The sequence below is a fragment of the Neolamprologus multifasciatus genome, chromosome 18, assembly GCF_963576455.1.
Source record: "Neolamprologus multifasciatus chromosome 18, fNeoMul1.2, whole genome shotgun sequence".
Lineage (NCBI taxonomy): Eukaryota > Metazoa > Chordata > Actinopteri > Cichliformes > Cichlidae > Neolamprologus > Neolamprologus multifasciatus.
The window spans coordinates 4704174-4766518 of record NC_140456.1 but is presented as its reverse complement, the minus strand read 5'-3'; the positions used below and the strand labels follow the sequence as shown (position 1 = coordinate 4766518).

At 41.3% G+C, this 62345-nt stretch overlaps 3 protein-coding genes and 3 long non-coding RNA genes across 15 annotated transcripts; 1 reads left to right on the top strand and 5 right to left on the bottom strand.

The window, feature by feature from the left end:
* Positions 1-11557: 11557 nt before the first annotated feature.
* On the top strand, positions 11558-15922 carry LOC146497136 (uncharacterized). Of its 2 annotated transcripts, none has more exons than XR_014870730.1 (5): positions 11558-11688; positions 12982-13086; positions 13826-13983; positions 14411-14468; positions 15420-15922. It is a non-coding gene; the product is annotated as an uncharacterized LOC146497136 (long non-coding RNA). The 2 variants fall into 2 exon arrangements; XR_014870729.1 differs by having other exon boundaries at positions 12982-13093.
* Positions 15923-17958: 2036 nt separating this feature from the next.
* LOC146497134 (uncharacterized) lies at positions 17959-25652 on the bottom strand. Of its 8 annotated transcripts, none has more exons than XR_014870661.1 (6): positions 24280-25650; positions 19864-20636; positions 19235-19391; positions 18874-18982; positions 18647-18768; positions 17959-18504 (listed from the first exon to the last, which is right to left on the bottom strand). It is a non-coding gene; the product is annotated as an uncharacterized LOC146497134 (long non-coding RNA). The 8 variants fall into 8 exon arrangements; XR_014870663.1 differs by having other exon boundaries at positions 18944-18982; XR_014870662.1 differs by having other exon boundaries at positions 18647-18982; positions 19864-20377; positions 20455-20636.
* On the bottom strand, positions 21404-22323 carry LOC146497135 (uncharacterized). Its single transcript, XR_014870787.1, has 3 exons — positions 22091-22323; positions 21628-21676; positions 21404-21459 (listed from the first exon to the last, which is right to left on the bottom strand). It is a non-coding gene; the product is annotated as an uncharacterized LOC146497135 (long non-coding RNA).
* Positions 25653-25735: 83 nt separating the features above from the next.
* Positions 25736-28939, bottom strand: LOC146497133 (E3 ubiquitin/ISG15 ligase TRIM25-like). 2 transcript variants are annotated; one of them, XM_085140757.1, is made up of 2 exons: positions 27254-28923; positions 26379-26552 (listed from the first exon to the last, which is right to left on the bottom strand). In XM_085140757.1, the coding sequence occupies exons 1-2, from the start codon at positions 28043-28045 to the stop codon at positions 26496-26498; spliced, it is 849 nt and encodes a 282-aa protein (XP_084996883.1). In that variant the 5' UTR covers positions 28046-28923; the 3' UTR covers positions 26379-26495. The 2 variants fall into 2 exon arrangements, with proteins under 2 accessions (XP_084996882.1, XP_084996883.1); XM_085140756.1 differs by having other exon boundaries at positions 25736-28939.
* Positions 28940-39400: 10461 nt separating this feature from the next.
* On the bottom strand, positions 39401-42168 carry LOC146497132 (tripartite motif-containing protein 16-like). Its single transcript, XM_085140736.1, has one exon. The coding sequence runs from the start codon at positions 41254-41256 to the stop codon at positions 39586-39588; it is 1671 nt and encodes a 556-aa protein (XP_084996862.1). The 5' UTR covers positions 41257-42168; the 3' UTR covers positions 39401-39585.
* Positions 42169-50809: 8641 nt separating this feature from the next.
* Positions 50810-52570, bottom strand: LOC146497131 (tripartite motif-containing protein 16-like). Its single transcript, XM_085140885.1, has one exon. It carries the CDS (start codon positions 52452-52454, stop codon positions 51279-51281), a length of 1176 nt encoding a protein of 391 aa, XP_084997011.1. The 5' UTR covers positions 52455-52570; the 3' UTR covers positions 50810-51278.
* Positions 52571-62345: the final 9775 nt, after the last annotated feature.

Genomic DNA, 62345 nt, shown 5'->3' with positions numbered 1-62345 from the left:
TTTTATTTGTGCTTTGGTTTGGGGAAGTTGTTTCTTTACTGATCTTTTCCTGTCTTCTGTTATTAGACTTGAGATATGACTGCACTATGCTGTTGCTGGTGACTCCAGTTAATTCTACAAGACATGCTGTGTAAGTAAACAAACAACAACAGTTTGGTCTGCATTTCTTGAAAGATCACATCCCCCAAACTTAGTTTAGAGGGTCTACACTGTATATAGTGAAGTCTGCAAGTTTTCTAACAGCAAAATTTGTTTTGTTCCCAAATCATTTTGCACATCATTAGAATGAAAGTTATTGGCCATGTTTGCATAGCCCTTTTTAAAATGATGCTTTCATGGCATTATTGTGTGTCGGGTGGGGGTCAGGGCTATCCAGACTGACAATTGGGACATTGAATGTCACCTCTCTGGTGGGGAGGGAGCCTGAGATTGTGTAAATTGGAGTCTGTTTCATACCAAATGCAGAAAAAAATGTTTTAAGAAAGCAATTAAGTTCATGTTCCAAAAAATATGATTGTTTGCTCGCAGGACACCAGGAGAGATGAGTCCTCCGTCACAGATGGTGTGGTCAGTGAAGATGGTCGCCTGCAGGTTCAAGCTCATTGCATCTCCAACCCACATCCACTGCCACTGTACTTAAGGGAAGTTAAAGACCTTCTTCTGCACTTACATTTGGATCACCTCGATCCATGACAGTCATTCGGGCAGTAATGCCTGGACTGGAAACAAGCCATCCTTAAAACATTACAACATTCCAGCTCCTGTGTTGGAATGAAAAACAAATGTGTTGTTTAAATCAGACACTGCACTTGTGACAGAACAATAAATATTTTATTTTGATTATATAAGTAATGTAAGTACAAAACAAACTTGTGGTAGGCCTAAACTTATTTTCAGAATAATTACATCTGAGACTTTGTTTCATTGTAAGATTATAACAGTGATGGCAATATAATTGTTTGTTGTTCAGCAGAACAGTGTCCAGTATGTTGGCTGTTATACTTTGTTGTGTTTGAAAATAAAAGTTGGGCTGATTTTAACATCATTACAAAAAGTGTTGTTAATTATTTTTAATCATATTCAGGTTACCACAAATAGTTTTTTCATTTAGTTGAACTTGAAATGTTTGTCAGTAGGTAAACAATTAAAATTGTACAGTCAGAAATATCAAGTTATTCTTAATACTGCAGACTTGCAATGTGTAAGTTGTCCTAACAGTCATCTTAAGTAAGCTTTACTTAGTTTTTTTGAGGCAACGAGTTTCCTCAATTTTTTTCGAGTTCTGGGAACTAACAAGGCTGTACAGTGTACTCAAAATGAGCCAGGTACAGCGTGTGGTGGTGGTGCACATGCATAGACCATGGTGTGGTGGCAGGTTGAAAGGTTGTGGTGGTGGATGCATGACTTGTCTTAGCAGTAAAAATCCATCTGCAACTGAACTTGTCTCTCAAGAGTGACTTATAATTTACTGTGATGTTCAGAAGCTGGCCTCTCAGATGACTCCATCATATCCAGAATTCTTTTCTTCATCTGTATGTCCACCTCTGCAACATTCCGCAAATGTGTTTCAGTTGAAAGTCTTCTTTTAAGTCTGTCCTGTCTGTAGCCCTTGAGTTTTGCCTTGACAAAAGGTAGAATAATGAAAAAGAAATGAACCACAATAAATGTTAAAAATAAATGAGTGGTGGAATGCCAAGATGAATATTTCCTTAAGTGCTCCACTTCAATATTTTAGGTTAAGTGTTGTCTTTTCCTATACTTTTAAGTGTACAACATTGTTGAGGTAGGGATTGAAGAGCAACACAGTTACACTGCAGATTGAGATGAATATAAATGTGTGATTATGATGAGTTGGTATAGGTTAAGCTACACAGTAGTTAAAGAAATGAAGGCGAGCTGTATGATTACTAGGTGAAAGCTAAAGGAAACGCGCGTACAGTGTGAGATCATTATTCTCCTTATATTTTTAGGTTAAAGAACATGACCATTGTTGTAGTATGTTAGACAAATGTTCCAGTATATCTCTGGGGATTAAAAGAATGTGACCATCCTTTGGGTTCTGTTAGACAAGTGGGTGCCACCATTTATCTGCTGTGAATGTTTTACACTGTTTTCTTGTCATGTCAGACTGCTTAAATCATTTTCTGAGAATGTTGTGTGCAAAAGACCTTGTGCCAATAATAGCAGAAACAGACCACATTCTGTGCCCCCACCCTTGTAGGAGGTAGAAAGACAGGGAGCCGAGGTCATAACTTAGGCGCCACGACAGATAAGAGAGTGTGAATGTTTAGGTTTACGACCAGGTGGGGGCCAGTGAAAAGTATAAGAAGCTGTGTAACACGTCACCATTTGGAGACTTGCTGTGACCCTCTCTGCATCTCTCCCCATCCGGATGGTTTTTATGCTCATTGTGTGAAAATTGTATGGAAATAAAGGATTGTTGATTGAGCATTTATACACCGAGTATTGTCCTTCCTTCAGCCCAAAGATTCAAAGAACTGGGAAAATTCAACAACTTGGTACCGGTGACCCGGATCTTTGGTGTGCTGAGGAGGGGCAGATTTGGCCTGTGGTGAGATCGTGGGGCGAGGCGAACAGAGGACGGTCCAAACATAAAAAGGTAAGCACAGCCTGTTGTATTATAAATACCAAATGTGCATATTGGGCTTTCCAAATTAATCTGTTCGCTGAGTTACACGTATTTTCACATTAAATTGTCAGTGTCTGGTTTTCGGCGCAAGATACTAACAACATAAGTTGAGGCTGAATTCAAGTGTTATAGGAATTTTCTAGCAAGATACTAATAATATTCTACGTTGAGACTAGAAATCAAGTGTGTTATAGGAACTGGCTCTAGCAAGATACTAATCATATTCTACGTTGAAACTAGGGTGCAGCCCACTTTTACCCTACATAATTAATTTTGTCTATGACTGGCTTCTGTTGCAAGAAATGTGGAAAAACTTTCAAAAAGCGGCCAAAGTGTAGAATATGAAATAGAGGTGAAATAGAGTCTGGCTTATGGTGCGCTTGCATTTTCAAAGGTGAGCTCAGAGGTTTCTGTGTGTGTTTCTGCTGATGAGACGCGCTTGCTGTGTTTCTATGTGAAATATGAACATGGTGACATTGACGGTTGATGTGTAAATGGGAGGACATTAGAGCAAAGACACATTTTAGGATCAAAGGTTGATGCCTAGTGGACCTGTGGAAATTGGTTTTGTTCATGGTGTTGGCAACCCCCCTGCCTGTGGACGCGCAGTCAGGTCCAGCGGCGTCTGGTTTGCTGAGGTGGTGACTTGGGGACTGAGGACTCCCGCATAGCCACAGAATAATATTGAAAACGTTTGTGTAATCACGGGTTTACATTTTATTCTGGATTAGAACATAGAACAAGACACATTTTGCGAACAAAGGTTGAGTTCTAAGTATAGTAAGAGAATAAGGTTAAATAAGGTTAAATAAGGTTAAAAAGGTTGAAAAAGGTTGTATTCCTCGTTTCAGTGGTTGAAATTGTTGTTTGCCTGTCCCCTGACGAGTGTTAAATTAAATAAAGAGGGTATTTGGAGCCACATAGAGATAGACGGGCTGAATTGGGTATATTACTCTGTGGTGTAAAAAAAAAAAAAAGGAGAGAGAGAAAGATAGGACGGTGTAGTTTGTGTGAAAGCGCCGTTAGAGTCGGCGTCTCGTCTGAAGTACGGGAGTCAATTAAAGTAACGGGATAATTTGTGTATAAAAGTGTGGTTGTGTTGTGCAGAAATTGCGGCAGGAGGTCGTGTCGTGAATTGTTGCAAATTGTGAAGTCATTTTGGAGGGTTTAAAGGTGTGTAGTGGTGTGAAAATGTTGGGGTCTAAGTCTAACATAGAAAAAGGGGGTGTGCAGGGTGAGTGGAAAACTTTTGAGAAGCAGAGAGAGGAGTTGTTGAGGGCGCTGCAGGTCATGCGACCTGGGAGTGCGCCAGAGAAAAAATTAGAGGTTGCAGCTGTGGCAAAGGAGAGTAAGGAGTTGTGTGATAAAGAAGGAGTGATTGTAAATATAAGACGTCTTTGTAATATAATAGAGAGTTGAGTGTGAAACGAGGCTGTGTGTGACGACAGCGCGCTGCGAGCTAGTTTAGACGGTGTGTGAACATGCAAATGAGGTGGCTGCTGTGAAGCCCACAGAGGACTTCCTGTTTAGCGTGTTATTGAGTTTTATAAGTATGATTTGCAAACAATGATACATGCCTGTAATTAAAACGCTGATTTTGTTGATTATAATATTATAGATACAGTTTTTGAATGACTACGGTGAATGTTTGATGTTTGGCTGGGTTTTGATATAGGAGAGATGGCTTGGCGGCTGCTGGGGGTGAGTGTCGGTGGCCGGAAATCTGCATGCCCATAAAAGGCAACTGCCTGACTGTGTGAACGATGCACCGAGAGAGAGAGAGTAAAATCTAGGCAGATGAACCAAATGGATGTTTTAAGAAAAATAGTAAATGAATGTTTTAGTCTCTTAATACAGGTGGATTTCTCTCAACCTGGAAACCTGAGTACAGCAGCAAAAGGATAGACTAACAAAATTGGGACGACAGACAGGCCAAGCTCTGGCTCAAAATTTTACAGCTTGACCTCTCACTTCGTCCTCACCCTGAAAAGAAGCTTAAAGGACATCTTCTCCTCCAGTTATCGGTTACCATCACTGGAAATTTTCAGGCAAGTTTTTCACTGAATTGTTTTTGGCACCATGTGTCCCTGAATCTCACAAGCAAGCTCTAATTCCTGGCTGAAGACATGGAATGCTGTTATTTAAGGTGGGAAATCAAAATTTGGGAAACAAAATTAAAAACACACACAATTAGAGAAATGCCTTGTTGGAGAAAAAGTTAAAATAACCCACCCACAAACGCACACACACGCAATGAAGAAACGGCTTACATTCATGAACACGTGAAGATTTTCCAGCAAGGTTAAAGCAGCAAAACTTAACATACACATGTTGTTAAATGATAAAGTTTATCCACTAATAACAAATAAACTCTCTGGGTTGCAGGACAACAACTTGACTTCAAAAAGACAGACACTGGTATGATAAACCAGTGATGAAATAATAAATTTAGTGGTTAAAAGAGTCAAATTGTGACATGTTTTCTTCTGATTGATTAATACAAGAGATTACTGAATGAAAGAAAATTCCTTTTTTGAATTATTAAACATGATCTTAAGAATTTTAACGTGTACCTGTGTTGTCCTGTCAACTTGGTGGGTTAGGAGTTGATTATATAGTGAGAAAAAACAAAAAAAGGGGGGGAGAAGGCTGACACAGGGCCTGGCCCCTCTCTGAATAACACAGCCAAAACAACATCATTTTCCTGTTCGTCTGTTTTTGTTTTGTTTTTTCTCTTTATGCTTAATTACAGGCTGCTTTATCGGCCCGGAAAGCCGAGGCTGACCTGGACTCCTGCTCTCCCCTCCACCATCTTTGCTCTCCCTTCTACCATCTTTGATGTGACCCTGACCAAATGCTACAGCAGCTGGACTCACAACAACAGCCTGAGAATGTCAACAGTGCCGCAGGAAAAAGATCTCATGCAGCGGAGACGCAGAACGTTAAATCCAAGGCCCGTTTCACTACACGGGGGAGATTTCCAGACAGCTTCAGCTGACAGAGCTGTGACGAGACGCCTATTAAGCCCGGATGAAAAGTGAGGCCGAGCAAAAGAATGCTGACCTTAACAACTCTGCATTAAAACTGTGCAGGACAGTGATGGACCAACACGGATGATCGGGCAGCAAAAAGGGCGTGCCAGAGACACGAGGAGTAACTGAGGTCAGGAGGCACCTCAGATTGGACAAAAGCAGCAGAAGAACATAAGCTGAAGGCACAGGTGTCGGGGCTCAGCCAGGAGCTGACCTCTGAGAAGAGCCGAACAGCAGAGCTGCAGAAGGCCGTGGAGCAAAGCAAGGAAAACATCAATAAACTTCAATCTGACGTGTACGGAAAAGACTCTGAGGTTTCTGCCCTCAGTGAGAGCTCGAGACATCAGAGCAGAAACTGAGCATGGCTCAGGAGGAGCTGGACAAGGAGAAGATGCAGGACACTGGAGAAAAGGACTGCCTCAATTGGGGCCAGAACCAGTATGGACAGAACTTTGGGCAGCAGCAGCAAGGGATGCAAACGGACTGGAAAGGGGGAGGCAGGACCCCAGAGCACGCTTCAGGCCCTGGTTTACCCAGAACACCAGAACAGGAAAGTGATGAACACAAACATACACACAAACACACACATCTACATACACTGACTCAGAATTAAGAGAAACACACATACGAACACATATGCACTCGTTGATTGACTGAGAAATGACACACACACACGCACACAAATCGAAATGCTGATTCAATTCACTGAGAAGTGATCCACACACACACACACACATACACATGTTTGTGCAATGAAGAGTGATACACACACGCTGATGCAATGAAGAATGCTTTACTAACAACTGCTATGCTGATACACAAAATGCTGCACACAAACGTCCAAATACAGAATTTGTTACAACAACAAGAAGCCATTGATTGTTAATTGGTTAAATGCATTTCATGTCACCCAGAGGGCATTTGTGTAGATTTAGGGGACAGGGTCTAAAGCAGTTTGGTTATGAAAACAATGTCTGTGAGTGATGTCTGTTTATGGCTCAAGGCCTCGACTGAATTGTTTACTGTGCTTCACACAGCCTGATAAGGAGCAGTGGTACAGAGTGAAAATGATGAATTAACGGTGTGAGCCTTATTTCGGAGCGCCACATTTTTGTGATTGAGATTTAATTGAAGGAGGAACACACTGAAAATAAAAAATAAATTTAAAAAAAAAAGAAAGAAAAAGAAAAAAGAAAAGGGGGCCAGCCCTTGGATTTACGTAAGTATCCCACGTGTATTTAACATAGTTGTCTCAGGCTTTAAAGATCTGTACAAAATTCAACAGGAAATCATAGCTTCCCTGTATTTCCTACATTGTTGGCATGCTGGTGAGTGCTGTTGCTCCACAGTAAGAAGGTCCTGGGTGCAAGTCCACAGTCTGGTTAGTTTGCAGTGGTTTCTCTCTGGGTATTCTGGTTTCCTGCCACAGTGAAAAGTCATGCAGCTGTTAGAGCTAGGTTAATTGATGATTCTAAATTATCTGTGAATGTAAGTGTAAATGGTTGTTTGTTTCTAGGTGATAGACTGGTGACCTGTTCGGGGTGCACCCTGCCTCGTAACATATCACTTTCTGGTGAAGTTTTGGTTGATTGTGGGTTTTGCTGAACACTAGGTTGATTTTATCAGTGAGGTTTGGATTGTTTTCTTTCTCTAAGAGAGAGAAAGGTGGTTTTATGCTTGGACAGGTTTCTAATGGGCCCCAGTATTTGTTATTATATGAGTATTTTATTGGTTACGTTTGTTTTTGCTTTTGTGTGCACTGAAATAAGAACATCTGAGAGGAGTGATCCACCGGTGGTGATATTTTGGTATTTTGTGAGTTCCTGATTTAACAAATCAGCTCTTTAATCCAGGCCTGAGAGAGTGAACTTTAAAGTGCTATAAAACATTCTTACTGAAAACAGTCGCAAAGTATTTTTCTCCACATTAAAATGGGCTCAGGAGAAAGCCACTTATTGGGGACAATTAGAAAATGAGAGTCCCTGCCTAAAAAAGGATTCAGCGAGGTAATCCAACCTAAAGTTCTTCTTTTTCTTTTTGAAATGACGTCATTTTGCTGAGGGTGGAAATCAAATGCGGCGATGGTTTCCACTATCAGCAAAGAAAGAAAGAATGGATGAATGAATGAATGAATGGAAATAAAAACAAACTGACTGACTGGTAAAAGCTGACAAGACTTGACCACGACTCAAAGTTTACCTCCACCTAGACAGGCCAAAAGGGTGGATGAATTTATATGTTTCTTTTTACAGGAGCAGAAAGATGACAGCAACATCCGAGGTTGTGTGATGATTTAACCTTTTAAATGCCACTTTCTGTGTTTGTGAATCTACCAGGGGTGTGTTATTCATGGGCTTGTGTTGCTCACAGAGATTACTGTGAGAAAGTGTGTATACATCTGCGCAGCGCTAACATTTACATTCTCTTTTCTACAGCATTACAGTTCTTCATGTGGTTTGATGATGTGATTTATGACAGAACAATTGGTTGATGTTGGTTTCTCTACTACAGGATTGATGATGCTGTTACACTGTGTTGTTGGGAAAATGTTGAAGGTTACTTTGACGATGTGAATAACGTGAGAAATTTCCTGTGTTGAAACCAGTGTCATTCCTTTCACAGCAGGCTTCATTTTATGGCCTTTTACGGCACCTCTGGAACCTGTCGACCTGCGCCTGACCACCAGGATTGTCTATGTGTGCTCCTAATGTCTGTTTTTTCTAAGAGTGGATGTGGAGGATTCAGCAGAAAACAGACAAGTGACATGAGGAAACAAATAAGATGTAGTGTTTATGGAATAGTTGAATATGAGCTCATAGTGATAAAATGGGTGGAGTGACATTGTTTAAGGGAAGTCACAGATTAAATTGTGGAATAAATTGGGATGATTCATGATTTGGGACAAATTATGGTAATAATAGTGATTTAATGATTGGAGAAAACCTGCACATGATACTTGTCTTTTATGCTGAATACTTTATCACTCTTATGATCTACAGTTGGTTGCAAATGTGAAGTTTGATTTAACAGATTTGTCTTCCAGGATACAGGCTCCAGGTGGAGCTGGGAGGTGAATAAGCTGAACATGTAACTGCTGATTAATGTTTTTACACAGGGTTACAGGTTGGAGTATGGCTGCTCCAAGTGGGAAACCCTGGAGATTGTTTTAAAGAGAATGTGCAACATTCTTGTACATGTCTCATTGGGGAGTTGACACATGGTGGAAGCCATGTGGGGAGAGGAGTGTTATTTTTTTAATCTGTAGATGTCGTGAGGTGCCATGACGAGAAGGAGTGGCTGAGAGGATCGTCCACAAGATGGGAGCTGAGGCCAGGAGAGAGGCTTCAGGAGGATCAGAGATCATCTTCACCACAGCAGACATCCCACAGAGAGCTGTGCTACTGAGCTTCCAGGAGATTGAGAGGAGACTTCCCACAGCATGATTTTAAATATAATGAGAGATTCATCGTTGACATTGAGGAAGACAACTAAGGTGTACGACGTGCTCTGCCTTAAATCTTCAGCAGCGTTGGACGTGACAACTCGAGGGATGGAGAGAGCGTGCCAAGCTCTAAAAGTGACAGCGCAGAGGAAATCCAGCGATGGAATTGTGTTTCTGTGTGAAGCACAAATACTAGGAGACTGGGAAATAGTTGACACCACTTTTCCACCCTAGAATGTATGTTGTAAGTGATCTCTCTAAAGAGAGATCAAAGGGGGAATTGTGAGATCATTATTCTCCTTATATTTTTAGGTTAAAGAACATGACCATTGTTGTAGTATGTTAGACAAATGTTCCAGTATATCTCTGGGGATTAAAAGAATGTGACCATCCTTTGGGTTCTGTTAGACAAGTGGGCGCCACCATTTATCTGCTGTGAATGTTTTACACTGTTTTCTTGTCATGTCAGACTGCTTAAATCATTTTCTGAGAATGTTGTGTGCAAAAGACCTTGTGCCGATAATAGCAGAAACAGACCACATTCTGTGCCCCCACCCTTGTAGGAGGTAGAAAGACAGGGAGCCCGAGGTCATAACTTAGGCGCCACGACAGATAAGAGAGTGTGAATGTTTAGGTTTACGACCAGGTGGGGGCCAGTGAAAAGTATAAGAAGCTGTGTAACACGTCACCATTTTGAGACTTGCTGTGACCCTCTTCAGGCATCTCTCCCCATCCGGATGGTTTTTATGCTCATTGTGTGAAAATTGTATGGAAATAAAGGATTGTTGATTGAGCATTTATACACCGAGTATTGTCCTTCCTTCAGCCCAAAGATTCAAAGAACTGGGAGAATTCAACAATATATAGAATTTACTATATAGCTGGATGAACATGAAAAATATGTCTATAATAACAAATGACCATGAGAGCCAGTAGAATTAATTCAACTGGACACTCAAAAGACGTTTGTTGTTGTTCAGCAGAACAGTGTCCAGTATGTTGGCTGTTATACTTTGTTGTGTTTGAAAATAAAAGTTGGGCTGATTTTAACATCATTACAAAAAGTGTTGTTAATTATTTTTAATCATATTCAGGTTACCACAAATAGTTTTTTCATTTAGTTGAACTTGAAATGTTTGTCAGTAGGTAAACAATTAAAATTGTACAGTCAGAAATATCAAGTTATTCTTAATACTGCAGACTTGCAATGTGTAAGTTGTCCTAACAGTCATCTTAAGTAAGCTTTACTTAGTTTTTTTTGAGGCAACGAGTTTCCTCAATTTTTTTTGAGTTCTGGGAACTAACAAGGCTGTACAGTGTACTCAAAATGAGCCAGGTACAGCGTGTGGTGGTGGTGCACATGCATAGACCATGGTGTGGTGGCAGGTTGAAAGGTTGTGGTGGTGGATGCATGACTTGTCTTAGCAGTAAAAATCCATCTGCAACTGAACTTGTCTCTCAAGAGTGACTTATAATTTACTGTGATGTTCAGAAGCTGGCCTCTCAGATGACTCCATCATATCCAGAATTCTTTTCTTCATCTGTATGTCCACCTCTGCAACATTACGCAAATGTGTTTCAGTTGAAAGTCTTCTTTTAAGTCTGTCCTGTATGTAGCCCTTGAGTTTTGCCTTGACAAAAGGTAGAATAATGAAAAACAAATGAACCACAATAAATGTTAAAAATAAATGAGTGGTGGAATGCCAAGATGAATATTTCCTTAAGTGCTCCACTTCAATATTTTAGGTTAAGTGTTGTCTTTTCCTATACTTTTAAGTGTACAACATTGTTGAGGTAGGGATTGAAGAGCAACACAGTTACACTGCAGATTGAGATGAATATAAATGTGTGATTATGATGAGTTGGTATAGGTTAAGCTACACAGTAGTTAAAGAAATGAAGGCGAGCTGTATGATTACTAGGTGAAAGCTAAAGGAAACGCGCGTATGCGCCTCCCCGTCCCCCAAGCGAGGGGCCGCGGCAGTGAGTTCGTGAGGGATTCGAACTGGCGGCCCTCTGTACCAGAGACTTCCGCCACATGTCATACGCCAAGCGGCCGGCCGAGAGATTGATTGAAAAAATGGCCATTTATCCTTTCTTCTTCAGCCAGTGTTTTTTCTCATCGTTTTTACAAAGTACACATTAAGCTTCTTCTGCAATATTCTTACACACTAATTACACATGGAAACCTACACTGTACAATGGAATATTGTGTTTCATTTAAAATATTAAATAGGCTCAACTCAATTTTTAACTATTTCTTTTTAGAACTACATTTAAATAACTTACCAGTACTTTTTATGCAAAAATGCTGACAAACTCAATTTATTTCACTTGTCTTAACTTAGAAAAACTAACTAAGCTGGAAGTTTTGCTTCACAGGGCGGAAGGATGAAAGATGTATTTTGAAAATTCCATGTCACTACCGTCCTCCTCCCTCTCGGATCAGTCCGCATGTTCACGGTGCCAGCATTTGTTATGGAATATGTTGAGCAAACCTGGAGAAGCATCAGCTCAACATATTATTGTCATTGCTGTGGATCTTTAGCTGATACACTGACTTGGTGAGTAAATGTTTACTCTTATTCAAACTGATTTTGTGGCTTCTCTTAGTTTAGCACCAGGATTATAATCTTGCTAGCTAGTTAGTGTTAGCCTAGCGTTGCTGCTCATGTTACTTAAAAATTAACACCACAGCCTTAAAAACCTATGTCTGTGAAATTTTCTGTTGATTGTTTGAAATAAAAAAGTGAGATAAGAGCCCAGACAACATTCTTCGGGAGGTGTAAACGGACAACATTTATAGAATGACTATTAAAAGTCAGCGAGTGTCAATAATGTTAATGTGGTTATGTTAGTAATACACCGAGTGCTAATATAACAGCTTTAAGATGCATTTGTAGATATTATTACGTGTTTTACCGTCTTTATGGTGCTAGCTTAAAGTTACGGTGTAAACGTTAGCTTATATTGGAGTAAAGCTGTTACTGTTTAAACGATGTTAGCACAGAAATATTAGCTTCTGTCATGACGGATTAAGTTACTAGTTAGTAAAGTTTCCAGTAAAGTGTTTAATCGCAGCCACAGATTGACAGCAAATATCTCGATTAGCTTCAGTGCATCTGTAATAAATATGTGCAAGTTTCAGTGCTTCGTTTAAACTGTATGATACTTATACTGACCCAGGGTCAGTGTAAAATACAATCCTAGCTGGGTGAACAAAGCCTGGCTCCTTTAATCCTGCATGACAAACCTCAGGATGCAGGTTATTATTACTCTTTCCTGCTGGCACACCTGTCACACCTGAGAGTCAGCTAGAAACTTAGAGTGACGTGGACATCATGCAAAGACTGCCAGACTCTGTAATACTGTAAATGATCAGTGACTCAGGTTAACACTAAACTTTAAACAGTCCCTCTGTGTCTCTGTGTGCTGAACATTTAGGATTGAGTCAGGCTGCATTGACTTTATTTATTGGGACTTTAATGTGTTAAAAGCAGGTTGAAGACGGCTCAGAAACATTTGAAGATTAAAATTTAGCATTATGGCTGCTGGTGGTTTGTAAAGCCTCTACTCAGCTGTATTTTTGTTACTAATTTATGTTTGTTGTTGTTTAACACAGATTTCAGAAGAGCAAATATGCTTAATAGTTTAACTAGATTTCATTTGTCAGTGTGGGACTGCTGAGTCACCTGAAGAACTCATTTCCTTCATTCTCCACATGATGTTCATTTACAGAAATGTTTCACAGGAACTGATTCCTCCCAAAAGGGTGAACTAGTGTGTTTCCATAGATTATCTCTGTATGAATGTACTTCTTAAATGAAGGCAAGTGTTTGTCCTTTTTTGTTCTTCAGTTACAGTACGTGATATCAAGGGCAGGCGGTCAACACTGGGGGAAGACAAGAAGCAGACGTACTTCCAAGAGGGAGCTGCAGTGTGGACACAGCCAGGTCACTGAGGTCAGAGGTCAGAATCTGAAACAGCTCGTGTTTATATTTTAGTTTGATTTATAAAAAATCAAAATGTATTTATGAAGAAACCTTTAAATAATAGTCATAATTATGATTATTATAAGAAATATCCAACATTTAAGTGGATTTTCTGTTACACATATTGTGTAAGCCCTGCAATAAACTGGCAGCCTGTCCTGTCTTTGTCCTGTATCAGCTGGGATAGGCTTCATCCTCCCGCAACCCTGAATTGGATACATTGTATTCCAATTATGTAATCTGATCATTTACAAACTCAAGGTATCTAATCAAAATGTAAGTAATAATTATAAAATGGGGAAGCAGAAATAAGTGTGACATAAATGTAAATGTGTTAGCTGACATAGAGGACAGCTACATGCAGTCTGAAAAACCTTTGTTGTCAAGTTTGCAGGTCTATCAGCACGAGACATTCTTACATAGAAGAGACTGTTAAAGTCTCTAACTCAGTGAAGCATTATTGGTCCAGTCTGTTTGGATAAATATAGTAAGTTGATGTTTGTCCATTTATTGACACATTTTCTTAAGTGCTTATCCAGTTCAGGATCACAGTGGAGCTGCAGCTGCATATGTTCACTAAATAAACCTTACAAACGTTAACAATAAACCTGCATCCCTGTATGTTGTTGTCCACAGGATGAGAAAATCAAACTGGAACACTGTGGAACATGTTAATAAATGTTTGTGTTTATCCCTGTGTCTTTCACAGGAGGCGCTGGACGGTTTCCCTAATAGTTCCTGGTGAATCAAAGCAGAACCATAAAGGTTGCTGGATTGCATGATGGCCTTACCCCTGAGCAGTCATCCTGTTAAAGGAGGAACCAGTTAGAAGCTGTTTTCCAAGTAGCTGAGCAGATTTCATCTCAAGTAAGCGATTAACTGTTTGTTCATCTGTTCTGCCACTTAAAGAGCATTTAAGGACGTCTTTTGAGTGTCCAGTTGAATTAATTCTACTGGCTCTCATGGTCATTTGTTATTATAGACATATTTTTCATGTTCATCCAGCTATATAGTAAATTCTATCTATTTAGTAATATCCGTCAGCTATAAAATGTAATATAAATATAAAAAATATCTAAATATCTCCTGCCCTTTATATTTTAATGATGTAAGTCTGTTATCGTGTTACATTAGCATTCCTCACATATCAATGAGATGCTGTACAGTACAATCCTACTGACACAGCAGAGGGATAACGATGGCTATTCAACATCGTTACACGACACATTCGAGCGGCATGACACAGACAAAGTGACTAAATCATCTTTTTTGTGGTTTATTGTCTTCAAACCAGCAGACAAAGCTGATGGCAGAAGATGTCGGAGAAGAACTTCAGGCCGTGTACTCTATAGGTATTTTTTTCTTGTTATCAAAAGACATTTGGAGTGACGGCTTCTACAACTGGTTGTGCTAAAGTAAAGCTTACAGTCTAAGAAATCACAGTGTTGATATTCAGCACAAAGAGAAAAGCTCACTTGTTTGAATTTATTTACAATCATAGTTTTATAAATCCTGACTGTAAACATCTTCTACAGCTTTGATATTGTTTGACACTAGATATCAGGTTTAATTTAAAGGTTTCTGTGTCCCAATGAGCCATTTACACTGACCAGTGTTTGCATTTAACTGTAACACATTCATTATTTAGTTCCAACATTTCTAAGAGAAATAACTGAATGTAAAAAAATGGCAGCACTCAGGCCACGTTTATAGAGATATATGCATGCATTATGAAATTTATGTATCCCAGATAATTGTTATTCATCTAGTCATGGCAGACCCACCCCTTCCTCCCAAGTTAACTGCAACCCAAAAGAACTAGTGGGGCTATTTACACACTCACAACCAGTGTGGGGTAAAAAGAGCCACCAAAAAGCTGTCAGCCACAGATGTGCTAGAAGAGTTAGAAACTCTAATTATGGAGAAACTTTCTAAGTCTAACAGGGGACAGGTACTCCTGCCCAAATAACATGATATAACCCCACATACAGCCCAGCCATAAAATGAACCAAGTCATTTAGTTAAAGACAGCATGGGACCAAATGCATGTAACCAGCCTGCACCAACCTGGCATTTCTTCCTCCTGAATTAAAGGAATGAATGGATGAAAGTTAAATGACTACAAACCTAAAGCCACTAGTTCCCACACTGGAGTTCCCTGACACTGTGTGTTAACCGTATTTAGCTTGTATCAACAGTTGTAACAGGCTAAGCCACCTGAGACACTGCATTGAATGATTGTTCCTGTCTTAAAGATTTCAGCTGACTGGTTTCAGCTCAGATGTTCTGCTTTTTCCTTTCAGTAGATCAAAGCAGCTCGTGCTCCTTCTGCTTCTATTTTAATGAGAAGAAGAAGAAGAAGAAGAAGAAGAAGAAGACTGCTTCAGCGAGGTGGCGTTCATGGTCTCAATGAACAGTCATGGTCACACACTGCATGTGGTTTTAAAAGCAACATGTCTGTTCACCACAACAATGGAGATGTGTAATATTAGTGCAGCTACGGTTTGTTCTTGAACATCAGTTCTGTTTTCTACTTTGATCACTTAGACCAAAAAAGTGTTGTTTTCAGATTCTTTCTTTTAAATCTATAAAGCACCTGTTCATTTTTTATTACAATTAGTTTCACATAAATGTTAGTGTTTCCTTTATGATCTTTTAATGCTTACACTACACTGTACATGTCTACATTAGAGACATTTCTGTTACCTGTTTCTGTTGACTCAGAGTTGTGAAATGTTCTTTTATTTGATGCACAATATGAAGTTCATAATTTTCTTACAAATAAAACTATAATGACAAACATGAACAGCTGTGCTTATTTCTGAGACATGATTTTGTTTTTTGAATGTGTTCATATTTAGACAGTGTGCATTTGTATGCTGAAACTGTAATGGTGAACCTGAGGTGATGGTCAACAGAAGGCAAATATATATCAATATAAAACAATATTGAAGTAACGTCTTTACCCTGTGCAGCGTGTGGACGCGCTGTGCACACAATCACCTTATTTACTGTAGTAAACGTGCGCCGCTAGCTAACGTGACTGACTGTCTCCATGGTTACATTGTATATTATTAGCTATGTAAACAGTTTCCAAAGATAGCGCCATAGCTCTCTACAGCTGTAACACTTTCACACTTTGCAAATCATTTCACGTTTTTGATAGTTATGAAGACAGAATATGTTTTTAAGGTCATGCTAGGCGGTTGCTATGGTGGTTGCTGTGGACTTGGGTGGACCGCGTCCGATTCCTGTTATTAGCTGTCCGCCGTAGGAAGGCTGCGTTCCATTTACAAGTAGTGACAGTCTGCCGCAACTCGAACTCAAACCCCGCTTTGTTCTTTAATTATAGGCCTTTTATAGCCGTTCATGACACGCACACACACACATAAAGCACTTTGCCTCACAATGACAGTGCAACTTTACCTAACCTAACCTTTAAAGTATCTGATATAGGATAGAAAAATGAAGCAACCAGAGATTTAATGATGAAGACTCTGGGTTCTGTAGTTCACGTTTTACAGTCCTGAATGACTCTTTGCATATAATTTATTGAAGAGGACTTTAGAATGCACTTTACATTTAGACTGTTGCTGTTTAATTTTTTACATTGTTGCCGTGTTATGTCATGCATAAGGTTCACCTGCTGGGGGTTTGATGGATCAGCTGGACAATACAGTCAAAGACAGACTTCATTCATCATATGCAAGAATCCTAGTTGGATTTTTGTTTTCACTCATATTTTTGAACCAAATATTGAAAACAATTCTGACAGACTGGATACCTGGTCATGTGTACATTACCTTGTACTCAAGCATCCCAGGACAGAGCCCTGCCCCACCATGAGCCTGGGTGGATACGTGGTTATAATTTAAAAGGACCGATACTGAATATGAATATTTCATGAAAATTGAATTATAATACAAATTAGTAATAAGGGTTTCTCTGCGCCCTTATCTACCCCATACTCAAAGAGCTGCGGGCAGAGAGGGTGACAGGAGAGGATGGCACTGAAGAGAAGATGCTCGGCTTCTGGAGTCTCCTGGTCCTGTCAGTATTAGTAGGATGCATCTGCTGTGTCTTCTCGTGGATGCTCACCTACCTTGACTCGTTCCAGCCTGGTATGGATTTCCCAACACTGCGGACAGTGGCCCACGTCAGAGACGTTTAATATTGATTACATATGTCTGAATTGCTAACCCTAACCCTAGCTCAACAGACCACAATGACCTGTCAGTATTATTACATGCTGTGAACATAAGTAGCTTTGATCACAGTTTATGTTGTAAAAGAGAAGGAATGTTGAAAAAAGATCAACATTGTGATATTATTTCTTCCAAACTGACCAGAAACATGCTTGTCAGACTCTCACAGCAAAGGATCAGACTCACTGTGCATGACGGCTCGGGCCAGTGATGTCTGTTAGATTGTCAGTTGTTTAGTGTGCTTCTGTACAGTTAGGGTCACCGTCTTTATTTCAGAATAATTAATATGCAGAAAACACTAAAAGTTGATTGCCTTCCAATATTCTAGCATAATTTAAAAAATTAGACTTTGTAAGTAAATATTGTTACAGTCCTAATTCCAATATGATTCCTCATAACTCCTGCTTTGAAATACTGAACTTTAAAATTTACCTGATGAAAGATCATTTACAATGGCACTCTGTCAGGATAATTCTGACTATAAGATCACTGTATTAATCTGAATCCTTCTGAAATGTGCTGTGAATGAATGCTGATGCAACTCACTGTGGGAAAGCTGTTAATAAAATGAATCTGTGACACATGCAACACATTCACAGAGGAAGAGGACACAAAGGGAGGACACGCAGAGGCTGTGTTAAAGTCAGAAATCCAAATCTTTAGTCAAAAACAGGCGGCGGTTACAAACAGGAAGACAAGCAGTCCATCAAACAGTCTACAGGGTCAAACATACAGAGAATTCAAACAGCAGTAAAAAATAACTGGACTCTGAAAAACTTAAAGCAATGTTTGACGCAATAAAAGTATATTCACTGTATTATCATCAATTACAAAAGAGAAAAGGAGAAAAACGATGATTTCTAAGAAAATAAACCTTGATGGAAACATACAGAATGTAAACTGTGTGAGTTTGGTGAACTTTGTTAGTAACAAATGAGGAAAAAAAAAGAGAGACAAAAACTCAGTATTCATTAATAATTAGAAAACATCGAAACATTCTGGTCGTGGATTTTTACAGTCTTAGTTCCGCTCGCTGTCATCATTATAATCATCATGATCAATGGCGAGGTCCTGAGGTGGGCGGGGCTGTCTCTGATGATGTCACCATGAAGGAACAGCATCTGGCACGTGTTGCTGAAACATCCCAGTACACTGGTGTAGTTTCCTCTCCAGCTGTTTGACACTTCAACATTAAGGGGAAGAAGAAGAAACTGTGTTAGGTCAGGTGACCACATGGTTTCTAAAATAACTGACAGGAAGTAACCAGGCCATTGGAAATGGATGGCATGTGTTTAGAGTTACTGTAGTTGGGTAACTCTACTTACCAAAAGCAGAAGCACACAGATGACAGATCAGATGCTGAATGTTGCAGGAACATGCTCACGTGTGGTGATCATCCAGTGCTGCTCCGGCAGGTTACACAGTCCAAGACTGATATGCTGCCCATCTGAGAGTTTGAAAACACACATGCAAAGATTTATTTTGTATTACAGTCAAAGTTGGATGTTCATTTTTGTCCTTTAAAAATGTTTGTGTATTTGAAAGCACTAACATTTAAGGATGACTTGGATCGTCTCCTTTAAAGGGGAGACAAGTGTATCCACTGATCTACGTCACTTTACCTGGATGATGACTCCTCTCTCCCTCACTCAGAAACACTCCTAATATAACCAAGCAAATATATAATATTCAAGATTTACTTCCATCATTACAAAAACAGCAAAAACATCTCCCTTTGATTCTATTTCTCCATTCCTGCTGAACATCAGGCAAGAAATATCTCAGTAAATCACAGTAAAATGTAAAGCACATATTTTCTCTGCTTTGTCTAAACTCTGCAGAGCCTCTGTCAAGAAAAACATATCTGTAAGCATAAAACAAATATACATTTCATAACACTGCACTGGACAAACCTCGGTCAGTTGATTTCCTCTGTGTAGTGCAGACGAGCATCAGTCAGCAAGTCGAGATGGTGAGATGGACTGGTGTCCTTTGTGACTCTGCTGGTTCTTCTGAGGAAACACCACCGTCTCTCCACACCGTCACCATCTGTGAGCACAAACTGCCGCTCTGCCAGCATGTAGGAAATCACATATCACACACACAGGGGTGAAGAACCATTAGAGCTCAACTTTGAATACTTTAGATCTAAACAGATCAAACTAGCTCTTAGTTTCAACAATCAGTGAACAGACAAACAATGATACTGATTCTGTATGAATACAATACGGTATTTTCAATTCAGGTGTCAAATTAATTTATTAAAACTAATACAGATATATGTATATATATATATATATTTTGATAAATTCGTTTGCTAAATTATAAGAATACTTTTTTTTTTTTCATTTAACAATTGCAACTGAAAGAAATTAAATATTGAACAAAAATATATTGTCACATTCTGAGCATGCTCAGCACGCTGACAGACTTGAAGTTGCTACAGATTTTAAGAAGTGATCATTTTATTTTTCATCTGTTTAATCAAACATTTGATGCCTCAGCTGTCTCAGTCCTATAGCGTTCTGCAACTACAACTAACCTGAGGCTTGGATTTGGCTGCAGGTGCCCCTGTACATCCTTCTCAGCAGCACACATGTGGGTACCATTTAATCACACTTCTTCCTGAGCTTTGCTTCATCACAAGACCAAAGGTGGCATCCCGTGTCACGGTCTTATCATCATCCAGAAGAAACATTTGAAGAAACATCATGGAGAAGAAACATTTACACGCCTCCTGGTTTTGTTTTCTGATCCTGCAAAAAGACTGAGGACAACAAAGCCCAGAGAACACGAGATACACAACATCCAACATTCAGACTCAACAGCCTCCATCAATGAAGAGCACCAGGTTGGTTCAGTTATAGTAGATATAAGCATACTTCACATTACTGGGTATGAATAATAATGAGGAGGTAAACTTTGAAGATGCAGAGCATGATGTCCCATCATCAGACTGTAAACAAACATCCACCAGGCTTCTTTGCTGTCAGAGGTGATGATTCTCCCATCAGGGATCAGTAGAGTGTATTAACCTGTGGTATAAGCAGCAGTCACTGAAATATTACTGTTTCAGATAAGAAATCTAGCACATAAAAGCCAGGGTGGGAGGGATCTCTGCAAACTGACTTACCTCTGCAAGTGTGAAGCTCAACAAAAATCTGACTCTCCAGTCACAGACAGACAAAAAACTCCAGCTGGGAGATAGAAAACGCTGTCTGGGTCTTGCTGGATGTTGCTGGTCAGAGTCCACACATTAGCAGAGTGCTTCTTGGTCCCACTGACCCATGTGGACAGCGACTGTGGAGAACTGTTCTGGAAAATGGAAAAGAGAATTAAAATAAGAAAAAGCCAAACAGGATTTCCACAAAGACTATCTTGGAATCAGCAATAAAAAACACTGGTTCATATTTCAATTAAATATGAACAGGTTCCTTAAATGCACGCAGTTCAGTTCAGATCTGATTTCATTTCATTTCCTTCACACAGCACATTTGTCCAGGCTGACAGGTAAACATAGAATTAATCTCAGGTAACATGACTCATAGTAGAGATTCAGTAAGAAAGATTGTCAGCTCTAATATTATTACCACACAATCCAAGGACACACCAACAGCTCAGATTTCTAGAACTATTTAAACAAATGTCTTCTGAATATTCAATTCAGGTTCACAGTGGGAGGGTGGGGGGTGTCGTGGAATTTTTTAAATAAAGTCTGCAACACAGAAAGAGCTGTGATCAAGCTATTTATTACTGCGCGCAGGAGAGCCAACACACATCAAACATCACAGTTCAGTCATGTCAGCGCTGCCACAGAAGTGCTGCTCCTACTCCTTTATGCATCCCAAGGAAGTTACAAACTGATCCTACCACACTTCACGTGTCTCGTTATGAAACCTAACGGATCAATGGTTACGCTGTTTTGTGCCCTTGGCCTTATCAGCACCTGTAAAGGGATTTGTTTTCTCAAACTGCTGAAGTAAGTTCATCTAGTTTTAGAAACTTTCACTGAACAGTCTATAACAGTGTCACTAAGCATATGCATAAGCACTTAAAAACTTTAAATGAGAATAACAGAAAATTCTTGTAGAATTAACTGGAGTCACCAGCAACAGCATAGTGCAGTCATATCTCAAGTCTAATAACAGAAGACAGGAAAAGATCAGTAAAGAAACAACTTCCCCAAACCAAAGCACAAATAAAACGATAAGTAAAACAGGCTGATCTAAAGTATGATTAAAGTTCAGCCTGATTAATATAAATGTCACTGACAGTTGCTAATATATTGGAAAACCGAAATACTTACCACTGAGTTGATGTCTTTCTGTCCAACAACAGGAGTGCTGATCCCGATCCTCAAAGACAGTAAGAAGCAAGCAGAGGGAGAAAAAGCAGAACAGTTTTCAGAAACTGATTTTATCCTTAATGGCTGTGCAATTATTGTAACATAGAGATTGCTTATGTTGTTAAATAAAGGCTAGATTTGACATTAATAGATGCCACAGATGTTCAAAAGCTGCCACAAAGCATGAAAAAGAATTTTGTCTGGGCTCTTATCTCACTTTTTTATCTCAAACAATCAACAGAAAATTTCACAGACATAGTTTTATGTAAGGTTTTTAAGGCTGTGGTGTTAATTTTTAAGTAACATGAGCCCAGCGGCAGCAGCAACGCTAGGCTAACACTAACTAGCTAGCAAGATTATAATCCTGGTGCTAAACTAAGAGAAGCCACAAAATCAGTTTGAATAAGAGTAAACATTTACTCACCAAGTCAGTGTATCAGCTAAAGATCCACAGCAATGACAATAATATGTTGAGCTGAGGCTTCTCCAGGTTTGCTCAACATATTCCATAACAAATGCTGGCACCGTGAACATGCGGACTGATCCGAGAGGGAGGAGGACGGTAGTGACGTGGCATTTTCAAAACACATCTTTCATCCTTCCGCCCTGTGAAGCAAAACTTCCAGCTTAGTTAGTTTTTCTAAGTTAAGACAAGTGAAATAAATTGAGTTTGTCAACATTTTTTCATAAAAAGTACTGGTAAGTTATTTAAATGTAGTTCTAATAACAAATAGGTAAAAATTGAGTTGAGCCTATTTAATATTTTGAATTAAACACAATATTCCATTGTACAGTGTAGGTTTCCATGTGTAATTAGTGTGTAAGAATATTGCAGAAGAAGCTTAATGTGTACTTTGTAAAAACGATGAGAAAAAAAGCTGTCTGAAGAAGAAAAGATAAATGTCCTTTTTTTCAATCGATCTCTCGGCCGGCCGCTTGGCGTATGACATGTGGCGGAAGGCTCTGGTGCAGAGCGCCGCCAGTTCGAACCCCTCACGAACTCATTGCCACGGCCCTCGCTTGGGGGGCGGGGAGACGCATACGCGCGTTTCCTTTTTGCTGCTCTCGCCAAGTCCTCCGTCCGCTCTACATCTCTCTTAGTACCTTTTATTACCCGAACAAAATCACAATCACGCTTACACTCATGCCTTTGCCTTTCACCACTTCAAAACTGCGCCTACTTCAATATTACCTTCATTCACTCTCTTTGCTTTTCGCCATCCTCACTACACTAAGTGCCATTTTTTAACGCTGTGTACTCACTCTATGTCTCTTACATCATATTATTCCTCTCTCCTACAGCCTGCCTTACAATTACATAAGCCTGATTAAGTTTGCAAACTCAACTAGCCAATCACCTCATTCAACCTCTTGTAATCACTTTTACCTAAGCTCGGGGCCAGAATCAGCCTCCAGAAACTGGAAAATGTGAAATGAATTTTAACATTTATCACTAATAATATTAATAACAATTTTAGGTTTTCTTGACATTTTAAAGAATCCCCCTTAGTTGCTATTCATACTACACCAAAGTCATTAGGTGACAGTTAAACAATTAAAGTTCCTGTTTTGTTTTTTTTTCCACTAAATTTGTAATTTATTTCTTTTTCTTTCTTTTTTTTATAGTGGAATCATTGAAAAATATAGATAAAATAAAATATAAAAATAGGAGATTATTTTTAAGTTAATGAAAGACTTTATATTTTATAATTACAGGACAGTCTGGGGAATCAACTAAAAGAACTTGTCTGTAATTTCACACATTAATCGTGCAGCTTCACATGTCCGGCCCACTTATGATCAAAGTTACCTGTAAGTGGCCCACAGTGTAAAATGAGTTTGTCTTATAGATTCTGTGACATGATCAGTAATACTCAGTAACATCCATCAACCTCGGGTTTCACTGGGCAAAAGGCAGCGTTCACCCTGCACAGGGTTAACACACAGTGACAGAATAGAAACAATAGAATAGAAAATATTTGACACAGATCACTATGGTTACTGGTTTTGTCTCACCTTCCTTGACTGAAAATAGGAGGCCTGGTGCTCTGGCTCTGCAGGGATGACATGAAACATTGAACAGACTGCACCCCGGCAGCTTTGGAAACTCCTGTTTTGGATGGTTTGACACATGAAGAAGAAGCTTCTGCATGCATGGACACTGGAGGCACCAGCCTGAGGTTTGATAACACAAGACCATCATTCTGCCCTAGAAACAGGAAGATAATCTGAAGTTACCTTCAGGTGCTTTTAAGAGACTCTACAGATGCAATGAAGCTAATCGAGATATTTGCTGTCAATCTGTGGCTGCGATTAAACACTTTACTGGAAACTTTACTAACTAGTAACTTCATCAGTCATGACAGAAGCTAATATTTCTGTGCTAACATCGTTTAAACAGTAACAGCTTTACTCCAATATAAGCTAACGTTTACACCGTAACTTTAAGCTAGCACCATAAAGACGGTAAAACACGTAATAATAACTACAAATGCATCTTAAAGCTGTTATATTAGCACTCGGTGTATTACTAACATAACCACATTAACATTATTGACACTCGCTGACTTTTAATAGTCATTCTGTAAATGCTGTCCGTTTAAATGGTCTTACCTGTAAACACTGCTGCATCCACCGGATTCCAGCCAGAGTGGATTCTGGAGTCTTCCCACGCTCCTGTTAGTGATCCTCCATCTGGATGGATGATAACAACCTTCTGAACAATCTAGCAGGAGATGGCCCATATCTGTGGGACTGATTTGTGCTAATAACGCCCATTGTATGGACTGATAACAGCCGAAGCGGGTGAATAAAGTCACCCAGTCGCTAGCTGTGCCATTACCCAGCATACATCACTCCCTCCATAAATGCAATAAACGATACAAAAGTATCGTTCTACATGTTTTTCAGGTAGTTGTTTACATTATATAATTTATTGTGTTCAGTATACGTCACTACAATGTGATTTCGGAAATATATAAATATACAGACAACAGGCTCTTCCGCGCAATCTCTTGTCGTCAATAAGCAACGTTAAGGGAGCAGCATAGTATTCAATGAGAGGACCCTGCACGTCGATAAGTGAAGCAGAGGGAGCCTGACCATGCGTCACACATTTGACGAGTTGGGAGTGAGAACGTGTTGATTAAACATCTCACACAGCCCCTCATCTGTGACCCTTAGCAAACCCACTGGATATCTACCTGTACATAAAGGAGATCAGATCAGTTCCATCTAGACCAGCTGTAACAGGAAAATGCTGCTTACACTTTGATGCATCACTTTCAGTTTGTCATATAAGACAATATATCAGATTGAGGCATTATTTTCCTGCAGTGAGTAAATCTACTTTGTACTTTACTCTTTTCTTTTAGGTAAAGGGTCTAAACAGTACTTGTACACTGTGGAAATCCCATAAGAACGTCTCCTGAACTCTGAAAAATAACAAAACAAAGACTAAAAGGAGGTCATGGGTGCTGATGATGATGATGAAGAGGAGGAGCAGCATGCATTTAAAAAGTGACTGATGTCCTAGAATACAACAGAACAGTGTCTCTACAAACTTATGAAAACATGACAGTCTTGCATTAGTTTGTATTCTTATGATTTCAAAAAACGAGGGAAAAATCTCCTTGAAATCCACAATTCCTTTTTGTTATTTCTTAGTGTGTGACGTATTTTATTGCCTTTATGATTGGTGCAAACAGTTTCCTGATTCATAATGGAAATAGATTTTAGACACAGGAGGAACACGCAGTGATCAGCAGGAGCAGCTTGGAGTCCAGTCTTCTTCACACTGAGGAGGGACATATATGCAGGAACAGTTGTCATAACTGTTACAACCACCAGATGGCGAAAGAGTCCCACTGCAACTTTAAGCCATGAAGGATGTGTCTTGATGTTTGCTTGTGATAAATCTGCTTTATGTGAGTCTTTTTCAGAAAGTAACAGTAATATGTCTGATTATATGTCTTTAATCAGTAAAATCTGGCTTTGCTAGAAATAAATCAATAAATAATAAAATTGTAAACATGCAGCTGTATGTTAGAAGTCAAAGGGTCCTTAAGTCTTCTGTAAATTGGTCACAAAAAGGTCACAGAGCGACTGCTGAATCTTCTGCTCTAAACATGAACTCTGAACTTTGTGATGCTTCAGGAGGAAAACTGCTTCAGTTATTCTCTCAGATTAGTTTCATATTTTCTGCATCAGATTTGAGTGAGATCCTGGAATGAAGACAGAAGAAAAGACTTTGTTCAAAGTTTGATTTATAGTCAAACCTTCCAGTTTATTCATACAATAAAACATCAACACAATATATGAATTCATTCATTAAAATCACAGTTTTTCCTCATTTGTTTGATGATTTTGACAAAAACAAACACAAACACACACACATGGTCTGCCATACTCATAAAGAGAAATGTGGACATTTTTCAATACAAATATTCCAGAAACATTTAGAGGATAGAGAAGTTTACATTTTCATGTGGAGAAATATTTTAGTAAATCAAAATGATGATGAGCAGTGATAGCCTCCATAAACAGTCACAGGAAAGATCTCCTTTAAAAACTCAGAAACATCAAGAGAACAACTAGAAGATGTGGAGGTACCACCCACAATGTTTGACTGACAGCTGATCTCTGTGCAGAAATGATGGAGAGAAAATAAAATGAAGCTAAAATACAGATTTAAACCCACAATATGAAAGACTTCAGTCTATTTCACTTTAATCAACTCAGCAGTGTCTCCATAATTATAGTAAAACTTCAGTCCAGCATAGAGCGGCTGAGTGAATGTGGTCTGGACTCTGTGGAGGAGAGTCATGGTTTCAGAGACGCTGTAGAAGGACAAAATACCTGCTCTCTGATCCAGGTACACTCCTACTCTAGAGGAACGAGGACCTGAGACAGGAGTTTGGATGTTGTTGTACCGAAATGCATAACTGTCGTTGTAACAATCTAATGACCAAGATTTGTCATTACGTCCAAATCTACATTCATCTCCTTTTCTCCTGATATTCTTGTATGCGACTGCTACATAAACTCGTCCCCCTCTCCACTCCACCTCCCAGTAACAACGTCCAGTCAGACTCTCTCTACTCAGGACCTGAGACCTGCCAGTGAATCTGTCTGGATGATCAGAATAAGACTGTTGTTGATTCATTAATGTTGCTTTTCTGTTCCCCTCTGATAATAACAGCTGTTTGTGTGCTGTGTTTGGATCCAGTGTGATTTCACATGAATATTTTAAGAATCCAGCTCTGGTCTTTGGCTCTGTTGGATCTGACAGTAAAACATCCACTTCAGTGACTGTCAGTGAGATGTTTGTCCATCCCTCTCTCAGAATGTCCTGTAGTTTATCTCTGACCTCTGACACAGCTGCTGTCACATCCTCAAAGTAGCTCAGAGGACGGATATTGATGCTGGATGAGTCTGTAGACTCACTGAGTGCTGACAGTGAGGGGTAGTTGTGTAGAAACTGGATGTGATCCTCTGTGTGTGAGAGCTGCTTCAGCTCAGCATCTTTCCTCTTCAGCTCAGTGATCTCCTGCTCCAGCTTCTCCTGAAGCTCTTTGACTCGACTCACTTCAGTTTCCTGCTGGGATCTGATCTGCTGCTTCACATCAGAGCTTCTTTTCTGGATGAGATGGATCAGCTCAGTGAAGATCTTCTCACTGTGCTCCACTGTTTGATCAGCAGACTGATTGATGGCCTCCACCTCCTGTTGAAGCAGCTTCACATCTTTCTCTCTGTCCTGGATTCTCTGCTGGATGTTTTGTCGACTCACCTCCAGCTCTCTCTGCCTCTCAGTCCTTTCTGCTGCAGCTGAGACTGTGTCGTGGCCTTTATGTTCATCCACAGAGCAGAGATAACAGATAATCTGCTGATCAGTACGGCAGAACATCTTCATCACCTCATCATGACGAGAGCAGATGTTCTCCTGGAGCTTCTTGGAGGGCTCCACCAGCTTGTGTTTCCTGAATGTAGGTGAATCATAATGAGTCTGAAGGTGTTTCTCACAGTAAGATGTCAGACAGAATAAACAGGACTTGAAGGCTTTGATTTTTCTTCCAGTGCAGACATCACAGGCCACATCTTCAGGTCCAGCATAGCAGTGATCAGCAGGAGCAGCTTGGAGTCCAGTCTTCTTCAGCTCCTCCACTAAATCTGCTAACATGGTGTTTTTCTCCAGGACAGGCCTCGCTGTGAAAGTCTGTCTGCACTGAGGGCAGCTGTAGATTTTCTTCTTTTCCTCTTCATCCCAGAAGCTTTTAATACAGTTCATGCAGTAGCTGTGTCCACAGGGAATAGTCACCGGATCCTTCAGTAGATCCAAACAGACTGAACAGCAGATTTTTGTTTGATCCATTTGATTCATGTGCTGTGCCGTTTCACCGTCTCTCAGTGACTGTCAGACAGTTTCACTTCCTCTGAACAGAAACAACCTCTGTGCTCTGAAGGGAAACAGATCTCTGCTCTTTTTCACCTCCTACAGGAAATGAGGCTCACCAGCAACTGCATTTACACCATGTTGTTTAGACCCATCCTGATACAGACACATCTGTGAAGGGAGGCTCCAAGAAGTCATAAAATGCTTATTTTATGAGTTCCAGGGTGTGTTCTGTTTCTTTTACAGTATGTAGTAAAGAACTTTGACCTACCTAACCTTGTTAATTTTTAACTTAGCTTCTACAAAATGTCTTGTGTTAATGAGTTAATGAAAGCGTACTTCTTGATTGATTTAAGTTAAAAGGAAATCATTTTCTTTCAGCACACAGACACAGCATGGTGGTATAAGGACACTGACAAAATTGTGTAAAAAGCTGAATCTGGTTAGAAGGAAAAAACAAAAACACACAAACTCGGAAGCGTTAGCTGGATTGTACAAAATGACAATGCACAGATGCAAGAATAACCATGGTTACACCCTTGTGGATTAAAGAGGTTTTATATTTTGTAACACAGGACAGGATAAGATCAATTTGTTTCACTAACTCTTCTAAATAAGGCATTTTGTAGAGTGTTTAACTCTTGGTTCACTCCAAACTCCTCAGTCCTCTCCCTCTCTTGATGCTGGTCACCGCTACAAAGTTTACACTCTCCTCCTACAAGCGTCTCTCTGGATTCAGTCATCGCTCTGCTCCTACCTGCCTGTCTTCCTGCCCGCCGTTCTCTCTGGAAAATCTGGAGCTCAGCACCAGGCAGGGGCAGATCTAGAGGGGTATTATGGGGTGGCATGTGCTACACTAAAATGATCTCTTGCCACCCCTAGTGCCACCCTAGTTTTGCATATGATGTGTTGTTTAAAAAACAAGATAGGATTAACACTTTGAGCCTAGATACAGTTAACACTGAATTTAAAACTAAATATATTAAATGTTAAATGTTAAATACATACATAAACATACAAAAACAGTAAAGAAAGAAAAAAACACATCTTTCCTATTGGTGGAAAAATGTACCATGTCAACCAGTAAAAAACAGTCAACATGTCGGATTGGGTGTTTTAGGGAGAGGGGAAAGTTTTGGGAGTGAGGTCAGAGAGACAGAGCGAGCGAGTGAGAGAAAGAGAGAGAGTTTTGAGATGTGGGAGATTTGTGACATTCAGCGTGGAGTGTATAGTTAGTGTGTGTCGTGTTATTCAATTATACGCGGGTCCACTGTACGATTCATAACCACGCTTTATTTTCTTGTTCTTGCTCTGCCCCCACATAACATATCATTCTATACAAAAACACAACGGTCTCGCCCTCTAGCTGCCATCAGCCTAACTACACTGACCGGCTCCATTAACATCTACTGTACAATGCAATTACACCACATCTCCCCTTTCTAGAATCAATGGGTAGACTACCATTGACTCACCAGACCTTAGAGGGTTATTCTGCCTCTGTGGCTGGAAGGTCTGGTCCTGCGCTTACCTGCAAGGAATACTATATAACGAAAATCGTAACTCTAATTAACCCGGTAAGTAACACAAATTCTTACATGCTAACTCGTCACACCCCCTGCATTTCCCAACTTCTGAACATGCATATTTGAAAATGACAACCTTTTAGCTTTTACACTTTTACCCTTACTGTGCAAAGAATACTACGAAAGAGGAGTATTCTTGTGTAAAACTGTCCTTTCCATCTGATCCGTCACAAGTCCAATCTGGTTGGTCTCACAACCACTCTTGGTCTGGTTCTGGGTGTAGATGGAAGCTCTGGAGAAACTGTCTCTGGCATGTCCGTGGAGCACTGCTCCCCGGCTTCTGCAGATTCTGGCTCCCCATTATTGCTCTCAGTTTGGTCTGGAGAGTGTTTCATGGGAACAAGATGTTGACGATTCCGCCTAATTGTCCCACGAGGTCCCTCCACGAGATATGATCGTGGTGTGGAGTGGTTGCCAATAACGGTGCAACTGGCTCTCTGGTCTGTTATCCACACTTCTTGGCCTGGAGTGAGCCTGTCGAAGCTGCGTTCGTGATGACGAAGGTTATATGACTGTGCCTCTTTAGTCCTCCTCTCCTTTTCCCTCCGGGCGACAACCACACTATCAGGAAGTGCGGGGTCAAGCAGAGATGGCAGTATTGGCACTGTGGGGCGAAGCCGTCTCCCCATCAAGAGTTGGGCTGGACTATAGCCATTCTGCAGTGGGGTGGCTCTGTAAGCGAGCAGAGCCAAGTGTGGATCAGCAGAAGCCATACACTTTTGCAAATGTCTCAAAAGCTGCCCCTGAAAACTGTGGCCCATTATCTGTTACCAGCTGCTCGGGGATCCCATGACGTGCAAAAATCCCTTTGAGATGATGGATCGCGTCCTCTGACCTTGAAGGTGTGAGAGGGGCAATCTCAACAAATCTTGAGGCATAATCCACAACAAGAAGGTAGGTTTTCCCTCTCAGCATAAACAGATCGGTTCCTAGCTTTTGCCACGGCCGCTCCGGATACTGTGATGGCATCAGCGGTTCTGTGTGGTTTTCTCTCTCTTGGCAACATGTCCGACAGTTAAGGACAAGCTCATTTATCTGCTGGCTTAGCCCTGGCCACCAAACCGACTGTCGTGCCCGCTCTCTGCACTTGACCACTCCCTGGTGACCTTCGTGTAGTCTGGTGAGCACATCATTTCTCATAGTCGCAGGTATAACCAACCTGTCCCCTTTGATTAGCAGACCATCATGTACGGTGACGAACGCCCGTTCTGCCCAGTACAGTCTTAGCGCTGCTTCGCTGTTGAAATGTGTGGGCCATCCTTCCTCACACAGCTGCATCACGCGACCACATACGCTGTCCCTCTTCAGCTCTTCTCTCAGCTGCTCCAAGAAATTGTTGCTAGCTGGCAGATTGTCCATCAACATGTCCACGTAAATATTTGTGCTCTCCAACAACTCCTTGTCTTGAAGTGTTTCTTTTGCTTTCACTGGAGATCGTGAGAGCTTGTCAGCTGTCCACAGGTGTTTGCCTGGTACATGCGAAATCGAGTAGGACTATCGCATGAGGCGCATCCTAAAGCGTTGAATTCTGGGAGGGAGCGCATCCAGAGTTTGTTCCCCCAGCAGACTTAGCAGCGGCTTATGGTCTGTCTCCATTTGAAAGTGTTTGCCAATAAGAAAGTTGCGGAACCGCTCACAGGCCCAGGTCAGACCTAAAGCCACCTTTTCAACCTGAGCGTATCTCTGTTCTGTTGCAGTGAGGGAGCGTGACGTGTAGGCAACGGGTCTCCACTCCTCATCCCATCTTTGAAGCAACACACCCCCTAAGCCATACGATGATGCGTCCGCTGACACCTTGCAGTCACGACTTGGGTCATACATGGCCAACACTGGCGGTGATGTGAGCGCATCTTTCAGGTTCTGAAATGCTCTAGCCTGGTCAATGTCCCATCTCCAGCAGTTTTTCTTAGACAGTAAGTCTCTTAGAGGTTTGTCTCTCTCTGCGAGCTGTGGGATGAACTTCCCAAGCTGGTTAACCATTCCCAGAAAGCTCCTTAACTCACTCACACTTTGTGGCTCCTTCATCTCCCTCACAGCCTGGGTCTTGCTTGGGTCAGGGCTGATACCGCTGGCTGAGAGAACATGCCCTAAAAACGTCACCTGCTGTTTCGCGATGTCGCACTTGTCAATGTTTAGGGTGATGCCAGCTTTTTGGATCCTGCCCAGCACAGCGTGTAGGCGAGAGTCATGCTCCTCCTGCGTTCTGCCCCAGACCAGCACGTCGTCCATGTGGCAAACCACCCCTTCCATACCATCTGTGACCTCTGTGACCATCCTGTTCTGGAAATGCTCCGGTGCTGAAGCAATCCCGAAGGGCAGTCTCTTGAAGTAATAACGCCCAAACGGTGTGATGAAAGTGGTGTATTTGGCTGAGTTTTCCGTCAGAGGTATCTGCCAAAACCCCATGTTAGCGTCCAGCTTGCTGAATATGCTGGCACCAGCCAATCTGCCCAATGTTTCCTCCACCGATGGCAGTATGTACTTCTCTCGACACACAGACTCATTGAGGTGTGTAAGGTCGACACATATGCGTACATCTTCTGTCTTCTTCGGTACCACCACCATGCCTGAGCACCAATCAGTTGGCTCCTCAATCCTGCTGATCATCCCTAGTTCTTCCATACGGGCCAGCTCCTCCTTAACTTTGTCCATCAGAGGCAACGGGATTCTCCGTGGCATCTTCAAGGAAAAAGGTTGAGCTCCAGCTTTCAGTTTGATGTCGTACGGCTGACGTACTTCACCGAGACCACTGCACATCTTTGGGTACCACTTTTTAAGCGTCTCTATAGTTATGCTCTCCAGACGAGCCACAAGCTCCAGCTTGCTAATGGCAGGTCTCCCCAGCAAAGCAGTGTGCAGGTGTCTGATGACAAAGACATCCTCAAGTATTTCTTTGTCTCCCTTCCTCAGTGCAAGCTCACTGACACCAACGACATCCAAACGACTCCTCCCGGGACCCAGCAGAGCCTTGGTTGGTTTGTGGAGACCGGGGGGGTGGTTGTGTCTGTAGAGCTCCTTAAACACCTTAAGTGGTAGGACTGTCACATCGGCACCTGTATCAATTTTAAATGACACATTTTTGTTGTTTATGCTTAAGTCGACAGTCCACGGCTCACCCTCACACTTAACACTGCCCAGGAACAAACCATGTTCATCCTCTTCAACCTCATGCACGGTTTTTGGTGCCCTGCATACACGCCTGTAATGTCCTTTTTCCCACATGCATGGCATTTGACTTCATTCGCTGGACAATCCTGCTTTGAATGGGATGGAGCGCCACCACATTTCTGACAGGTTGGCCCTTTTTTGCCGTCTTCTCGGAATCCACGTGTTTTAGCTTGACGACTATCAGTCTGGAGCAGTTTGGTTCTAACAGGCTTACGACTGATTTTATGCACTCTATCTACTGACTTAGCATCGCTAGCCTCAGCTCTAGAGTCACCTCGCAAGGAGGATTGTTGTCGCTTTACCTCTTCACTTTGCCTCGCCATGTTGATAGCCCTCTGCAAAGTCAAATCTGGGTCAAGCTGCATGCGTTCTGACAGCCGTTTGTCTGTGAGACCGACAACGAGCCTATCACGTATCAGCTCATCATGTAGCACTCCATAGTTGCAATGTTCTGCTAGCGCATACAGTGGTGTCACAAAAGCATCCACTGTCTCATTTTCTCTCTGTCTGCGCATGTTGAATTTGGCGCGCTCATAGATCACATTTTTCTTCACAATGAAAAAAGCCTGGAAACCATCACGTACCCCCTCATACGTTGTCCTTTGCTCCGCTGTTAAACTCAGACCGCGAAGCACATCGTCCGCCTCGTCTCCCATGCAGTAAATCAACGTGTTGACTTGGTTTTCCTCCGAGCTGACGTTCAAATTACTGGCGAGATGGAATCTCTCGAACCTCCGTATCCATTTGGACCAGTCGAAGGATTCCGGTGGCTGGATGCTGAATGTCGCGCTCGGCCCCGCCGGTGCTCTCTGTGCAGTCTCATCCGCCATATTCTCCCCTCGTTTTTCCGCGAGCTCCGCCAGACACAGGTTTGTTCAGTCGAGGTTATATGGATGAGTACAGGACTTCTGACACCATGTCGTGTTATTCAATTATACGCGGGTCCACTGTACGATTCATAACCACACTTTATTTTCTTGTTCTTGCTCTGCCCCCACATAACATAACATTCTATACAAAAACACACCGGTCTCGCCCTCTAGCTGCCATCAGCCTAACTACACTGACCGGCTGCATTAATATCTACTGTACAATGCAATTACACCACAGTGTGTTGTGTTGTCTTATGTAGTTAGTCTGTTGTGTAGTCATTGTTTTGTTTTTTGTGTCAGTGAGGGCACTAATGAAAGTCACAAAGGCAGACTGCAATGTAAACGCTGTCTCCTTGGTGGAAGACAGAAGGCATGATAAACCTCCTGGTTTCAGGCCTTCATTTTTAGAATAATAGTTGTATATGTTTTAAAAATTTGTACATAAATTTGCAAAATGTCCCATTTATATTTTACGGAGCCCCGCAAGGGACATGGGAGAAAAAAAATTAAGATAAACTTTTGCGAGATCTCGCAAAAGTTTTAGCCGCATTCGGAGGCCGCCAGCTCGAAGCCGACCGGGAGGTCGAGGCACGATGTGCGGTGTTCCCCCCCGGCTATAGTAGGTCTCGACCTCCCGTTAGCTTCGAGATGGTGGGTGTCAGACGTGTCCGAAAACGTCGGAGCACTTTTGCAAATATGTGATGTCTTGTAAATCGAGCAGATATTTGACGTTTACACTGCTACATTCATGCCTCAAAATATCTTAAAAGTTACAGTAATTTTGTGACCCAGAAAGAGTAATATGTCATGGTCCTGAGTCTGAGGACTCGGTGTTTTGTGTTTCTTTATATTCTTCTATACTCTTGTTTATTCTGCCTTGTCTTTTGTTTAGGTTTGCTATGTGTCAGTGTGTTTGTTGCATGCCTGCCTGTGTTCCCTCTGTCTGTCCATGCTTCTCTGTGTCTGTTAGTTTCCTGTTTTATTCTGAAAGTTCATGTCTCATGTCAATGTGTTCAGTTTTACCTTTCTCCTGTCTCGTTAACCTAATTTCTCCCAGCTGTGTCTCCCTCCTGTTGTCCATTTCCTAATTACTCCCCTGTGTATTTAAGCCCTGTGTTTTCCTGTGCGCCCTGTCGCGTCGTACCCTCAACTTGCTGTGTGTTCATGATTTCCAGTCCTCCTGCACCTCAGTTTAGAGTTTTGTTTGCTTTTGTGAGTTTTATTTTATGTTGAAGTTTTGTTCCAGCAATAAAGCTGCATTTTCAGTTGAAACCTCAATTGAAATTTTGGGTCCACCACTCCTGCCTGCCTGCCACACAGCCAACCATGACAGAACAACGCGACCAGTAATGGATCCAGCGGACTCACTGTGGAAGCGCAGCTCCCGCTTTGACGGGACCCGGCTAGCGCTTGGAGGGCCTCCATGCTGCCGTTCCTCGCTAGCAGCCTACCCTTCGGCTTACTCCTCTGCTTCCTCCCCTCGGACGCCCCGGTCTTGCAGAAAAAGCTCCAGCCGGTCCCGGGAGGATTACTACGAGCCTGCAAGCAACCAGCTTACGCCTGCACAGGCGTTCTACAAAATGTTAGGGATCATTATTGTGCCACCCGACTCACCCAGCGTTTCCACACCGCAGGAGGAGCAGCTGCAGCAGAGTTTTGCCACGTCACCCTCAGCCAGTCCCGAGCCCTCTTCGACAGGAAAACAGCGGACGCGCCGACAGCATTCACAGCTCCAGCGGCAGTCTAGGATTTTTTTCTGAACAGCTGGCTAGGGTGAGTGGTGGGGCTACTCTTTTGCCCCCTGCTGAAATAAGAACTGTAAATGAAAGGACTGATTATTTGAAGGACAATTCTCCCGGTTCATTGCACTATTTAGACTGTCCCAATCTCACCTTTCTAAACCTGTTGATGAAACCAAGGAGATCTATGACTCTATGCCTCAGAAAGTTCTGCATGATTATGATGCTCCTGAACCCGTCAAGCAGGTAGTGACTGCTGTTCGTCCTCAACTCAACACTTCTGTGAGAGCAAACAATGTGTGCGTCATCCCAGAGACTCTTAAGCCTGTGTTAGCTCAGTTACCTGCTCAGCAACCACCTGTAGCACAGTTTCCAGTGTTTCCTACCCAGCAGCCACCCTCAGCTCAGTCTCCACCTCCACCACATTCAGCTCCGCTACCCATAGCTCAGCCACTACCACAATCAGACTTACTACAAACCTTGTTACAGTCCATAACCCAGTCAATAGCTCAGTTAGTAGAGGACTCATTAGCTTTGTCATCCACTTACTCACCTGGTCATCTACACATTCAGCCAGGGGTCCCTATACCCTCTGGCTCTACGTCAGCTCCTGCTGGATGCTCTGATGAGTCTATCCAGTAGTGATGGGCAGATGAAGCTTCATGAAGCACTGAAGCTTTTCATCCAATTGGTTCACCCCAGCGTAAAGTGTCTTGAAGCTTCATTTGCTCTAGTAGGACACCTACTGGACGTAAAAATATTAGTTGGCATGAATTTGAAGAGTGTGGCCTTTTGCACACAGCCTGTAAATGTCAACAACAAAAGGAGTGTGTAAAACATGTATATTTGTGTGATGGCAGTATGGAAAATGATCATTTACTTTTAATTTTTAAAAAAAAATTGAAATCAGAGTTAACGTACCAACTCTCCAAAAAGAGTTAAATTAACACTCTCTGGTGTGGACCCATATAGACACTTTAATAGTGTTGAAATCATATCTGACAGTATTAATTTGGACACGCTGGATTTGCTGTGTGTGTATGTGTTCGTTTGCTTAGCTCTGTTTTAATTTTTAGCCTGGAAAACCTGGATTTTATTGTTTTTCCTGTGATCGACTCTCCTGGGGACCTGACTCACCAGCCTAACGCGAGCCCTCGCTGCCCTTCTCCGTGTACTACTGTCTGGCCGGTCACCGCATTCAAGTGTCTGCCTTCTCAAGTTGCTGACGATATGCACAGTGCCAGGTGGGTAATCACAGCTACTTTTCTGGCACTGGGCTGTAAATCGTGGCCCTGTGGCATGCTGGGTAACGTGGTTTAAAGGCTGCATTTTAAGGCCGATTACGTCACAGCGACGCGACGAAGGCTCTCCCAATTCGAAGGCTGCTCGAAATGCGGCCCTCAAATGCGTCCTTCATTTCCCTGAATTTTAAGGATGTGGCGGTGTAGACTTCGTGGCCCAACATATCCCAGAATGCACAGCGCTGCGGTGGGTGTGGATAATTTTGCCAAAAAAAACGGCAGAAGCGGAGCGGCGAAGAATAAACTTTTAAAAGTAAGCACTGAATATTATGTCACTTATTTATGTGTGAATGTTTATTAATGCAGAACATTAAAACATTGCTGTTGGCCACATGTCGGCAAAGTTATGTGACATTAGTGATGTTTGTACTAACTTTGTTTTAAAGCCTTTACTGTAAAATATACGCCGTTCAATAGTCGGTTTGCAGTCCTGAATATGACGGCACAAGCAGGATTCACTGCATTGTTAATGTTAGCTATGTTATATTGCTGCCTCTGTTCGGTGGTGTCGAGCCAAACGGACTTTAACGTGTGTTTGAACGAGCTGACGGTTCACTCGTTAAGCTGAAAGAAAGATGCTTTAATCACAGGAGTCACACATGTGTCCACTGTACCATCTGTTTAGCACTCGTAATAACACAAACACTAAATCCTCAGATCAGTTCCATCTAGACCAGCTGTAACAGGAAAATGCTGCTTACACTTTGATGCATCACTTTCAGTTTGTCATATAAGACAATATATCAGATTGAGGCATTATTTTCCTGCAGTGAGTAAATCTACTTTGTACTTTACTCTTTTCTTTTAGGTAAAGGGTCTAAACAGTACTTGTACACTGTGGAAATCCCATAAGAACGTCTCCTGAACTCTGAAAAATAACAAAACAAAGACTAAAAGGAGGTCATGGGTGCTGATGATGATGATGATGATGATGATGATGATGAGGAGGAGGAGGAGTAGCATGCATTTAAAAAGTGACTGATGTCCTAGAATACAACAGAACAGTGTCTCTACAAACTTATGAAAACATGACAGTCTTGCATTAGTTTGTATTCTTATGATTTCAAGAAACGAGGGAAAAATCTCCTTGAAATCCACAATTCCTTTTTGTTATTTCTTAGTGTGTGACGTATTTTATTGCCTTTATGATTGGTGCAAACAGTTTCCTGATTCATAATGGAAATAGATTTTAGACACAGGAGGAACACGCAGTGATCAGCAGGAGCAGCTTGGAGTCCAGTCTTCTTCACACTGAGGAGGGACATATATGCAGGAACAGTTGTCATAACTGTTACAACCACCAGTTACAACCCACTGCAACTTTAAGCCATGAAGGATGTGTCTTGATGTTTGCTTGTGATAAATCTGCTTTATGTGAGTCATTTTCAGAAAGTAACAGTAATATGTCTGATTATATGTCTTTAATCAGTAAAGTCTCGCTTTGCCAGAAATAAATCAATAATAAAATTGTAAACATGCAGCTGTATGTTAGAAGTCAAAGGGTCCTTAAGTCTTCTGTAAATTGACGGGGATCAAATGAAGGACACAAGTATCTGTTCTTACTCTAATAAATGCTGCTTTAATATCCAACAGACTATTTTCCTTCCTCATCAGCAGTAAACAGCTCGACTGCGTCTGTGCATTTGTGTCCTCCATACTTGTTTACACAGACATCTCAGGCTTGATGCCACGATGCAGTGTAGAAACCTGACAACCCTCTGACTCATGTTCAAATGTTCAAGGACATTTCTCAGGATCATGTATGACCCCTTTTTGACATTTGGACTTTCATTAATAATATTTGTGTTTCTGAGTCATTTTTGTGGAGACTTCTGTCCAACGTAGTGTCCAAATGAAGCCTGAAGCTTTTCTTCACCCTCTTGTCAGATGGTCAGCAACAAAACTCTGTTCCAACCAATGTCTGATAACAGATGAGACACAGCAGCTGAGCAAATGATCATTTCATGCTGAAGACATCCTCAGACAGAATTAAATACATACATAAACACAGCCTGGTGCCAATAACACAGCTAATGACACTGCTGTATCACTGGCTTTACTGATTAAAGACCATATCTGAAGGAAATCTTTGAACACAACAGAAAGTGACCTTTTAAACCTGCGACACTGATGCTGCCTTCAAGGACCATTAAAAACATCTGAAAGGACTTAAGAACATGAAGAAAATGTGACTTGTTTCTCTGTAATGAAGCTGTTTTAGTGAAGAAAGTTGAAAGGTCACAGAGCGACTGCTGAATCTTCTGCTCTAAACATGAACTCTGAACTTTGTGATGCTTCAGGAGGAAAACTGCTTCAGTTATTCTCTCAGATTAGTTTCATATTTTCTGCATCAGATTTGAGTGAGATCCTGGAATGAAGACAGAAGAAAAGACTTTGTTCAAAGTTTGATTTATAGTCAAACCTTCCAGTTTATTCACACAATAAAACATCAACACAATATATGAATTCATTCATTAAAATCACCGTTTTTCCTCATTTGTTTGATGATTTTGACAAAAACAAACACAAACACACACACATGGTCTGCCATACTCATGAAGAGAAATGTGGACATTTTTCAATACAAATATTCCAGAAACATTTAGAGGATAGAGAAGTTTACATTTTCATGTGGAGAAATATTTTAGTAAATCAAAATGATGATGAGCAGTGATAGCCTCCATAAACAGTCACAGGAAAGATCTCCTTTAAAAACTCAGAAACATCAAGAGAACAACTAGAAGATGTGGAGGTACCACCCATAATGTTTGACTGACAGCTGATCTCTGTGCAGAAATGATGGAGAGAAAATAAAATGAAACTAAAATACAGATTTAAACCCACAATATGAAAGACTTCAGTCTATTTCACTTTAATCAACTCAGCTGTGTCTCCATAATCAGAAAGCCAAAGTCCAGCATAGAGCGGCTGAGTGAATGTGGTCTGGACTCTGTGGAGGAGAGTCATGGTTTCAGAGACGCTGTAGAAGGACAAAATACCTGCTCTGTGATCCAGGTACACTCCTACTCTGGAGGAACGAGGACCTGAGACAGGAGTTTCAATGTTGTTGTACCAAAATGTATAACTGTTGTTGAAAAAATTTAGTCTGGCTACTAATGACCAAGATTTGTCATTACGTCCAAATACACATTCACTCCCTGCTCTGCTGATATTCTTGTATGCGACTGCTACATCAACTCCTTCCCCTCTCCACTCCACCTCCCAGTAACAACGTCCAGTCAGACTCTCTCTACTCAGGACCTGCCACCTGTCAGTGAATCTGTCTGGATGATCAGAATAAGACTGTTGTTGATTCACTACTGTTGCTTTTCTGTTCCCCTCTGATAATAACAGCTGTTTGTGTGCTGTGTTTGGATCCAGTGTGATTTCACATGAATATTTTAAGAATCCAGCTCTGGTCTTTCGCTCTGGTGGATCTGACAGTAAAACATCCACTTCAGTGACTGTCAGTGAGATGTTTGTCCATTCCTCTCTCAGAATGTCCTGTAGTTTATCTCTGAGCTCTGACACAGCTGCTGTCACATCCTCAAAGTAGCTCAGAGGACGGATATTGAGGCTGGATGAGTCTGTAGACTCACTGAGTGCTGACAGTGAGGGGTAGTTGTGTAGAAACTGGATGTGATCCTCTGTGTGTGAGAGCTGCTTCAGCTCAGCATCTTTCCTCTTCAGCTCAGTGATCTCCTGCTCCAGCTTCTCCTGAAGCTCTTTGACTCGACTCACTTCAGTTTCCTGCTGGGATCTGATCTGCTGCTTCACATCAGAGCTTCTTTTCTGGATGAGATGGATCAGCTCAGTGAAGATCTTCTCACTGTGCTCCACTGTTTGATCAGCAGACTGATTGATGGCCTCCACCTCCTGTTGAAGCAGCTTCACATCTTTCTCTCTGTCCTGGATTCTCTGCTGGATGTTTTGTCGACTCACCTCCAGCTCTCTCTGCCTCTCAGTCCTTTCTGCTGCAGCTGAGACTGTGTCGTGGCCTTTATGTTCATCCACAGAGCAGAGATAACAGATACTCTGCTGATCAGTACGGCAGAACATCTTCATCACCTCATCATGACGAGAGCAGATGTTCTCCTGGAGCTTCTTGGAGGGCTCCACCAGCTTGTGTTTCTTGAATGTAGGTGAATCATAATGAGTCTGAAGGTGTTTCTCACAGTAAGATGCCAGACAGAATAAACAGGACTTGAAGGCTTTCATTTTTCTTCCAGTGCAGACATCACAGGCCACATCTTCAGGTCCAGCATAGCAGTGATCAGTAGGAGCAGCTTGGAGTCCAGTCTTCTTCAGCTCCTCCACTAAATCTGCCACTAATATGTTTTTCACCAGGACAGGCCTCGCTGTGAAAGTCTGTCTGCACTGAGGGCAGCTGTAGATTTTCTTCTTTTCCTCTTCATCCCAGAAGCTTTTAATACAGTTCATGCAGTAGCTGTGTCCACAGGGAATAGCCACCGGATCCTTCAGTAGATCCAAACAGACTGAACAGCAGAATTTTGTTTGATCCATTTGATTCATGTGCTGTGCCGTTTCACCGTCTCTCAGTGACTGTCAGACAGTTTCACTTCCTCTGAACAGAAACAACCTCTGTGCTCTGAAGGGAAACAGATCTCTGCTCTTTTTCACCTCCTACAGGAAATGAGGCTCACCAGCAACTGCATTTACACCATGTTGTTTAGACCCATCCTGATACAGACACATCTGTGAAGGGAGGCACTAAAGAAATATTCTTACAGAGCGACCAAGAGCCAATCACATGATGCAGGGTGTGGTATGTTTGGTTACAACATGCAGTAACAAGTCTGACCCAGTTAAAGTTTAATAGTTTATCTTTACTTGGATATTTGAAATGTGACAGTCAACACTCAGCGAGTTCATTTTATATTTCAAAAAGTTCAGCAAAGTTTAGGATGCTGTGATGAATAAAAATAAATCACACTTTATATTTTGACATTTTCTAATCTTAGTTCATTCTCACACTTACAGAATGATGCATGGGAACAACTGACTCCACTAAATCAAACCTATGTTCAAATGAGATTATGATCATTAAATAGTAACAAATATTTAAATTTAGCAATAACAAATGCAGATCGGTCCACAGTGTTTACAAAAACAAACAAACAAACATTATTTTGTAGTTTTTCCTGTGTACACAGTCACTGTGGATTTTCAATGAAAACATCAAGATGTGCTTGAAATGCAAACTTTCAAGTTTAATTCAAGGTTTTAGTAAAATTTTGCCTGAACTGTTTAGTAATTTTTCACAAAGTGTCCATGTCAGTAATTCATTCAAATGTATTTTGGTCTTAAACTGATCCAGTAAATGTAACTTTTTCTCACCTACTTAACCGAGTATTTTAGTTGTTTAACTGTCATTATAACTAAACTGAGCATCCAAAGCTTTTCTCACTGCAGTTTTGTTGTGCAGTTATAGCAGCACTTTGAATCATCCACAGTTTTATAGAACTGTCTGTTGAATTGTTGTTTTGTTTGTTGCAATGGTTCATTTATTTAAACATTGATGATAATTTGATATATTTGATTATTTATTACTGGTGCAAACAATTCATTTCTTCATGGTGCAAATATATAGTAGACTCAGGTGTAGCGACTTCCACAGTCGCTAGAGGCCGGGGATGGAGCCCGCCTATTTGCCTGATGCGCTGTCAAGTTTACGCAATAATGCGAAAGGTGGAATTGTTCGCTTGTTTATTAAAGTGTTTACAGAGTAATGTCATCTCGCGATTTGGACTCTTACAATGTCACAAGCTCTAATATAACAAGACAAAACATGTTGTGCAGCGGTCAACAAAAACTACGGCTACCCAGCCCTCCTCTCTGTCAAAATCAAAACCAGTGAATGACAGACTGACAACGCCCTCTTAATGTCACCGCTAGCACCCACGTGACTCCCATTACACCTCACCATAACAACCAAAACAAATGAAAACCCAGTGATCATCAAAAAATTCAATACATTCAATTATGGCTCCTACACACCAGCCCCTAATTATTAGGATCCCTTCTAATAATTACCCATAATTAACCAAGTAGGAGACATAAAACATGCAGAGAAAAGTCAATCATTTACTGTATTTCAATATTACCCACAGGAATCCTATAGGTAATCAAAGTCTTTCTTTAAAGAAAAATGAGAGACATTTTATGTCCAAATACAATCAAAGTCTGATAATTGGACCCAGAAGTCTTTAACTGTGATCTGCCTCCAGCAGTAGACACAGTTTGGTAATAGGTCGATCCAGGCAACTAGTCTGAGTCTTAATCCGAACTTGACGAACGAATCCTCTTCGGTCCGGAAAAGTCTTTATCACACGTCCCATTGGCCAAGAGTTTCGAGGTGCCGAACTGTCCATGATGAGAACCAGATCTCCCACGATGAGATTCCTCTTTACTCCAATCCATCGCTGACGTTCCTGTTGCTGCAGTAGGTATTCCTTCACCCATCTTTTCCAAAACAAGTCAGACATGTATTGGACTTGTTTCCATCTTCTGTGTGTGTACATATCAGTGGAATGGAATAATCCTGGTGGTAATATTGGTGAGGTCTTTAACAGAAGAAGATGATTAGGGGTCAAAGCTTCCAGGTCGTTAGGATCCATTGAGGCTTTGGTAATTGGGCGGCTGTTAATGATGGCTTCAACCTCACAAAGTACTGTATGAAGACCTTCTTCATCCAGGTTTTGTACTTTCATTATGGAATTAAGTACTTTTCGAACCAGTCTTATCAGTCGCTCCCAGGTTCCTCCGTGATGTGAACCTCCAGGTGGATTAAAGGTCCATTTAACTCCCTTTTGCAGAAAAACGTCATTGATTTTCGCCTGGTTCCAATGTTCAATGGCAGTTCTAAGTTCACGTTCAGCACCTACAAAATTGGTTCCGTTGTCAGAACGCAGTTCTCGAACCTGACCTCTTCTTGCATTGAAACGTCTGAATGCATTAATGAATGAGTCAGTATCCAGTGATGGAGCAACCTCAATGTGAACAGCACGGATAGCAAGGCAGGTGAATATAACACCGTATCTCTTCACCACGCTCCTCCTACTTTTCACACTGAAGGGTCCGAAGTAATCCACTCCGACCCGTGTGAATGGAGGTTCATCTGGAATGATTCTTTCATTGGGCAAATCCGCCATCTGTTGATTCACTGGTGGAGCATTAAGACGTCGACAGATGACACATTTAGATAACACTTTTCTTATTGCTGTACTAGCTCCAATCAACCAGTACTTTTCTCTTAGCTTAGACAGCATGTGGTTACGACCACCATGTCCAACTTCCTGATGTATGTGTCTAAGCAAGAGCTCGGAAATGTGTTGATCCTTTGCTAGTATTATGGGATGTTTCACCTCAACCGGCATCAATAATCTACTGAGTCTCCCACCCACTCTGAGAATTCCATCTTGCAGCTGTGGGCAGAGTCTTCTTAGAGGACTTGATTTTATAATGGGTTGTCCCTTCTCCAGACTCACAAGCTCCAAGGAAAATCTCATCCTCTGACAGAACTTGATAATGACAACCTCAGCTTTGTCCAGATCTTCCACTGTAAGATTCTTAATCACAGATGTCCTCTTGAAATTCCTCAGCTTCTCTTCCACAAATGATCTCTGTTGCTCTTTGCTGACCTCTGACTGTGGTAAGCTTGAACACAATTCTCTCCTTTTCTTCACAAAGGACAGAAGCAAGTCCTTAAATTTTAACAGCCATGCCACTGACTTCTTAAGACGTGTCCAGGTGGAAAAATGTTTACACAAGCGAGTAACAGAATTTTCTCCAGCTTGCTCAACACTCACTGTGGCAACTGTTTTTACCTCAGGATCATCAGATGCAAGCAGACTGATGTCATCTGGGTAGACAGGCCATTCACTCCTAGATTGTAGAAGATACTGAGGCCCGGACAACCATTTTGTATGCTCCATAAAAACGTCGACTTTCACTCCTCTTGAGGCCATATCTGCTGGATTACTGGCTGTTTCCACATATCTCCATTGCGAGGAAGATGAAACTCTTAAGATTTGTGAAACTCTGTTGGCCACAAAAACCTTGAATCTTGAAGTCTCACTCCTGATGTATTTAAGAACAGAAGCACTATCTGTCCAAAACACAGAATCCAGAAGTTCCATCTGCAGCTCTTTCCTCCAGAGTACATCCAATCGACTGGCCATGGTTGCTGCAATGAGCTCCATTCTCGGGATGGTAAAGGATTTAAGAGGAGCAACACAAGCCTTTCCCATAACAAACGCACAGTGTCGTTCTGAACAGATGTTTTCAATCAGCAGATAGGTCACTGTTCCATACCCATCCTCACTGGCATCACAGAAATGGTGCAACTGAGCACTCGTGATTTCTCCAAATCCATCAGGTTTCAGACATCGACTCACTTCAAACTTGCTCAATAGCTGAAGCTGCTGGAGCCATGTTAACCATCTTTTGGAAAACAGCTCTGGTACATTATCGTCCCAGCCGATTCCTTCCTGGCATAGATCTCTTAGGATTTTCTTAGCAGTTAAGACCACAGGACTTAGCATTCCAAGAGGATCATAGATAGAACTGACAATTGAAAGGATTCCTCTTCTGGTGAGCGGTCTGTCCTTGAGCACAATCTTGAACTTAAAGGAGTCTGATTTTATGCACCACTCCACACCCAAAACTCGCTCGATCATTGAGGAATCAAATTCCATGTTCAACTCTTTCATGCCTGTTGCTCTGTGACTTTCAGGAATGGATTCCAGTACTCCAGGCTTGTTGGTGATCCACTTTTTGAGCAGAAATCCTCCTTTGGCACACAAAGAAACCAACTCTTGGTACATTAACACTGCTTCCTCATCAGTTCCAACAGACACCAGACAATCGTCCACATAAAAACAGTGCAACAACTTCTTCACAGCTTCCCCACTGTAGAGATGTCCAAAGTCAGCTGCACACTTTCTGAGTGCAAAGTTGGCGCAACTTGGTGATGAAGTTGCTCCGAAGAGATGTACATTCATCCTGTATTCAGATGTTGGTTGTTCCAGATCACCTTTAGGCCACCAGAGAAATCTCAATAGATCTCTATCCTCAGCTGGAACCATGACTTGGTGGAACATGGATTCAATATCTCCCATAATTACAACTGGCTCCTTCCTGAATCTTGTGACCACTCCTATTAAAGAGCTTGTAAGATCAGGTCCTTGTAAGAGTTGGGAGTTTAAAGATGTTCCATGATAACTCACTCCACAGTCAAACACAACTCTGAGTTTCTTCTTGGTCGGATGGTAAACACCATGGTGTGGTATATACCACAGCTTGCCATCATTGCGATCGATCTCCTCTTCTGGGACCTTTTCAGCATAACCTTTAGCCAGGAGCTCATTCATGAAGACTTTGTACTCAGTGTGAAACACAGCGTCTCTCTCAAATCTCTTTTTTAGAAAGCGCAGACGTTGTTGAACAACTTTCTTATTGTTTGGCATACTGATACTGGCATTCCGAAAAGGTAATGCTATCTGGATATGACCACCCACATATTTGGCAGAGTTAGTCACTATTTCCAGAAATCTCTGATCCTCTCTTGACAATCCAACCTGCTCATCAACTTTACTCTCAGGAAAGTCGTTCTTGAACTGTTGCTGCCAAAGCTCCTCCAGGGTCACAACAGAAACTCTGTTGACTGTAACTTGTGGATGCTTCTGATCACCTGTAGGTTCACAGTTTCCTGAAAGTGGCCCATTGATGGTCCAGCCAAGCCTTGTCCTTACGGCATACGGTCCTCCATCAACACTACACACCACTTCCAGAGGTTCCAAGGCTTTAGGAATGTTGGTTCCAATCAGAAGCTCGATTCCTGCATTTATTTGAGGCAAGTTTATGTGTTTTAAATGTGCCCATCCTTCAATATCTCCTGGTGTTGTAATATTTCCTTTATGTACAGGCATGGACTCCTGTGTGTATACTTTTGGCAGCTCCAGAAATTCGTCACCACAAAAAGCGGCAACCTCCAGTCCTGATAAAGTGTTGCTGCTCACAATTCTTTCTTGGCCCATGGTTCTGAGGAGGATGTTTCCTTTCCTTCCCTGAAGGTGTAGTCTGCGCATCAGACTCTCAGTGCAGAAAACTGCTGTGCTCCCTTAGTCCAAAAAAGCATATGTTGTAATAATGTTGCTTCCTTTCTTTGACTTTACTTGGACAGGCACAATGGGCAGTTTACAGTCCTGGTCTCCAGCCCCTGTAAGACCACTCGACACCAATGTGCTCACATGCGGCTGTGTGTTCCTGTCGGTCCTTTCAGAAGGTGAACTTTCTTTGTGCAGGATGGTGGGATGTTTCCGGCTGCATTTGGAACAGGAAATCCTCTTACGGCAATCTTTACTGATGTGTCCTATACACAAACAGCCAAAACAGATGCCATTTTCCTTTAAGAAGGTTATCTTCTTCTCATGAGCCATTTTTCCCAACTGTGCACATACGTCCAACATGTGTCTTCCTCCACAACAAATACAGACGTTCCTTCCAACCTGATTATTTTTCATTTCTGTTTCCGCAGGCTTAGGTGTACTCTCCACAGCTTGCATAGTGGTGGCAAAGCTTGTTCCTTTATTTCCAGGTCTGCCTTGATACTTGGGTTTACTCATTCCTTTAGTTGGTAAAGAAAGCGGAGAATCTTGAATATTACCGAATACAGGATCAGTTAATATTCTTATTTGCTTCTCCAAAAAGTCTGCAATATCCATAAATTTGGCTCTTCTTTTATGCCTTTCTTGCAGGTCACAAACATGGCTTCTCCATCTGTCCCTAAATTTATATGGCAATTTTTTAATAATGTTCACCATATTAGAAGGCATATCCAAATCACTCAGATGCTGCACCTCCTCCATTGCATTACAGCATCCCCTGAGGAACAAACTATAGTTCTGAAGAGCTTTTACTTCCTCTGTTTTAATCGATGGCCATGAAAGTGCCTTGTCCAGATATGCAGCTGCGACCTTCTGTTCATCGCCATAGTGTTCCTTTAACAGTGATTTTGCCTTGCGATAACCACGATCTGAGTTCATTTGTTGACAGCTTCTCACCAATTCCTTTGCATGGCCTCTTGTGTACTGTTCCAAAAAATATAAACGATCACTGTTATTTTTCGTATTGCACTCAACTGCATTCTCGAATGCTTTAATAAATGAATAATACTGAAGTGGATCTCCATCAAAATGAGGTATTTCTCTCTTTGGTAAAGAAAAGAGGCTTTGTTGTTGGATTAAGAGTGTTGTTATTTAATTTTGTTTAGTCATTATTCCAATAACATCATTTTGTGGTTCCAGTTCCACCATACCATTTGTATGACAGTCATTTTGTCCATTTGCATCAGATGAGTTTGAAGGAATAACTGAATATTGTCGAGGATGCTTATTTTGAGAAGATTCAGTCAACACTGCTTGTTGCATGACACATTCCTGGGTTTTTTCTTTTCTCCTATTTTGAGTTTCAGCATTAGTCAATGAATTTTGTTTTGCAGAAATGTGAGGTATAAATTCCAATGCATCAACATTAAGGGTTTGTTTAGATCTTTCATTGGAAATGTATGAATTCATTCCATCTGAAACTTTTGAAGATCCTTTTTTGCTTGTTATACTTTGAGCTTTAAGGACATTTATTGTTGCCATTTTTTCAGCAATTTCAGTGTCCAACTTTAGCCTTTCCTTTCTTTTACGAAGACGTTCCTCCTCTTCTTCCAGTACATGTTTTTCATCCAATAATTTCTGCTTTATCATTAAAGCTGCCAACTCTGCCTCAGCTTTCATACGAACAGATGAAGTTGATGATCTTGATGAAGAAGTTTTGTGGCTTTCAACATTAGAAACACTATCACTTGGCTTGATATCATCCTCCACTTCTATCTCAGTATTTGATGCAACATTGTTTTCCAATAAATTGATTTGCTTTGGACAAACAGCAGGATTTTGTTCTCTTTGATTTATCCAGTTTTGAATTTCATTTAAAAACACATTGGTGTATTTCATGATACTTGAAAACCATTCCTCTTGTTTTAATACTTCTTCCTCTGGCACCAAAGGCAACACCTCAACATGTGAGCTTGAAGCCTTTTCACACAGTGCCTTTAAATCCACCACATACTGTTTAATTTGAGAAAGATTTTCATTGTGTTGCATTAGCTCTTTCATTTTTTGTATTAGTCCTTTCATTTTATTGACATATATTTTGCATTCATTTTGTAACTTTTCGATTTTATTCAACAATGCCTTTCCAGTCATTTTTCTTTCTCTCTTTCCCCCCAAATCATTAGAGGAAATCATCACCACCTGTTTGACTCATGACTTTCCCCGTTTGTTTGTTCGGTTTTTTTCTTAATCCTCAGTGATCATCCATTAAAACATATCCACTGGAAGCCACAATAGAGTTTGACCATAAAATCCTTTCAACGTAACGGCACTTTAATTGTCCATTTGAACGTCATTCAAGCAGCATAATTAATAAGACGCAGCGCAGACATCAATCCAAGAGCGCAGCCAAAAACGTTGCACATTTAACCAACATTCATTCCATTCAGTGTCTCTTCTTGAAACATCTCAGCGCTAATGCAATGTGGCTTCCTTTTCCACAACCAGACATGCACAGGTATTCTTACCTGCGCTCCTCGGAATTGCGTCAGGTGTGTCCGTGCTGCTGGCTCACTCATTCAGATGCGCTGCACTTACTTGGCGTCTTTCAGGTTCCTTGATTGATTTCTTTGATCCTGCTTGCGGCTTGCTTCTCCAAAATACCGTTTTTTGTTGACTAAAGATATAGCGACTTCCACAGTCGCTAGAGGCCGGGGATGAAGCCCGCCTATTTGCCTGACGCGCTGTCAAGTTTACGCAATAATGCGAAAGGTGGAATTGTTCGCTTGTTTATTAAACTGTTTACAGAGTAATGTCATCTCGCGATTTAGACTCTTACAATGTCACAAACTCTAATATAACAAGACAAAACATGTTGTGCAGCGGTCAACAAAAACTACGGCTACCCAGCCCTCCTCTGTCAAAATCAAAACCAGTGAATGACAGACTGACAACGCCCTCTTAATGTCACCGCTAGCACCCACGTGACTCCCATTACACCTCACCATAACAACCAAAACAAATGAAAACCCAGTGATCATCAAAACATTCAATATATTCAATTATGGCTCCTACACTTTTCTTTTAGGTAAAGGGTCTAAACAGTACTTGTACACTGTGGAAATCCCATAAGAACGTCTCCTGAACTCTGAAAAATAACAAAACAAAGACTAAAAGGAGGTCATGGGTGCTGATGATGATGATGATGAGGAGGAGTAGCATGCATTTAAAAAGTGACTGATGTCCTAGAATACAACAGAACAGTGTCTCTACAAACTTATGAAAACATGACAGTCTTGCATTAGTTTGTATTCTTATGATTTTAAAAAACGAGGGAAAAATCTCCTTGAAATCCACAATTCCTTTTTGTTATTTCTTAGTGTGTGACGTATTTTATTGCCTTTATGATTGGTGCAAACAGTTTCCTGATTCATAATGGAAATAGATTTTAGACACAGGAGGAACACGCAGTGATCAGCAGGAGCAGCTTGGAGTCCAGTCTTCTTCACACTGAGGAGGGACATATATGCAGGAACAGTTGTCATAACTGTTACAACCACCAGATGGCGAAAGAGTCCCACTGCAACTTTAAGCCATGAAGGATGTGTCTTGATGTTTGCTTGTGATAAATCTGCTTTATGTGAGTCTTTTTCAGAAAGTAACAGTAATATGTCTGATTATATGTCTTTAATCAGTAAAATCTGGCTTTGCTAGAAATAAATCAATAAATAATAAAATTGTAAACATGCAGCTGTATGTTAGAAGTCAAAGGGTCCTTAAGTCTTCTGTAAATTGGTCACAAAAAGGTCACAGAGCGACTGCTGAATCTTCTGCTCTAAACATGAACTCTGAACTTTGTGATGCTTCAGGAGGAAAACTGCTTCAGTTATTCTCTCAGATTAGTTTCATATTTTCTGCATCAGATTTGAGTGAGATCCTGGAATGAAGACAGAAGAAAAGACTTTGTTCAAAGTTTGATTTATAGTCAAACCTTCCAGTTTATTCACACAATAAAACATCAACACAATATATGAATTCATTCATTAAAATCACAGTTTTTCCTCATTTGTTTGATGATTTTGACAAAAACAAACACAAACACACACACATGGTCTGCCATACTCATGAAGAGAAATGTGGACATTTTTCAATACAAATATTCCAGAAACATTTAGAGGATAGAGAAGTTTACATTTTCATGTGGAGAAATATTTTAGTAAATCAAAATGATGATGAGCAGTGATAGCCTCCATAAACAGTCACAGGAAAGATCTCCTTTAAAAACTCAGAAACATCAAGAGAACAACCAGAAGATGTGGAGGTACCACCCATAATGTTTGACTGACAGCTGATCTCTGTGCAGAAATGATGGAGAGAAACTAAAATGAAACTAAAATACAGATTTAAACCCACAATATCAAAGACTTCAGTCTATTTCACTTTAATCAACTCAGCAGTGGCTCCAGACTTATAAGGCATCAGTCCAGCATAGAGCGGCTGAGTGAATGTGGTCTGGACTCTGTGGAGGAGAGTCATGGTTTCAGAGACGCTGTAGAAGGACAAAATACCTGCTCTGTGATCCAGGTACACTCCTACTCTGGAGGAACGAGGATCTGAGACACGAGTTTGGATCTTGTTGTACCAAAATGTATAACTGCTGTTGTTCTTACAATTTAATGACCAAGATTTGTCATTATATCCAAACAAACATTCATTACCTCCTTTTCTGCTGATATTCTTGTATGCGACTGCTACATAAACTCCGTTCCCTCTCCACTCCACCTCCCAGTAACAATGTCCAGTCAGACTCTCTCTACTCAGGACCTGAAACCAGTTAGTGAATCTGTCTGGATGATCAGAATAAGACTGTTGTTGATTCACTGCTGTTACTTTTCTGTTCCCCTTTGATAATAACAGCTGTTTGTTTGCTGTGTTTGGATCCAGTGTGATTTCACGTGAATATTTTAAGAATCCAGCTCTGGTCTTTGGCTCTGGTGGATCTGACAGTGAAACATCCACTTCAGTGACTGTCAGTGAGATGTTTGTCCATTCCTCTCTCAGAATGTCCTGTAGTTTATCTCTGACCTCTGACACAGCTGCTGTCACATCCTCAAAGTAGCTCAGAGGACGGATATTGATGCTGGATGAGTCTGTAGACTCACTGAGTGCTGACAGTGAGGGGTAGTTGTGTAGAAACTGGATGTGATCCTCTGTGTGTGAGAGCTGCTTCAGCTCAGCATCTTTCCTCTTCAGCTCAGTGATCTCCTGCTCCAGCTTCTCCTGAAGCTCTTTGACTCGACTCACTTCAGTTTCCTGCTGGGATCTGATCTGCTGCTTCACATCAGAGCTTCTTTTCTGGATGAGATGGATCAGCTCAGTGAAGATCTTCTCACTGTGCTCCACTGTTTGATCAGCAGACTGATTGATGGCCTCCACCTCCTGTTGAAGCAGCTTCACATCTTTCTCTCTGTCCTGGATTCTCTGCTGGATGTTTTGTCGACTCACCTCCAGCTCTCTCTGCCTCTCAGTCCTTTCTGCTGCAGCTGAGACTGTGTCGTGGCCTTTATGTTCATCCACAGAGAATTTTGTTTGATCCATTTGATTCATGTGCTGTGCCGTTTCACCGTCTCTCAGTGACTTTCAGACAGTTTCACTTCTCTAAACAGAAACAACCTCTGTGCTCTGAAGGGAAACAGATCTGTGCTCTTGTTCACCTCTTACAGGAAATGAGGCTCACCAGGCACTAAAGAAATATTTTTACAGAGCGACCAAGAGCCAATCACATGATGCAGGGTGTGGTATGTTTGGTTACAACATGCAGTAACAAGTCTGACGCAGGTAAACTGGTTTAACTGGTTTAAACTGTTCAAATTAGTTTCAACTGGGTCAGCCCAGTTTAACTTTTCTTGAGTTATGACAGTCAACACTCAGCGAGTTCATTTTATATTTCAAAAAGTTCAGCAAAGTTTAGGATGCTGTGATGAATAAAAATAAATCACACTTTATATTTTGACATTTTCTAATCTCAGTTCATTCTCACACTTACAGAATGATGCATGGGAACAACTGACTCCACTAAATCAAACAGAAAATCGCAGATTGCTGGATCGAAGACGGCGCCGATGTGTATGTCTTGCCGTCTGTTCCTCCAAATTTCTGTTTTAATGTTTTTATTCTGCTATGATGTAGACTCCCTGCTGCTCTATGATCGCCAAGTTTTACTTGATCTTCGACTATCTCCCAATACGCCGGTGTGTAGACTGGGAAATGCACACAAAATACCGCCTCCACTCCTGTCGTTGGTTCCTACTCACCTGCTCCGTGTACCTGTGCTGTCTCTGCGGAAGAGAGGTCGCCGTCGCGGCAAACGGAGTGGGAGATTAGTGAAATTGAAGGCCTGTCTGGCGTTTGGTTTTGCTGTCCCTGGCGTTGCCTGTCGCCCCCCTTTTCCCTGGCATCTTCGTAAGCCATCCGATACGTATCTGGTGCCGCTCGCTGGCTCTGAGCTGTTCCCGCCCGGCCGCTCCCTGCCTCCCTGTCCACGGCAGCGCGGAGTGAATCTGCAAAACCTGCGTTATGTTGCGCGAGCTTCTAAGTCTGGTGACTATTCAACTCCGGCCAAATTTGGCCTGGTAAACGCCGGTATCGAATAAGACTTTTATCCTTAAGGAATATTTTTTGTCACAGTACTTGGACTTTCTCTGCCTGACTGAGACGTGGATAACTGCTGGTGATTCCAGCGCCTTTGCAGAACTTTTGCCTTCAGACTGCTGCTATTTTAATGTCCCACGCAGATCTGGTCGAGGTGGAGGAGTAGCTGCTATCTTCAGAGATCGCTACAAGTGTAAACAGGTTTCATTGGAATTTTATTTTTCCAGTTTTGAACTGTTACTGTTTGAAATAGAGATTGACAGACCACGTGACTTTTGCGCATTGCATGCCGGGTACGAGTGGCAACAACATCAAGACACTGCATCAAACACTTGCATTTCCAGCACCGGTAATCATTAATTCTGCGGTTTTAATCCCTACTTGCATTTTATTTACCCCCAAAACAGTTATGTACAACATGAAGAAGAACTCGGCAGTGTCCGTACGAAGACAGACTTGACGAAAAGGCAGAAAAACAAAGTACGAGGAAAAACATCAAAGGAGTGAAAGGGTCAGACCCATATGAGCATACAGGGTGGAGTAAGCACGTTAGCGTGCTGCCCAACTTTCATCACGCACATATTTATTATTATATGATCCTGAGTGAAGTGTGAGTGCATACACTCACAAAATGTTTAGTAACTTTAGATCCCTGCAACAAGCCCAGGTCCAGTTTACTTTGGTGATTTGGACTATTCCATTTCACCGCTGTTGTTACATTTTTGTTCTTTATCTCCTGTACAGGCCAACGCAATCTATTTGTTGTTTCAGGTTGTAGTATTACACAACATTTTCAGATCTAATAGGAAAAAAAAAGAGTTTTGTAATTCATTCAATTTTTCTTTATTTATAAATGGCATTATTGTTTCATTCTATTATAGCATCTTACAAGAAAGAGGCAAAATTGTGTTCCATCATCTTTATTAGCTGCTTCGGTGAAAAACAAATCAACAGTGAAAAAAAACCCAACATACTGGAAAACAGTTATTCATCACTTCATTCATTCATCACAAAAATTCTAACAACAGCTTATCAAGTTTAAAGGCGCTTCTGCTGTTTAACGTGACATAAACTTCTCTTACAGAGAAGTTTTTTTTTACTTTCTCAAAATAATGATGATCAATACCTTATTTTTTTAAGCATTCATGCTATGGTTCCATTCCTGTGATATGTGTTTATATATCTCTCCACTATAAACAGAGATTTATGAAACACTTGACTGTCATCCCATTGATTACAAACACCCAGCTGCCATGTCAGTTTTAAACGAACGGGTAATCCTAAAGATTCCCATACTTTTGATCGTATTCCTAAATGAATAAATGATCTTAAGTTGCCTTTCATTTATATGTCTATTTGATTTGTCTGTATAGTTTTAAACTGACTGTTTAGTTCCTTGTTATGTAGCAATAGAAAAGCACATGCCAATAATCCTGCTTATCAGGTGTCTCAGTCGCTTTCTTTGTCTCGAGTTTCTGTTAGACAGAGACTGAAGTCACTGCAAGAGCATACTTTAGCTGTGGAGCAATTACACAGGTGTTTTTATTTTGTCTGACAGGTTAGACAGGAATGTGTAGATGTAAACAGAATGAGCATGCATAGTTTTGCTTTTGTTCTAGCTGTGTTTTTGGTTAGCCTTTTTCTTAACACCATTAATTCAGTCTATTTTCATGGTACACACTTTCTCTGAAAGTAAAAAAAAAAAGTATGACATTAAACTGGGACAGAGCATTCATTAAAGAGAAGGTTCAAATTCTTAAAGTCCATCTTAAATAGTCTTTCTCAGTCAGAAACATCTATGGGCAGATGTTATTGTTCAAAAAGCAGCAAGATAGCAGGTTGAAATGTGAGGCCAGTACGTTCTCTCTAATTACTGGCAGGAGTTCAATCTGCTCTCTAAAAAAGAAAATCTGACTGTATAAAATACACACACTACTGCTCTAAAGAAAAATGCAACACTATGCAGAGTCGAGGAGTTTGTTTGGGTCGACCTGTTGCATCGGGGTGAAGCAGAAATTGGTTACACTTGGACGTATGGTTTGGGTCATTACTTTGGATCCAAACCTGGATCCAGCAAAATTACCCCAGACCATCACACTTCCTCCTTCATGTTTGGCAGTTGATGCCACACTGTGGAAACATCCTTTCGCCTACTTGACGGCGTACAAAAAGTCTGCATGACGAACTGAAGATTCATTTTCATTCATCAATCCTTCAAGTCTTCCAGTCTTCAGTAGTCCAACGGCCCAGGCAAGTGTCTTTGTCTCATTCTAATGTCTCACAGTTTCAGCCTACAATGTACACTGTCTAAATATTAAAACATTTAAAAAGTAAAGTTGTTTACAAACACTTGTGTCTAAGAAGTAAGAACAGCTGTTCAGCATTACAGTTTTATTTGTTAAGAGAATTATGAACTTCACATTGTTTGATACGACTGTTTCATTCCTTTGCCCTATGAGAGCTGGAAGAACAATTCATCCTGACAGTTATAGTTTAGCAAACTTCAGTTAAAACTTGAAACAATAGATATAGGTAGAAATTGGAGATTTCTACTGTTAAGTAAAGCAGTTTCACCCCAGTTCATTTTATTCCTCAGGCCTCCAGAGACGACACCAGAAGGGGAGATGTAAAGGGCCGGTGTCCCTCTGCAGATCTCCACCTTTGTCTGTTACACACAGTTTTATAGGTGCGACCCCCACTGTAAAACCCACATGGTGTGTTGTAAACACAAAACACTGTGTTTGTGTATGTATGTGCGAGCATGTGAGTGCCTGCGTGTGCGCGTACCTGTGTGTGTGTGTGTGTGTGTGTGTGTGTGTGTGTGTACCTGTGTGTGTGTGTGTGTGCGTCATAACAATTAAAACACTGCATATGTGACTTCTTGCTGGTCATAAAAGTCCATCTCCCCTCACCCAAGCTACACCAAACTCCTCTACAAAACATGGTTAACAGCTCACAAGCACTGAGACCCCCACTCTACTTCCATCTGGCAGTTTCCACTGGGCCATTGGTCTCTTGCTGTCTTACTTTTACAGCTAAGCATGAGGAGGGTCTCCTGCACACCTACTTCTAAGTTGTGACAATTATGAGCCTTTATTACATTCAGGGACAATGGGTAACAGACTCCTCCTATCTTTCCTATCTGTTCCATACAGTCCTAACATCCCCCAACTGTTGCTTCCTGTCTCCTTTTTTGACCGGCAGACCCTCAATGTCAATAAATTCCTATTATTGTCCTACAATAGAAGAGAAATCCTTTTTGATGGATCGAAGAATTCAGTAAGGACTCTCCTGACCCTATTCGCTTCTGATGTCATGCAGTCAGCTCAGTGGTAAGTCTGTGTGGCTGCTTGTCCTTGTCCTGCTGAATTACTTCAGTGACTATATTCTCATCATGTCCTCGCTGGCCTTGGCTCACAGTAGTTATGGAGCACAAAACAGGCATAAATGACAAGGAGAAGTTCATTTAGATTAATGTCCATTGACCTTTGCAATGCTCCAAACCGTGCTTTCAGTCTGCCAAAAGCACATTCAATAACCATTTGAGCTCGACATGAGCAAAGTCCAACATACTGTTCCTGAGCAGTGCTTCCCCCGTTTGCGTACTCTTTCATTAGGGAAGGAAGCAATGGGTATGCTGGATCCCCAATAAGAAAAACTGGAATTGCCTCCTCATGTTCCACAATTAGTTTTTTGGAAGAAGGAATCATGCCACTTTCCAAATGTGTGTTCAGCATTGAAACGCACTCGGAGAACCTGATTTAACGCTGGATGATTTATTAAATCATGGCAGTGCATGTGAGTTGTCTGAATTGCAAACTACAGGGATGGAAGCTGACAAGACAGCTGCAGTTAATAAAGTACAGCATAAAACAGGACGTGACACCACAGCTAGAAACAAATGGACACCCTCTTGACAGCCGAATAACCGCTGTCGAAACTGTGGAGGCAGATATCCTCATGAGCAAGGCTGCCCAGCTAAAGACAAAATCTGTAATGCTTGTGGCAAATGACACCACGTCCTACGTTAACATCTACAGGCATCAAGATTTACCCATACCACTCATCTACGTCTCTCCCTGTGTGTGGTGCGTTCAGGTGCAGTGTGGAAAAGACAAAACAGTTAGGTGGCTCCTTCATATTGTCACTGCGGTCTCTTCTCAGTCTCAACGTTCTGTTGCAGACAAGCTAGTAGAACAACACTCAGAACTTTTCCAGGGAATTGGGGAAACTCAAAGATTTTCAAGTGAAACTGCACATAAACACGGATGTAAAATCAACCTGTCAACCACACAGACGAGTTCCCTTTATTTACGTCAGAAAGTGGAGGACAAACTCCAGAAATTAGAAGCAGATGACATTATTGAAAAGGTTACAGGACCAACACCATGGGTGTCACCCATTGTAACACTGCCAAAACCAAAGAATCCAGACGAAGTGGACGAAATGGATACGTGTGGACATGAGACAAGCAAACACTGCAATCGAACGAGAACGACATGTCACGCCCATGATTGATGATGTGATCCATGAGCTGAATGGATCTACAGTGTTCTCAAAACTTGATCTCAGGGTGGGACACCACTAACTTGAGCTACACCCTGACAGCTGCTACATTACAACGTTCACTACTCATCTGGGACTTTGGAGATATAAAAAACTGAGTTTTGGAGTCTCTTCTGCTGCTGAAGTGTTCCCAAATGCTGTTCATCAGACACTGCCAGGAGTCAAAAATCTCAGTGATGACATCATAGTCTTTGGCAGGGACCAGGCTGACCATGACGACAATCTTACAGCTCTCTTTAAGCGACTATCAGAGTCTGGTCTTACTCTGAATCGAGAGAAGTGTGAATTTAATAAAACAAAACTTGAGTTTTTTGGTTTCATCTTCTCCGCAGGTGGTGTTTCAGCGGATCCTAAAAAGGTTGCAGCAGTTCAACACACTCCCAACCCAAAAACACCTGCTGACATCAAAAGTCTCCTTGGCATGGCCAATTACTGCTCGAGGTTCATCAAGGACTTCTCATCGATCTCTGAGCCACTGCGCAGGCTCACACATTGGACATGGGGTCGGGACCAAGAAACTGCGTTGCAGGACTGGGTGCCATTCTCTGTCAAAAAGATGAAAAGGGGATGAAGCACATTACTGCATATGCAAGCAGAGCACTGAGTGATGTGGAAAGGAGATACTCGCAAACTGAGAAAGAAGCACTCACCATTGTGTGGAGTTGCGCACATTTCCATTTGTATGTTTATGGACATCCATTCACACTGGTGACCGATCACAAGGCACTCGAAATCATCTGGAATAACCAAAGATCGAAACCACCTTCCAGAATAGAAAGATGGGGACTGAGACTTCAGCAATATAACTTCAGAGTGGAATTAGGGCTGGGCGATATGGCCTAAAATCCATATCACGGTATAATTTGAAGCATAAGCGGTAACGATATATATCACGATATATTCTGCCGCCTGTGGCCCGGCTGGGCCCCTTCCGGGGGGTGGGGTGCCCTCAGGCCTCTGGGCCTGAAGCTCGGTCCTCTCTGGCACAGCTGGCTGCCGGCAGAGCCCGCAGGCACGCCACTGCAACCCCCTCTGGCCTCTGCTCCGTAGCTGCTGGGTGACCTCTCGTTTGGGGCTCTACTCAGCTCTTCCCAGGAGGGTGGCATGGTTCCCCCCCTTTGGTGGTCCTCCTCGGGTCCTCGTACTCTGGGGCCTCTGGATGTCTGGGGCCTGGATCTCCTCCATACCTGCTTCATGCCCTGGGGGACGGGGCTATGGCTCCCCACACTCCCTAGCAGATCGTTACATGGAGAAACCTTTGGAATACAAGCATGCTGATCCACACAGGTGTGCACACAGGTGTTCACACAGGTGTTCACAGACGCGGACTACACCTTTCTTGGCTGCTGCCTCAAAGCACATTGTGCGCTGTCTATCTTGCGTGCTGCACAATAGCATTTAATATTTAGTATCTACTGTTATCTACTGCTAGCTAGTTTATTGTGATGGTGCTGTATTTATTATGTTGCTCTTTTTTTGTTTGTTTTGTCTTCTGTTTTTTTTCTCCATACAGGTGATCCAGGTGTTTTGTTTGTTTTTCTTTCTTCCCCCCTTTCTCACCGTCTCTTCTCCCCTCTGGTTTTCTTTCTCTCCCTCTCTTTCTTTCATTCTTTCTCCCTGTCCTATCCCCCAGTCATGTCTGTCCCGTTTGTAGCAACTGAAAATAAAATAAATTCATAATTATAATAAAGGTCAATCAAATGGACCAATATGGCGAGGCCATGATGATCCACTTGGTAAAATAAATCTGCTTGGCATCTTTCTTGGCCTTAAGAAAACAATTCTGATGGCTAAAGATCCAAACGGGACAAAAAAAAAAAAAAAAAGTGGGTGAGCATTGGTTTATGGTCATTAAGTGACTGATGCAAGCCACAAACTTTTATTTACTCCACACGCATACAAAACTTAAACATAATTTTTTTTTAAAAAATGCATCAAGAAAAAGGCACTTGGGGCGCTCAAGAGGAAAGGGGCAGGTGCTCAAGCCCCCTCCGACCCACCCCTCTGCACATGCCTGGGTCTTATCATATGGTTTATCTGTTTTTAATTACAAAATTGGGGATTCAGTGTTTTCTCATCATAAACCTGTGCATGAGTTTAAAGGTCGCGCTCCACCCAGGCGCTACCGTATGTTACTAATCAAAATGGAAACACTTGAAGTGTATAATTATATTTTCTGTGGTGTTAATCACTCTGAACGACTTACCTAGAGTTGTCTTTCATTTATATGTCTATTTGACCCATCTGTATAGTTTTAGGACTAAAGGAATCTGACTGTTTAGTTCCTTGTTATGCAGCGATGCACATGCAGATGACCCTGATTATCGTGTGTCTCAGTTTCCTTCTCTCGGTAGAGTTTCTCTTACAGAGAAGTTTTTTTTTTACTTTCTCAAAATAATGATGATCAATACCTTATTTTTTTAAGCATTCATGCTATGGTTCCATTCCTGTGATATGTGTTTATATATCTCTCCACTATAAACAGAGATTTATGAAACACTTGACTGTCATCCCATTGATTACAAACACCCAGCTGCCATTTCAGTTTTAAACGAACGGGTAATCCTAAAGATTCCCATACTTTTGATCATATTCCTAAATGAATAAATGATCTTAAGTTGCCTTTCATTTATATGTCTATTTGATTTGTCTGTATAGTTTTAAACTGACTGTTTAGTTCCTTGTTATGTAGCAATAGAAAAGCACATGCCAATAATCCTGCTTATCAGGTGTCTCAGTCGCTTTCTTTGTCTCGAGTTTCTGTTAGACAAAGACTGAAGTCACTGCAAGAGCATACTTTAGCTGTGGAGCAATTACACAGGTGTTTTTATTTTGTCTGACAGGTTAGACAGGAATGTGTAGATGTAAACAGAATGAGCATGCATAGTTTTGCTTTTGTTCTAGCTGTGTTTTTGGTTAGCCTTTTTCTTAACACCATTAATTCAGTCTATTTTCATGGTACACACTTTCTCTGAAAGTAAAAAAAAGTATGACATTAAACTGGGACAGAGCATTCATTAAAGAGGAGGTTCAGATTCTTAAAGTCCATCTTAAATAGTCTTTCTCAGTCAGAAACATCTATGGGCAGATGTTATTGTTCAAAAAGCAGCAAGATAGCAGGTTGAAATGTGAGGCCAGTACGTTCTCTCTAATTACTGGCAGGAGTTCAATCTGCTCTAAAAAAGAAAATCTGACTGTATAAAATACACACACTACTGCTCTAAAGTTTTAGACTGCTGGCTACTCCATGTTTTCAAGCTTACTATCAAAATATTTGGAGTTATAATGAATAAACTTTGTACTTAATGTCACAATATTTTGTAATCTTACTTCCTTCTGACACTTTTGTAATAAGACATGGGAACAACTGTCTCCAATAAATCAGACTAATTACCAAGTAACTTATTCATAATGGAGACTCCAATTTAAGAATCTAAAAGATAACATCATCAAAAACAAACAAACAGTCCATTTAAATTACTAACGTTTTTGTAAGTGTGTAAGAAATCTTCTAAAAAATCCTTTTTGTCATATAAATGGAAATATAAGTGCAGACATTTTCTTTGCAAAATGATAAATAAAGTCTGTGTGATAAAGGAAGGTCTGTGAAGTGTAAGAGAAACAACAACACACAAATGCATCAAAACAAATATTTAACAAACATTTCGAGCTCACAGAAGTTTAGTTTCATGTAAACGTCAGTCGTGGCCTTTATGTTCATCCACAGAGCAGAGATAACTGATACTCTGCTGATCAGTACAGCAGAACATCTTCATCACCTCATCATAACAGGACTTGAAAGCTTCAGTTTTTGTTAAGTGAAATTATTATACGTGTTGAAGCCCTTACTCTTAATGTCACAGGGGGAACTTTGGTTGAGACTTTACGGTACAACTTGTTGTGACATCATTACTATGTTTGTTATGGGCTCTCACCATGATGGTGGGGCGCTGTATGTAGATGAAGATGGACTCTGCTCTTTATGTTAAATAAATATGCCCAAAGGCTAAAGAGTAGTGATGGGCAAAGCGAGGCTTCAAAACAATCTGACACCATCTCCACAGCGACACCTGCTGGACAATTTGGTTATCGCCACATCTTGATGATGCTGTTCTGTGAAACAGTGACACAGACGAGCCGTGCACAATTAAAACAAAGCTACTTATTATATCAGACAGTCAATAACTGCGATCAACACATTATTTTGGAGAAATTCTCACAGAACGAAGGAAAGAAAAATGATGAGACTGTTAAAGACAGCAATCTGTGAATGTAGTGATC

Bases quoted from the DNA above. Each gene is read 5' to 3' on its own strand.
- LOC146497133 (XM_085140756.1), bottom strand. From the start codon at position 28,045: ATGAATCAAATGGATCAAACAAAAATCTGCTGTTCAGTCTGTTTGGAT.
- LOC146497132 (XM_085140736.1), bottom strand. From the start codon at position 41,256: ATGAATCAAATGGATCAAACAAAATTCTGCTGTTCAGTCTGTTTGGAT.
- LOC146497131 (XM_085140885.1), bottom strand. From the start codon at position 52,454: ATGAATCAAATGGATCAAACAAAATTCTCTGTGGATGAACATAAAGGC.